This window comes from Adiantum capillus-veneris, chromosome 19 (genome assembly GCF_014529385.1).
Source record: "Adiantum capillus-veneris isolate H3 chromosome 19, ASM1452938v2, whole genome shotgun sequence".
Classification (NCBI taxonomy): Eukaryota; Viridiplantae; Streptophyta; class Polypodiopsida; order Polypodiales; family Pteridaceae; genus Adiantum; species Adiantum capillus-veneris.
The window spans coordinates 7,492,520-7,564,608 of NC_140949.1; the positions used below are offsets into that span (position 1 = coordinate 7,492,520).

Consider the following 72,089-nt stretch of genomic DNA (forward strand, 5'->3'; position numbering starts at 1 on the left):
TATATTATTTATAGCATATATATAATTATATAACCAACCAAACGTCAAGAGACATAATATGTGCAAACACCTACCTAACTTAGTGCGGCATGAATTGCATGATGTCCATATGCACAAACCCAAAGGCATTATGACCATACACACATATGGACAAATCCAAAGACAATGACTAATAGTCTCATCCACATGTAAGGTGTAGTGTGAACAAGTCTAATCATAGCCAACATTGCCAATCCGTGACTAATAGTCTCATCCACATGTAAGGTGTAGTGTGATTTCTTTAGTCTAAACTAAAGCAAACAACCATCACACGAGTGTTAGTAGGATTACCTACTTAAGTCCTTATGTCCTTGACAATGGCACCAATGTTACGGGAGTGAATCACACCACCTATAAAGTGCATTCAACACTACCTAGATCAACATAATGTCAATTGATGACACAGATGACATGATAGTAGGGGCACGGAGGCAATCTCTATGGCTTGTCGGGCCAACTAAACCAAAATTAGGAATCTCACTACTCTCAACTACACCACCCAACCCACATATACACAAATGGAAGCAAACTCACCAAAGCATACCAGAATCATACGAAACCTAAGGAACAACATCCCCTCACTAGGATACCCCTGCCCCAAATCCTCTCCACTCAACATACTCACTCCAAACCCATCTGCGGAAAATGCGTATGAAGACAGAGTAGAATTTTGAAAGTGTCCAAAAATGAGATCTATGAGTACATATGTGTAGATTATGTTGCTACGATTCTAACAACTACTTGCACGCAAAAAATAGACATTGTTTGATACACTTACGACCACAAATAGCTCGTAGAAGTGTTAGCACGTGTGCTCCGCTTCGCGTGGAATGCTTGGTGTTGTTGTGTAGCTCTCTTCGAATCTATCACAACGGAACAATTGGATCTCCAATGCGATGAGTGAGCAGGGAGTGGCATGAGGATGAAGCTTAGGCTCTTTCTCTTTCTCTATCACACATAGTCGACCATAGCACAAAACTTGATTAAGATAAAGTTCTCTTTACAAAATGACCTAGGTACCTTATATACTAAGGCTACCATAGGTCAAACCTGAAACAGAGTTCAATGGGTCAAATGGATTTGTATTTGCAATATGGAAGAGCCATCACACCTGGCTTCCGCAACTAGAATAGCTACTCATTACAAATGACTTTTTAAAACCATAATCCGCATTATTTCAAAACTCTCTAAAAATAAGACTTTGGTACAAAAAAGTTATGGGGTATTGTTGACCCATGGGTCAACAACAAGGAATGACCAAGGCCCAAAATTATCCTCAATCAAGGTCTTTGTTTTAGAATATGAAGTTCTTACGAGAACTGTCAATTATCCATGGGTCAAAAATAAACTTCAAGAGTCATTTTGTCAATTCTCATGTGTTCATTATGCTCAATAACAAAAAAAATCCTTTAACTTGATGAGGCAATTTTTCTAGGATATCGTCTTGAATCAATGATCACTAATGCATTCTTTCATTTAGCCACTACAATGGGATCTTCTACCATTAGGAATTGGGTTCTCTCTCTATCTACTACATGTTGGTATACTTGCAATGCCCACCTCTCTCAGTTTTCCACCACAATATATGTTGCATAGTTTATAAGGCCCCCATATGAGGAGAAGCCATTAGTGCATATATTTTTGGTGGATTCTCTTAGTATTTCCACCACAATAAATGTTGTACAGTTTGTAAGGCCCCCATAGGAGGAGAATCCATTAACGCACATGTATTTGGTGGATTCCAGCTTTGCATTTGGGCCAACTTTGGGAATATTCATTATTCACCAAAATATTCTTTTCACGAGAATATCTTGGCCGGATGGCGGTCTGGCGGTCGGAAGACAATTTAAAAATGGTCGTTCAATGGCCGGTGGCCGGTGGTCCGTGGTCTTTGACCGGTAGCCAGTGGCTGGATTTCAACGGCCGATGGCCGACTTCTAGGCAAACTTGTCTACCCAAAAGTATCTATAGATGGGTGCCTGGGAGGTTCCTACTTGGACTTGGCTATCTAAGGGCGGCTATACATTGGCGTTTAGAGGCTCTCTTACGTCTATGTAAGGAGGCCTTCTCCATGAGTATTTTTAGCACTACACATAAGAGGTGTGCACATTAGATGCACACATGCACATCCTTGTTGAAGGATTGTTAGCCACTTGTATTTCCTACTTGCTCTAGTTGTCTAAATTGCCATCTAAGCTCTACCTTGAGAGCGCATGGGTGGATGATGCCATCACTTTGTAATAGTGTGCTAATCTAAAGTTTTGATTTTCCACTAATCTACTTTGCATCGTATCTCTCTCTACTCTCCTTGCTACTAGATCCTTATTGTATTTTGCATTTCTTACATGGTATCAAAGCACTAGGTGCTCATAGCTAAGAAAGTACGAGAAGTGTTGGAATTAGGGTTGCAGAGAAACGCACACAGCTTGGAGAAGATGAAGGAAGCTCAAGGCACACAATAGAGAGTGTGTTACTTAGTGTGCAATGGAAAGATAGATAGCCCTAGAGTGATGGGCGTATATACAATGCACGGGGGAAAAAACCTCCTAAAGAGGGAAAAAATGCCCCGACGGTCCTAGTGTGTTCACACACATCACTACCACATGTATATGGTAACAAATCCCCACTGGAGTGATGCGGTGAACGAGAGCTGACATGAGTAAAGAGAAGTGCCATACCCTGAGGACAGGATCAGTCCACAAAGGGGAGTAAGCCCAAAGCTTTGCAGACAGCTTCAAGCTTCTCACGAGACAATGCCTTTGTGAAAAGATCTGCAAGGTTGTCCTGTATTGGCACATAAGCCAAGCTAATCTCTCCTGCTGAGAGCCTCTCCCTAACATAGTGGTAATGCACCTCAATGTGCTTTGTGCGAGCATGAAAAACTGGGTTCCTCGCAACTGCCAATGCGCTCTGACTGTCAGTGTAGATAGTGTTGGCAGTGTCCTGCTGTCCAACACCCAAACCAACCATACACACTCAACCGTAGCTGTGAAGACTGCCCTGTACTCAGCCTCACAACTCGAAGTGGCCACAGTAGATTGCTTCTTGCTCAACCATGATATACATGAACTTCCAAGCATGAAACAAAAACCTAATATGGACACTCACGTGTCAAAACAACCAACCCAATCTGAGTCCGAAAAAGCATGTAAGTCTAACGGAAATGATCCCCCCTTGGGATAAAACAAGCCAAGATGTAAAGTGCCACTAAGGTAGCGGAAAATCCTCTTGACAGCGTGCCAATGCTTAGACCCTGGGCTATGCATAAATTTGTTGACCTACGAGACTGCAAACTGAATATCCGGCCTCGTGTTGCATACATAAATGAGGCAGCCAACATCAGTTTGGTAAAGAGTGACATCAGCAAGATCGCCAGCATCATGCAGACTCAACTTCAAACCTATTTCCATGGGAGTGGAAATAGGTTTGCAATCCTCAAGTCCAAACTTACATAGCAATGTCTCTATGTAACTTTTCTGACACAAGGAAATACCACCATCACATTGCTTAAAATGTATACCCAAGTAATGATGCAACAGCCCCAAATCTTTCATCTTGAAAGTAGCATTCAAATCAGCCTTAAATTCAGCAATATGTCTCTCATTTGGTCCAGTGATCAGCAAATCATTAACATAAAGAACCACAATGAGAAGTACATCACCCTCACGCTTTACATACAATGTGCTTTCGGTTGGACTGTTATGAAAGCCTCGTTTAACCAAATGAGTGTCAGCTTTCTCATACCAAGCACGAGGAGATTTCTTCAACCCATACAAAGCCTTCTTACATCTGCACACTTTGTCCTCTTGTCCTTTTATGACAAAACTGCGAGGCTGTGTTACATAAACTTCCTCAAATATGTCACCATTCAAGAAAGCAGTAACAATGTCTGATTGATGTACATCCCAACCAAAATAATGTTGCCAATGCACATAGAAAACGTACAGTAGTCATACGACAAGTGGGAGCAAAAATCTCTTCATAATCTATGCCTTTTTGTTGTGCATAACCTGTTGCAACAAGTCGAGCCTTATGGAGATCGATCTCACCATTTGGCTTGCGTTTCAACTTGTAAACCCACTTCATACCAATGGCCTTTTTTCCAGGAGGCAAATCACATAAAGTCCATGTGTCATTTTCTATAAGTGCATCATATTCTGATTGCATGGCAGCCATCCAATTTTCTGAATTCTGTGCTTCATCAAAAGACAGAGGCTCCTCAACATCATGTAAGCTAGACACAGCCAAAGCATAACAATCTGATGCATAAGATGCATGGCGAGAGCCTGAACGAGTACGACTAGACAAAGGTGCATCCAGTTTATTGTCACACAAACTGTGCATTAGCGATTTTGGCATACCTCTAGCCTGCTCATTTTCAGCCCTTTCCTCATCAAGTACATCATGTACATCTGCATCAGTAATAGGCTGATCTAAAACATTTTCGGAAACCCCCATAGGTTGTACATTTTCCTCATTGGAACTTACATTCGTATTTCCACCACTGAAAAGAGGCAACAAAGTGTCATAAATGTCCTGTGAGCTTACATTACTGTCTCTAGTACATGACAGCAAGGGCTGAACAGAATCTTCCACAAACACTACATCCCGAGAAACCAGAATACGTTTTTTTTGCGGATGATACAACCTGTAACCTTTGCTTTCAGCACTATAACCAACAAAAATACATTTGACAGCCTTATCATCCAATTTTCTGCGCTGCTTTTGTGGCACCAAGCATATGCCAAACAGCCAAAAACACACATGTGCTCAATAGAAGAAGAAGAAGGCTTTCTATCATGCCATGCTTCATATGGAGTAATAGACTGCAAAGCTTTCATAGGACACCTGTTAAGTACATAAGTGGCACACATGATGGCCTCAAGCCAAAAAGAATGCGGCAAAGCTTGACTTTTGACCATACGTCGTGCCATTTCCGTCAGTGACCTGTTTTTCCTCTCAGCAACACCATTTTGCTGAGGTGTATAAGGCACTGTACATTAGTGTTTTATCCCACGACTAGCCAGAAATGCATTAAATTCATGAGACATATACTCCCCCCCTCGATCGGAACGGAGGGTGCCCATAGTACATTTCAAGACATTTTCAGCCATAGCCAGAAATTGTTTGAAGCACATAAAAACTTCGAACTTTGCTTTAAGAGGAAATACCCATGCATGCCTAGAGTAATCATCAATGAAAATCACGAAGTACAGGTAATTGCCCAAGGACGGAGTTTGCATGGGCCCACAACCATCACTATGCACAAGCTGCAACCTGCATGTGGCCCGAACTGAACCATCCTTTGGAAATTTAGAACGCTACATCTTACCCAAAATACAGCCTTCACAAACATGTTTGACAGGTGCTTCAAGAGGCGGCAAAGAAGCAACCATATCAGATTTCTGTAAACGCAGCAAACTGGCAAAATTCAGATGACCAAAACGTGCATGCCAATGTTTTGCATCTGAAATAGCCCTTGAATCTGCAACAGCATTTGCAAAATTTTGTCCACACTTGTCATACAAAGTGAGCTTATACAACCCACGGCACAAAAGCCCAGATGCAACAATTTCATCACCAAAATTGAGATCATGAACTGTACATCTGTCATCCACAAATTTGACTACAAGTCCAAGTCTAGCAAGTGCGGATACAGACAAGAGATTCTTCTTGATCCCAGGTACATAAAGTGCATCATCAAGTCTGAAGGAGCTGCCATTAGCAGCAGTGAGCACAATCTTTCCAACTCCCTGAACTGGATAAGAGGCGTTGTTGGCACAAGTGACTGAATTCCCATGAGGGACAGACTCGAGAGAGGTAAACAATTCACGATGTGAGGTAATGTGCTTTGTAGCACCACTGTCAAAATACCACACATGTGAATCTGCAGCAACTGACAAGCATGCATCATGGCCATACCCAAAAATGCACACAGCTTGGAGAAGACGAAGGAAGCTCAAGGCACACAATAGAGAGTGTGTTACTTAGTGTGCAATGGAAAGATAGATAGCCCTAAAGTGGTGGGCGTATATACAATGCACGGGGGGAAAAACCTCCTAAAGAGGGAAAAAATGCCCCGGCGGTCCTAGTGTGTTCACACACATCACTACCACATGTATATGGTAGCAAGAAGCACTTGTATTACTTTGCAAAATCAAGCATGTCGGTGTCTTCAAGTGTTGCTACCGGTGCTACTCCACTTTGCATTCATCCACCACTCTTCACCAAAGGAAAATTTGACGGCACCAACTACAGATTGTGGAAATTTAAATTTTTTTGCAATCCTAGGTATGTATGAATTGTTGGGATACGGTGCTAGGGCAAAATGGTGTAGTCACGGAGCCCATGGCAACAAATGATCCGACAAATCCAAGCATTGTAAATCCCCTAGATGCTACCCTTCTATGTGCATGGAAAAGAAGGAATGCAGATGCACTATGCGCCATTTTCATGTGCGTAAGTGATTCTCTCCTCACTTTGGTTCAACATACCACTAAAGCACATGAAGTTTGGAACATATTGTCTCGCCAATATGAGGGCGCACACACACCAGAATTCAAAATCTGGAAAATCAGCTTACTGTTAAACTTGCTGACAGAGAGAAGGTGGAGGCCTTTATCAAGTGGATTAAGGATCTCCAAGATCAATTAATTGCTGTTGGAGTGGCTATTTCTTCGGAATATTTAGCTCAATGTTGCTGCATTCACATACTTTCGACGAGATATGATGGATTTTGTTACGGCACTCAACACTTAGGTTTGTCCAATCCCTCTTATGCTGACTGCAATGTTGCTTGAAGAGGAGCTGCGAATCAAGACCAGGGATGGTGAAGGTGATGTTGCCTTCACAGCCAGTGCAAAAGGCAAGGGGACTACGTCAAATGCCTCTAAGAAGAAGCCCAAGAAGAGGAAATTTTCAGGTAGTTGTTTTTACTGTGACAAGAAGGGTCACGCTATTAAAGACTGCAAAAAGAAGAAAGCAAGTGCGAAGAACGACACCATGAAAGCTTCATGGAAGAAAAGAGAATCCACCAACAATGTTGAGGTAGACCGTGAACTATGGGCTATCATAGAAGAGGTATGCTCATCAGCACAAACTCTGCTTGTTGTTGATGGTTCTTGGATTCTAGATAGTGGTGCATCCCAACATATGGCTAGTAACAAAGACTGGTATAGTTCCTAAAAGACTCTACAAGAACCCATCAGTGTAATTGTTGGGAATAATGCCAAATGTCCAGTCGAAGGGTCTGGGACAATTTCATTTTTAGCAACTACAAGTGAAACTAAGCAACTCTCTAATGTGTTGTATGTGCCTCAAATCAAGAGGAATTTTCTCTCGATTGGTGCAATTACCAATCTTGGTCTTGAAGTCCATTTCAAGAAAAGTGGAGCAGAAATCTTGGATTCTAAAGGTAGCTCAGTGGGGAAGGGTGTAAGCGCAACAACCTTTACAAACTTTCTACGCTTACGGTCACTACAGAAAAAGGTACATCTCAATTATGGCATGAGAGATTTGGTCACTTAAGCATTGTTGTGCTAGAAGAGATGCAAAAATCTGGGATGGAGGCACACATGCCTTAAATCTTAGATATGAACAAAGTTTGTGAAACTTGCATGATGGGCAATCAACAAAGGAATGCATTTGCACAAGAGAGTAGTAATCGAGCTCAGTCTCCTCTAGAGTTGGTACGTGCGGATGTCTATGGTAAAATGTCTATGTATGCTTTGGGTGGATTTTTTTACTTTTTGTTGTTAGTCAATCACTTTAGTAGAAAGATGTGAGTGTATTTCATTTGTGAGAAGTCTGAAGCTTTTGGAAAGTTTAAAATGTGCCAAAAGCTTGTAAAAAATGAAACACGAAAGAAGGTGAAGAAGCTTCACACATATCAAGGAAGAGAATTCATCTCAAATGATTTCAACAACTACTACAACGAGCATGGCATAAAATGTCACCTTACTACAACCTACACACCACAGCAGAATGGAGTTGTGGAGCGTTGCAATCGGACGGTGGTAGAAATGGCAAGGTGCATGCTCAAAGCCAAGGATATGCCAAATTCCTTTTGGGCTAAAGCAATAAGTACATCAGTGTACATTCTCAATCAAAGCTGCACAAAGGCTTTGAAAGGGAAAACACCTCGAGCAGCCTATTCTGGTAAGAAAAATTTGGTCTTGGATTTCAAAACATTTGGGTTGTTATGCACATATTTCTGATTCACAAAGAACAAAGTTAGAAGCCAAAAGCAAGAAGTGTATATTTCTCGGATACAATGAAGTGTCTAAGGCATATAGACTCTATGATCTAGAGGAAAAGAAAATGCTCACCAATCAGGATGTGGTATTTGAAGAAGGACCACATTCGGTGGAGAAACCAGGTTTGTCCTCTTTCTCATCAAATGAAGAAATAACTCATTATGTGCCAGACCAAAGTCAAGTAAAAATTCAGGAGGAGTTGTTTGATGATGAAAACTCAAATAAATATAACCAACCTATTGCAGCATCACAAGAAAAGCCACTACCAAAGTGGGCTCACAGCTCTTTGATGCTCAAAACCCTCAAGTTCACAATCCTCGTGAAGAGGAGGGGGGTTTGCAATGGTCAAAGAGAATAGAGGAGAAAAGAAGAGCCTCCAAACACATTGTCAACATGGATCTTATGACAAAAATCATGGGCTCTGTGAAGGAGCTAGTCTCCATCCACGAGACCATGGTTGATGCAAAATGGAAGGAAGCGATGCAATCAGAGTACGACAACATCACAAAGAATGAAACTTGGGAAGTAGTGGATCGGCCTCCAAAGAAGAAATTCATCGGCACCAAGTGGGTGTACAAGTGAAGCATAAGACTGATGGCTCATTTCAAAAGTACAAAGCAAGGTTAGTATCACAAGGTTTCTCAAAAGTCAAAGGGTTTGATGTTAATGACACCTTCGCTCCCACAACTCGAATGACCACCATTCGTCTTGTACTTGCTCTTACTGCTATCTATTTGCGGGTTGTTTACCAAATGGATGTTGTATCTGCATTTTTGAATGGACTTCTCAAGGAGGAGGTGTATATAGAGCAACCACTAAGTTGCCTCATCCAAAACAGAAGGTTTGTAGATTGAAGAAGGATTTACATGGCCTAAAACAATCACCGAGAGTATGGTATGTTAGAATTGATAAGTTTTTCAAAAAAACTTGGCTTTAAAAGAAGTGCTTCTCCTTCGCTCCCACAACTCGAATGACCACCATTCGTCCTGTACTTGCTCTTACTGCTATCTATTTGCGGGTTGTTTACCAAAGGGATGTTGTATTTGCATTTTTGAATGGACTTCTCAAGGAGGAGGTGTATATAGAGCAACCACTAGGGTTTGAGTTGCCTCATCCAAAACAGAAGGTTTGTAGATTGAAGAAGGATTTACATGGCCTAAAACAATCACCGAGAGTATGGTATGTTAGAATTGATAAGTTTTTCAAAAAAACTTGGCTTTAAAAGAAGTGCTTCTGAATCAAATTTATATTGCTTTGAGAGAATGGAAATCAAGTCATCATTATCTTGTATGTAGATGACTTGATAATCACAGGTGATCACGAAGAGCTCATCCAACAAACGTGCTCCAAATTTGAAAGTGCAGACTTGGGTCTATTGCATTATGGTTTGGGGATTGAGGTTTGGCAATCCACAAAAGGCATCTTCATCTCTCAATAAAAGTATGCAACAGAGATCCTAAAAGATTTTGGCATGATGGATTGCAAACTTGGGAGCACTCTAATGGAGGTAGATGAAAAACTCTCCATGGAAGATTCTTCTCCCTTAGTCAACATCAAGAAGTATAGGAAACTTGTGGGAAGCTTAATTTTCTTGTTTAACACTAGGCAAGATACTTCTTTTGTAGTAGGTGTTTTAAGCAAGTTTTCCAACCAACCAAGGGAATCTCATTGGAAGGCAGGTATGCATGTTCTAAAGTACATCAAAGGTACTTTAGGACATGGAATTTTCTATGGTGCTAGCACAAATACTCTAAGTGGGTATTTTGACTCCGATTGGGCAGGAGATTGTGATTCTAGAAAGTCAGTTTTTGGATTTTGTTTCTCACTTGGTTTCGGAGTGTTTCCTTGGATCAGCAAGAAGCAGCCAACCATCACTCTTTCTTCAACGGAAGCAGAGTATAAAGCTGCTTGTTTTGCAGCTTGTGAAGCAGTTTGGCTCATGCAAGTTCTCATGGACTTAGGCATTTCTCTTGATTCAGCAACAACACTTCAATGGCGATCGCCAAGAACCCTATCTTCCATGCACACACAAAGCATATTGAGATATCTTCACCAAAGCTCTTGGGAAAGACCAGCTACTTTGACATCTTCATCAACTTGGAGTTGGCACATGGCCAACATAAAGCATCTTCGGGTTCATTGACGGGGGGAGGGGGTTGGTATACTTGCAATGCCCACCTCTCTCAGTCTTTCCACCACAATATCTGATGCACAGTTTCTAAGGCCCCCATATGTGGAGAATTTATTAGTGCACATATATTTTGTGGATCCCAGCTTTGTACGCTAATGAGATCTTTATATTGTGATTGTGGATGGTACGGAGAAAATTCAGGGCCAACTTTGAGAATATTCTTGATTTATCAAAATATTTCTTTTTGTTGAAATATCTTGGCCAAACAGTGGCCGGAAGACAATCAAAAAACGGCCCCGATGGTCCGTGGTCTTTGGTCGGTGGCCGCTAGCTGGTGGTCCTTGGCCACTGGCGGATTTCAACAGCCAATGGCCGAGTTCTAGGCGGACTTGTCTACCCAAAAGCGGCTACAGATGGGCGCATGGGAGAGTCCTACTTGGATGTGGCTATCTAAGGGCAGCTACACATGGGCGTTTAGAGGCTCCCTTACATCTATACAAGGAGGCATTTTCCATGAGTATTTTCAACACTACACATTAGAGATACGCACACTAGACGCACACATACACCTCCTTGTTGAAGGATTATTAGCATCTTGTATTTCTTACTTGCTCTAGTTGTCTAAATCGCCATCTAAGCTCTACCTTGAGAGCGCATGGGTGGATGACGCCATCACTTTGTAATAGTGTGCTAATCTAAAGTCTTTGATTTTCCACTAGTCTACTTTTCATCATATCTCTCTCTACTCTCCTTGCTACTAGATCCTTATTGTATTCCACATTTCTTATGCTACAATGGGTATTTCTACCGTTAGGGATTGGGTTCTACCATTTATCTACTACAATGGGATCTTCTACCATTAGGAATTGGCTTCCCTATCTATCCATGTAACACTCGCCTTGCCAATGGACTCTAACTTCCTTAGCCAAGAATATGTTGCAATCACCAATTTTCACATTGTACTTGTTGAAGATCCACATCCAATTTAGCTCTATGCTCACATTCTATAAAAAGATTGACTAGAATCACAATGTTGTTGGTTCTCTCAAAATCCATACTTAGCCTGATTTAGAGTATGTGTCAAAAAGACCTCCTTAGGAAATACGATATAGTCCTTTAGTTTGATTCTCTCTCTCTCTCTCTCTCTCTCTCTCTCTCTCTCTCTCTCTCTCTCTCTCTCTCTCTCTCTCTCTCTCTCTCTAATGGACACCCTCTACTCTCTTGGTCCTTTTGACTCATAGATTTGGTCCTAAGAAATGTTTGCGATTGCTAGTACAATAAAAGTTGAACTCTCAAATTGGATGCTAACCCCTTATTTGGTTGCTTTCTATTAGTTTAGTCCTCTAGTTTTGTCATTCTCTAATTCTTCTTGTAGATTCAAGAATTGAGTGAGACTTGTATTCATGGAATTAGACTCCATCTTGGCTAGTTTCTCCCCCATTAGTTTAAAAATCCTCTCTATGCTAGCTCCCTATGCATTGGACTAAGCAGTAATGTCATTAGACATGTCTCCCAAGCTATATAAGCCCCTCTCACTATACATTGATTATATCATTAATTCTAATAATTAATTTTATCACATAAAAAGCAAAGTCTTCTTGATACAACATTAGGCGCAGTGAATGTCCAAGGCCTAAAATTCTCCAAATCTTGGAACACTCATTGAGATGATTGTTCATGGTGACCTATTATACTGAGCCCATTGCATTTAGAGGCCACTCAAATCCATCGAGTTAGATGGTGGGAATGATTTGACTAGAATTCATGATTAGCAAAGGAAATATGGTTATATCCAAGTGTTTCACATAGTTCACATATTGTGATACAAGGATATCTCATACATGCTAACAAAAACATGCAAAATTTTACAGCATTGTTTACAACATATACAAGGCTATTGCTAGCCTTTATACTACCTATCAATTCACTATTGATTTCCATTGGAATTTTAATTTGTGAGTGTATAGTTTTGCCGTCACTGTGGAGAAATGTTGTGATGCTTGAAGATGCACATGCAACACTAATTCGTCAATGCCCTCAAATTCTAGAAAGTAGTGCACTGTAAAGAAAGGTTTTACCATAACCACCAAGTCCATCAAGAAAGAATGTATCTCTTGCATTGTGTTCAATTGATTGGATCACTTTGTGGTAGACCTTGTGTTGATCCAATTTAGTTGTATTTCCATTTGATAGGCAACATTAAATTTTCATTCACATCATAATCTCTTTAGAAATTAGAGAATTTTTCAAGAAATTGCACATCTGACTCAATTTATTTGAGGGATGCCAAAAAAGTCACACAAAGACTTTGCATATCCTCTCAAAAGCCTATCCACATTTGCCAGTGCTTTTTTCTCTACCATGTCAACACAAATTCTTACATCGTGGTCTTGAGAGTGCAAGACAACAAATAGTCTTCTAAGTTTATACTAAAATCTTTCCCATATCCATTCAGGAGAGGTTGGCATGCAATATACCAATACAATAGCAAATAGCTCATGAAGTTGTCCCCCACTTTGTAAAAAAGAAGCCTCTTTCTAAGCATAGCATCCTTTCCTCATCACTCTGACATTCCCCTTGAAGTAGGATTCTCCTTGCATGAACAAATGAAAATGTAGATTCAAATATCCTCAATGATGATTCTGTTGTGGTACATCTGCTTATAAAGAAACTCAGCACACTTAATACACTTTGAGGATATTCTCATTAATGTCATATGCATGACACAATCAATTATGAAGCTCATGTTTCGTATCATAGAAATACAGTTGTGCAAAGGAAGGCACATGATCACTTTCCTCAAAATGTTGTGGTACATTTGGCCATGGATTCTAAAAGAGTAACTTCTCTCCATCTTTAAAATCTTTTAGTTCTGTGTGTGCACCCAAAGATGCAAAAGTGAGAGTGCTATTGTGAGCATGTATATGTTTTAAAATTTTTTTAATGAAAGAATCACCTTTCATCAATGTTTGTAGTTCTTCTGGATTACCAAGCAAGGGTTTCAATTGTACTCCTCCATTCACAAAACAATATTTTTTCCACAAATTTTATAACTACTCTATCTTTTGTTTCTGGCAAAGAGCTTTGCATTTTAAGCATTGATAGGCAAGTTCTCTTGTATTGTGCACAACATTCCATAATAAAGAGTCAACATATGAGCAATCATAGAAATTCTATGATCAGGATATCTATAGAAAATAGACATATATCCCTTTTCAAGTTTAGTGTAATCTCCTTCTTCAGTGATTACACACACATTGTTTTTGACATCTTCCAGAGTTCTATTCACTCTTACACTTAATTGTGTGGGGTATATAATATCTACATTGATGTGACTATTCTCATCCTAACAAGGTAGAAATTCATCTCTTTCAATAGGCATTGAAGTCAATTCATCCCTTGGTAATATATTTCCTATTTATTGCAATGGACCGCTAACGATATATTGTCTAGTTCCATGTGTTGCTTCACATTTTCTTGCTTGTCTTGCATGCCCAGGTGATAAAATTTGTGCTGCAAAAACCATCTATCTACCAAAAATGAACCTAATTTGAAAAGCAAGATTGGAGTATTAACGTGCACAACATTGAAAGCACAATCATTATTATTATATGAAAGTACTTGCAAAGATAAACGTTTAGTCAATACATCAAAATATAATGTCTATGGACGTTGCTTGTTAGCCAAGGAAAATGTGGACTTCTTTAGATGACATTTAAGTAATGTATTAAATCTATTTGTTATCGTTCTAATATCATAAACACTAGAGTTGTGTACTTTGGCTATGTCACTACTAGTCCATGTCGCTTTTCTCTACAAATGCTATTGAAGAGATTTTTACTTATAGCTTTATGGATCATAGGAGTATCAAGTACTACCCCAACATGAGTTGAATTGCTACTAAGTTGGATTGAAGAAAGCATAGTAGGAAGCTTCCTTGGCAAACCCTTTGTTCCACGAGCAATTTTAGGATTATTTATGGTTGGTGTTTTACGAAAATTATCACTATCTCTAATGTAGATGCTCCATCTTGAATAGCAGATAATGATTCTTTAGTGCGGCTCTCCATTATACGTTGCATTAATATGAATAACTGTTTAAATTATTTGTCTATCTAATATATTTATGGTCAATTAATCTTTTGAAAAATCTAGGACCATAGCCTTATTATCACATGAAAGATATGAAATAACTTAAACATTACAATCTATAGAAATCACAATAAAAAATATGTAATATTGGCAAAAGATCAACCATAAAATAAAGCCTTTAGAATGTTGGCATCTTCTTAGAGAGTGGTCTTTAGAATGTTGGCATCTTCTTAGAGAGTGGTCTTAGACATTTGAAGTAATCTAAGCCTTTAGAATGTTGGCACCTTCTTAGAGAGTGGTGGTCTTAGACATTTGAAGTAATCTAAGCCCATGTGATGCAATTTGTCATTGAATTGAGCAGAATTTTGTGGCTATATCAATCCTTGATATAGTATCCACCTTTGATAATCAATTCAATATATTGAATTTCATTTGTTGCTTTTGTACCCTTCCATTCCATTTCATGCACTATATAAAATTCAATGCAAACAATACAAATATGAAATATCATCCATGAAAAAATATAAACATCAACAATACTGATGTAGATTGTGTCATCACAACTGTTACTAAGCTATGGAGCTAGCCATGACTAGTAGATATGATTGACAGATTGTGGATTGAGCAAAAATCACTTCTCATATACCAACCTTAAAGCAACTCCCGAGTCAATAAGGCCAACACGCACTTGGTTAAACTTAGTAAAGTCTAACATGATTAGCATAGGATGCAAATCATAATGAATCATGCCTTGGCTATGAACATATGTCATGGTATGCACCAAAGTTGTTAGCAATGTGGAACATTGCTGCAAATTGCATGTTGACATCACATACTTATTTGAGAAAGCTTCAAATCTAAACTTCTTACAAATATTCCCTTTGCCTTCAACTTTTGAACTATTCTAATGAAGGCTCCCTTCTCATATGGTAGAGAGTTTAATGTAGAATCAATGCTTCCAGAATTGAAGAAAGGAAAGATATATATCCATGGAGATTAGCTAGTATATCCAATACTTCGGCAACTTTTGCATGGCACATATCAATACCAAGATTCTTTTAAAATGAAGGTAATCTATGCTATGAAATACCTTTATATTGGATGGTAGTATACAAAATGCTAGATGGAAAGAAAAATATATATTTGATATACTCTTCGTCACAATCACCATACCAATAGACTCAATGAGTACACTTCAATTTAAGTGATGTGGACGACCTCTTTGTTAATCAAGGAACTAACCATGGTGCAAAATCATTTGCGAAGTGTCTGAAGAATTTTTTTTTGCTAGACTACATAACAATCTAAAAATAATAAAGATAGAATCACTTCATATAGACAAGATATTTTGTATAATAAATATTTGTTTTTCTCTTTGTCTATCTATCTATTTGTGCAAATAATGAACAAAGAAACTTTGATGACACATACAATAAAATTTTATGGACTAATGTCAGATAATATTCCTTTATTTTTCTAATAATACATACATTCAAGAGGCGTGAATAAGTACCAAAATAAGTCCACAAAAGAAGAATATGAGAAACTTTTGATGATACTCATAGTCATACTTTGTGGTCAAATGTCAAATAAAAGTTACCCAGTTCTTCAAATAACACACACAAGCAACATATGTGACCAAGTATCAAAGAAAACATATTTTTTATTTCATAAAAAAGTGGCAAGCCTAACATAGTGAAAATAACATGCACACAATCATATAATATGGTCAAGTGACAATTACACTATGTATCTTCTAATATTGACAAATACAAACAAAGTTTGATATGCTTGTTGAAATTAAAATATTCTTTTATAATAATAAACATATTAAAGCAACCATTTTTTACAAAATCAAACCCTTTATAGAACGCATAAAGTAAATTATTACGAGCAACTATTGATAGGATTACAACTTAAATTCAACCTAAATGAATGAGAGAGAGAGAGAGAGAGAGACAGAGAGAGAGAGAGAGAGGGAGAGAGAGGAAAGCCCCCAGATTGTTGATTGGTTCACATCAAAGTTACTTTCTTATGTTTAGAGTCTATATTTGCATTTAAAGTATTTACTTTTGAGCTCAATAATTCATCTTTTTATTTTCTTTTCCATTTTACTATTTTTTGAAACTTTTTTACTATGCTTATGCTATTTTTTAAATTTTTTACAGTCTAAAGATTTGAATCTAGTTTTATTTGGTTTTAATAAAATAATCTATACATTAATTAATATTTGGCTTTTCTATCTAGATAAAGATTATAAATATCCATGTAAATAAAATAAAGAACAAAAGATTAGTTATTCTACTTAGCTCTTGCCCCTTTTTTAAATAGATAAATAGTAATTTTTTTCAAAAAAAGTAAAAGCTATCTATTTTGTTGGTTTTTTATTTGGTTTATATTTAGAAAAAAATAAAATTCCATTAAAAATTTGTAAACTATAATAAACTATTTTGCTTCTTTAATCATTCTGATTTTTTGTGTGTGTTTTGGTGAATTATTTAATATTAGATTTATTGAAAATTTAAAAGCTATCTAGTTTGCTAGTTAAAAATATACTATTATTGATTCTTTACCTATTCTTTTGCATGTTTTAAGGTTGGATATTTTTGAAAATTGAACAACCATAATGATTACTAAATAATTTTAGAATTTATCCAATAGACATTTATTTCTCTAACATTCAAGTAGCTTTCTATGCATAAACTTTATTTTCAACTTTTTTTTGCTTTCTCTCTTAGATAAAACGTTTTAAACTGATGAGGCCACAGGGTTGCACTGGGAGGTGACCTACACAACGAGGAGCTATCACGTCATTGATCTCATGAGTTGCAGGAGCTTATAGGTGAGAATGGTCAAGTGGTTGATGGTGAGGAGTTGGAAGAGCTTGCAGGTGTGAGGAGAAGCAAGGTGGTTGATGGTGACGTGAGGAGCGCTCTTATAATTGGGAATGGAGGGGGAGCTTGCAACTTATTTAAGGTTGGGTGGTTGATGGCAAGGAGGTGTAGGAGCTTGCAGGTTAGGTGAAGCATCCTCAAGATAGGGTGGGGAGGAGTTTGCACAGAAGAGGGGGGAGGGTGAGTTTGTAGAGTATAAGAGGCAGGGAGATTTGTGCTAGAAGGAACCCTTATACAAGGCTTAGATAGGGATAAGGGGAGGATAAGCAAGTTGTGACTGATGCAACAGAGAGAGAGAGAGAGAGAGAGAGAGAGAGAGAGAGAGAGAGAGATCGAGCCCTGCTTGTTCATTGAACCCCCCGCCTTGCATAACAGCCTAGCATTCAAGCCCTCTGGATGCTACGATGCTAGCCCACTCACCTCACAAATTACCTATTGTTGGCAGGCCTCACAGTGCGAACTTGCAATTGGCAATGAAGGTGGTAGGTAGGAGCTCTCGGCAGGGAGTACCTCATGACTTCAACAAGTTATATAAATTGTTGTACAATAGATAAGCAAGAAATTTCTACTTAGGTGGCTTAAGAGCAGTCATCTAATCAAGAGGTGTAAAAGCTTTGCAATCCTATAGAGTTTTCCCCATCTACTTGGATGGGCAAAATGGACCTACGACTACAAGTATAGGGCTTAGTATGACTGAGAGCCTAGTAGTTAGGAGCGTATGGGAAATAGAGGGTAGATGCTCCCTATTCGAGGAGTTGAGCAGCACATGGGAAGGGGTCCTTTAAATGGGGACGTGGGTAGCATATATAAGGAGTTGGATGGGTGGATCTTTGATGTGCTTTTCCTCCAATCTAAGGGAGATGACTCGTTGAGGTCCTAGTAAAGGACTTTTTAATGGCTAATACTCTATAAGGCAATGTGTTGAGTTTGTCTTGCAAAGATTGCAAGTCACTTGGATAGCAACACCATGAACCCAACCTCGAGGTTGCTGAAATATTTTCTCCTACGTCTAGTTTAAACCACAAGATGCTTTTAATGAGTATTTAAGTGCATGTATGGAAATTTATTTAATGAGTGTTGCAAGAGTCGGTCAATAGCAAAAATTTATGGACCATAGAGTGACCCTCAACATCAAGAAAGAATAATTGACTTTTACTCTAGCTATTTGGACATCAAGCTTGTTTTGGAAGCCCACAATGATAGTCATTGATTGCATAACTGTGGCTTCACATTTGGACTTTACATTAACTATTTATGCATTTTTGGTGGTATGGGACACCAACGTTGTATGAACTAAGTGGTTCTCACAACAACGAGCCCCTCTGTAGAGGGTAGGCTCTTATGTTAACCTACGATCCCTTTTGGACAAAGTAAAAGTATCTCTATAGATTTTAGTTGTTAGTTTGATTGTTGTCATAAGGTTTAATATATGCTGTGAGCATATGATTAGGTTTTAGTCAGGACATAAGGGTAGACTTGAAGCGGGTTTATACTTAGGAAAACATTCGTGCTTGTACAAAGAGATTTTCCATGTTTCTTTTTTAGGATAAAAAATATTCTTCAAGGGGATGTGATCCCATGACAATGGTCCTAAGGCTACGAGCCTATGGGATAGGGGCTATAGAGTGCCTATTCTATAAGATACACACATGACAAGGGGTGCTATATGTGGAGGCATGGATAGCCTATTTAAACAGTTGGTTGGGTAGGGCTTTAATTTGTTTCTCCTTCAATCTCAGAATAAGGGATCGTGTAGATTTTGTGGAATGACCTTTCAACACATTGTTTTCATGTTTTGCAGTAGACAGACCTTCTTTTGGCTTTTGCAATGTGCATCTAGTTTTAAGGGATTGCACCCACACTCCCACAAATAGCTCACTAGAGGGAATTTAGAAAGATTGGCAACGCAAGCTTGGAGTGAAAAGTAAAGGAAAGTGCAACAAATGCAAGGATAGCCTCTGTGTGAAGGTGACGAGGAGTGAGCCATGGGACGAGTAGTTGGGTGGACGCGAGGGCACCACCTGACACCACGAGCAGGGGCAACGAAGTTGTCCATCGCACCAGGGCGAGGGGGACACGCACACAAGTAGACGGGGGGACCTGGACATATATATGTTTTATTAATAGGCTGTCACTAGTCCTACAATATGAGTACAATATGGGTATCCAATTGTGTGGCTTAGCCTAGATCTGTTAGAATTGTGAGGATGAATCGCTCAGGGTTTGAATCCAAGCCTACAAATTTTGATTGGTAACTTTGAAGCCAAGGGCTTGAGGACGGAGCGAGTGGAATCTGGACAAATTCCAACCAATAAACTCAAAAACAAGCCAGAAATGGATGCCATACTATATGTATTAAGTTAAGTATAAATTACACTAGTGCGCCCAATCTCAGAAAAATAAAAATCCTTTCAAAACATCTCAAATGTATAAGTGAAGGGTGAGTTAGAAAATGAAAAGCCCTATTAAAATGGAAAGTCAAAAGATTTTTCATGTCCATATAAAGGGTTGAATTGATATCTTGGGTTTTTTCCTTTTTTGGCCTTTTCTCCTCTTTAGAGTTTCCTTGCACTATGCATGTAGGTAGTGAATTCAATTTTTTTAAAGCCATTAGATATCACCTACTTATTCCTCCCAACCTTGCCCCTGCCTTCCCCTTCTACCCTCGCTCTGCATCCCCCCCGCCCACTCCTCAAGAGCTGGCAATCACGCATGCGCACACGCGTGCACATACACACACACACACACACACACACACACAGAGTTGTTCGCGCAACAGAGGGCCAATTTCTCCTGTGCAGAGGCCCTCAAGGTAAAGGCGTGACACACACACACATAGAGCTAAGAGAGTAGTCTCTCCTACGCAGAGAGCCTCCTGAGGGTTTGCACACAGAGAGAGAGAGAGAGAGAGAGAGAGAGAGAGAGAGAGAGAGAGAGAGTTGTAGCTTTGAGAAGAGAGAGAGAAGGTCCAACCACTTGCGAGGCAAAGGGCTTCTCGAGAAGCCTAGAGGATAGTGCCCCCTATTTCCAATTGCGAGAGTTTATAGAAAGAGAGAGAATTTGCTAAGGAATCTTGCAATTTCTCCTTTTTTTGTTGTGGTTCACGCATAATCATTAACATGTGATTTAGACATAATCTTGCTTCTTTTTTTTTTTTGGTGGTTCAGACATAATGATTAATATGTTCATATTACTTTTCTCCTCTTTAGATTTTCCTAGCATTATGCATGCAGGTAGTGAATTTAGTTTTTTTTTAAGCCATTACGTATTACCATTACTTCTTATGAAATACACTATAGAATAAAGTATGTAATTAAGTATTAAGTAAAGTATAAACTACAAAGTTAAGAATCTCTACTTTTCGGTTTTGAAAAGAAAAAGGGCACGCCACCTAACTTTGTGAAGGCAGTGCATGCCATCGTCTTGTTTGCGAGTCAATTGCGACCCATGCAGATTATTGTGGATGCTGTTGGCTGCACTGCCGTATATCACAGACTGGGGTGGGGAGGTTCAAGGTGGGCGTTTTCTCAGTTATAAAGGAGAGCTACCCTTTCTTGCTGATGGAGACCTCAGACGTGGAGGTCGTTGTTTCGACATTGAGGTGGTTGTTTCGTGCACGAGAGAGAGAGAGAGAGAGAGAGAGAGAGAGAGAGCGCTCAGAGTCCTGTGTGTGGAGTGTGTGTGTGACGAAGTTTTCTTGCACGATATCCGTAGTAGTGAGGCCAGTGACAATGAATTTTCGGAAAAGTAGGCTTGCCAGATACTTAAAGCGCAAGCAAGCTTGCGTTCAAAGCTATGGCTGGGCAAGGTGCAGGGCACGCCTTGAAACAGTCATTTCAGCAGCCCCTCATTGGGTTTCCTCAAATTCGTGAAGATGATAAGCACGGCCTTCAGGCATCTGGTCTTCACGGATGTCGAGTGTTGGTGCATCATGTTTTGCTGGCACCTATGCTTCTTGCTTTGCTGTGCAGTGCAGCCATTCTAATGGCCACCGTACTAAATCAAGGATTGTGGCACTCACCATTTGTTGTCAAATCATATGAACAAGGGAGCTTGCAGAGTAGCTACACTCCCAAGAGCAAAGAAGCCTCTGAGGCGGAATTGTGGCCTCGAGAGGACTCTCCTTGGAATGCATCGGCGTTTGCATCACTGCGCACCAACTTCCACTTCCAGCCCCCAAACAATTGGATGAATGGTATGCCATCATACCTTCTCAAAGGAGGCATAGTTAGTAAAGCCATGTATACAAGAAAGTTGACATAGCTGGATTCTTTCTGCAGAATCTCATGAGTCATCTCACAATTTTTTTAATGCAATGAGTCATCTCTCTCTCTCTCTCTCTCTCTCTCTCTCTCTCATTCATTAGGACATGGGAACAGGGTGTGTTACCGTGTGATAGTTTTAGTTTACTGCCGACTGTTATTTAACGTTACTGTTCTTGCAGTGTATTTTTCCCTGCTAAATTAAAAAAAGCTGCAAGCACTTAAAAAAAGAAACGGGAAATTTTCAGCTTCATTCTTTTTTGCATTGGTTCAAAAAAATGTTTGGCTAGCACATTGCTTCAATACCGAAACTAAACTTTTAAAATTTTGTTCATGTGCTGCTTCTCGACTTTACCGCGCCGTTGTTGCTGGGAATCACCGACAATTGTACAGATCCCGATGGTAAGTGTTCTCATTAATTTGAACGGACTTTTATTACCCTCACAGCTTCGTGACAAGATTATTAGGCTAAGAAATCCCAATGGTAAGAATGCCTGCCATTGGGGTTTTTTGATTCATCATAAAGAAAAATGGTTATACATATGTGTACATCATGTGAGTGTCCATGCTGATATGATAGGTGAACCTCAGGTCGAGAAATTAGCTTTTCTCTGAAAATAAAGAGAGCTTTCTGGTTGAGATTATTATAAGGACTATTGTGCTGATGCAGCTCCTCTGTACTACAATGGGTGGTACCACCTCTTCTATCAGTACAATCCAAGCGAGGCTTATTGGGGGCTCATCTCATGGGGCCACGCGGTCTCCAAGGACCTCATACACTGGCTGTATGTGCAACCCCTAGCAATGGTTCCGGACCACTGGTATGATGAGAATGGTGTTTGGACAGGGTCAGCGACAATGCTCCCGAGGGAAAACAATAGTGTAATTCCGGCCATCATGTACACCGGCTCCACAAATGAGTCTGTTCAAGTGCAAAACGTGGTGTTTCCAAAAAACTCTTCAGATGATCTTTTAGTTGAGTGGACCAAAATTGCTGAAAATCCAGTGGTTACCCCTCCAACCTTCGTCAATGTCACCGACTTCCGAGATCCCACCACAGCCTGGCGTGGCAAGAATGGCCTATGGACAATAGCCATTGGTTCCCATTTTCGTCCCACTCACACTGGTATGGCACTGTTGTATCAGAGCATGGATTTTGTCAGCTGGGAGCTGCTACCAGACAAGTTTCTGCATAGCGTGGACGGCAGTGGCATGTGGGAGTGTGTGGATTTCTATCCGATTGTGGCATCTGGGGAGTGGACAGGGCTGGACACATCCAGCGTGATGAGTAAGGAGGGAGGAGAAGTAAAGCATGTGCTCAAGGCGAGCATGGATGACAGCAAGCTGGATTTCTATAGTATTGGAAAATATGATGCAGAGTCTTTTACATTTACGCCAGATGATACTGATCTAGACCTGACTCGAGGATATCGTTATGACTATGGGCGCTTCTATGCATCCAAGACTTTTTATGACCCACTCCTGCAGCGCCGCATTCTATTTGGGTGGATCAATGAGTCAGACACTCGCCAAGATGACGTCAACAAGGGCTGGTCTGGTGTCCAGGTTTGACTTGTTTCTATAAGATAAGGAGGGACTTTTCATATAATAGAGAGAGAGGGAGAGAGGAGAGAGACTGCAGCGTGAACCCTACTGCCTGCTGGTAAACCCTACCTGCTCGCAACCCTAGCCTGCCCACCCACGCCCAGACTTACACACAGCCCTCGCACCCAGCTTTCGCACTCAGCTGCCTGCATACCCCACGCCCAGCCCTCCCAGCTGCCTCCCTTGCCCTCTTCCTCTCGTGCGACCCCCACAGCTTCCATCAGTCCTCAGCTTCCTGAAGTGCTTTTAGAACTGATGTTTTTGGGGCTATGCTTTTGGGTGTCCCTTGTAATGTTTATAAGGACAGAGGGGACCACTCTAAAGTCTTTGAGGGAGTTGGACCCTCCGGGAGCTGTACCTTTGCGAAGCAATAATAAAGAAATACTGAAAGGGGCGCCAATCTTTGGAGCCAATGTGTTGAGGTAAGCCTTTTAGCTTACACTCCATGTATGAACAATCCCTAAAGCCAAGCATGCACCCCTATGTGCATGGATACAACCTACTTAGAGATCCCTAACACATACTTCTCATTCCATGCACACATGCTACACTTTAAAGCCACAAGCTACATTGTAGCTCACATGCTACTTACCCCTTCACATTTGTGGTGCGTATCCCCCCCCCCCCCTCTCTCTCTCTCTCTCTCTCTCTCTCTCATTCTAATCAATCTAGCAAGTCCATTTTATTAAGTACACTCTCTCCAATTTATTTGCTACTAATTTGTAATGAAGCTCTCACCATGATGAATGCCTCGTTGGTCTATCCACCATAGGCATTACAAGTAGTATTAGAGCTTTGGCATGATTAGCATTTCCTAATCTACTTCTTAATCGGCCTATGATTGTGGGATATGTTCATGGTGTTAGTTCATTGAGCCACTAACCTCATCAAACATTTGATTAGGCATGTGATTAGGTGCATTTACTCTCTAATAAGCTCTTTCATTGAGCACCATTAATTAGGATTATTTGCATTTGCATTTCAGTGTCAGGTTTTTGTATGTTTCGCTTCTTTAATTACTTTCTCTCAATATCTCTTTTGCTTGCATCACTTGCGTGTGGAGAGAGCGATCGTCTGACAAGCTCTTAAGCGCTACATTCCGAGGTCGAGAAGCAACTCAACGCCATTGCCCACTTTGTGCTATGTTTGGGTGTGTGTGAGTTTGTGTTTGTGTGTACATCCCATAAATAGGTGTGTGAGTGTGTGCGGCTTAGAAGCCAGAAAAATCTTTAATACCCTTAAAAAGCTGCTAATAGTGGGAGCCCACCCTATTCCAGAAAAAGAGATTTTGGTTTATTAAGCCAAGCCTGGGGCCTGGAGTCTATCTCGTGTTGCTGACATCCTCACCACCCTGCCCTATACCAGCTCTCTATCATAAGCACTTGCCGTTGGTGCTTAGCACTCACAGGCATGCGCGCTGCTTGAGAATGCCACGGGAAGCGTGTGCGAGTGCAAGTGCAAGAGCAGAGAGAGAGAGAGAGAGAGAGAGAGAGAGAGAGAGAGAGAGAGAGAGAGAGAGAGAGACCTGCTTTGGGTGGAGCACATAGCAACGTTATCCTGTTGTGCAACTCCTTATTCTATTGTATTAAAGAAAGTGTATACATGGGTTAAGTTAGTAGATGGGTTAGTAGTAAGTGGGATGTCCGACCAGTTGGCGTGAATCCCAACAAACTCCCACTTGAAGGCAAATGTAGTCCAAGTGACCTGGTATGTACAACCGTGAAGCAATATAGTGGCTTCAACCTATATCCATCAACTCACTGCAGTGCGTAAACCGCTTCAAAGCTAAGCCTTTCGTCAAGGGATCGGCTGGGTTGTCGTCAATGTGTACCTTGACCAAATCAATGAGCTTTTTGGCCAAGAAATCTCTCATGAGATGATACCTGACTTCACTGTGTTTCGATTTGGAGTGAAACACGGGATTTCTTGCCAATGCAAGAGCACTCTGACTATCACAATATATCATTGGAGTCTCATCAATGCCAAGATTTCTGACCAAGCGAGATAACCATACAACCTCTTTACTTGCATCCGACAATGCAACGTACTCTGCTTCCGTAGTGGAAGACGACGTACAATCTTGAAGACATGACCTCTAAGATACTGATGTTCCAGCAAATATGAAGACATAGCCAGATGTCAATCTCCTATTGTCGACACAACCCGCATAGTCTGCATCCGCATAGCCCACGATGGATGCATCACTATTTCAGAAGCGTAAACACCTACGAACCGTACCTTTGAGGAACCTAAGAATGTGCTTCACTGCTTCCCAATGCTTGCTGCCAAGATTTGCCATATATCGGCTCACCACTCCCACTGCAAAAGCAATGTCTAGCCTTGTGGCTACCATAGCATACATGAGACTACCCACTGCCGAAGAATATGGTACCTTAGCCATTTCAACTCGCTCATCATCAGATTTGGGTGCATCTTTCTTGCTGAGTTTCAAGAATGCCTGCATTGGGGTACTCAATGCTTTCCTCCCCTGCATATTGAAACGCTGCAAAAGTTTCTCAATGTATGTTTCCTGAGATAACTCAAGAATACGACGTTTGCGATCTCTTTTGATTCGCATGCCAAGAAAGTGTGTAGCATCCCCCAAATCTTTCATTGCAAAATTGTTGCTAAGTGTTTTCTTCAAGTTGGCAATCTCCGCAATGGATTTCCCAGCTATAAGCATGTCATCAACATACAGAACTAGAATGATCATCGAGCCATCATCTAGCTTTCTTGTGTACAAGCAGTGATACTTTTCGCTCCTTTTATACCCTTGAGACCTCATACATGCATCAAATTTATGATACCACTGCCTTGAACCCTGCTTTAAGCCATAAAGTGCCTTTTTGAGCTTACATACTAGCTCCTCACGAGATGCGTTCCCCTGAATAAACCCTTCAGGCTGCTGCATGTAAACATTCTCATCGAGATTCCCGTGAAGAAATGTTGTCTTCACATCCATTTCGACAAGTTCCATGTCCTCAATCGCTACAAGACCAAGTACGGTTCTAAGCGTTGTCATCTTGACCACAGGTAAGAAGATTTCATCAAAATCGACTCCCTTTTGCTGTTTGAACCCTTTGGCTACAAGTCGAGCCTTGAACTTTGGATTTGGATCACCTGAAATAAATTTCTTCTTGTAAACCCATTTGCAAGGTAAAGCTTTCGCATCATTTGGCAGTTCTACCAAGTCCCAAGTGTCATTAGCCAGAATCGAGTTATACTTAGATTCCATGGCCTGCTCCCACTTCACCACATCATCCGTCATCATGGCTTCTTGGTAGCAGCTTGGCTCACCGCAATCAGTCAACATGATGTAATCAAGACCTGGCTCGAAACGCGCAGATGGACGAGAGACTCTAGTAGACCGTCTCACTCCTTGACCATTGCTATCCGCTCCCTCTGGAGCATTGCTAGTGGAAGGTACATCACTAGCCCGCTGAGTTGATTTCACTGTCTTTGAGGCAACATCCTCAAAAGTGACTCTCCGAATTTCTATTTCCTTGATAGGTTGTTTATGCATCTTCGACTCATTGAACATCACATCTGAACTACGAATGACTCGACGAGATTCCAGGTGCCAGAGACAATATCCCATCTCTCTATCTGCACCATATCCAATGAAAATACATTTGTGTGACTTTGGCTCTAACTTCTGTCGAAGTTGTTTAGGCACGTGAGCATAAGCTTCACAACCAAAAACACGTAGATGGTCATAGTGGGGCTTACGTTTAGACCATAACTCTTCTAGAATCTCATAATCCAATGGCGTACTAGGCGAACGATTTATAATGTGCACTGCGGTCAAGACAGCTTTTACGCAAAAGCCTTGTGTGAGATTTGTCCTAGAAAGCATGGTTGTGACTCTTTCCTAAATTGTACGATTCATGCGCTCAGCAACTCCATTCTGAGCTGGTGTGTATGGTGCAGTAATCTGCCTTTTAATCCCCCTTTTAGCACAAAAATTGTCAAACTCCTTGGAGACATACTCTCCACCGTTGTCAGTCCGCAACCTCTTGAGTTTCTTGCCATACTGATTCTCAACAAGTGCCAAAAAAATTTGGACACAGGAAGAACTTGATCCTTATGTTTCAAAGGATATGCCCACACCTTTCGAGTAGAGTCATCTATGAATGTCACAAAATAGTTTTCCCCCCCTAGAGATTTGGTTGGCATAGGACCACAAACATCACTATGTACTAAATCTAGAGGTTCAGCACGCTTTTGACCCGATGGTAAGTGCACGGATCTAGTATGTTTGCCATAGATATAGTGCTCACAAACAAGAAAGTCAACATAAGATAAGACAGGTAAGTAGCCAAAATGAGTCAGAGTTCTCATTCCTTTTTGGCTAATACGACCTAGCCGGCAATGCCACAACTCAGTAGACGACAGCTTGGCTATAGATATGTAATTATAACCAACATCTGACACATGCATGGAATACAAGGTACCATGCTTCTGACCTCTGAGTACAACAAGATTACCTTTGCATACTATCCACGAGCCATTGCCAAATGTGGTGTTGTAGCCCAAATCATCAAGCTGACCAACAGAAAACAAGCTCTTAGTCAACTTGGGCACATGTCTGACATTACATAAAGTAAAGTGCGTGCCATTCCTTAGATGCAATTTGACGTTTCCGACACCCTCAATGTCTAGTTCATAAGCATCACCCAAGTCTCACTTTGCCACAAGAGTGAGAATAAGTAGAGAACCACTCTCTATGTGGTGTCACATGGAAACTCGCACCAGAACCTACTATCCAATTCTGTGCAGGTTCTATCCAATTCTGTGCATACTGTGCATCTTCTGTAACAAGAGCCTCGACAGGTAGATCTGCTGTGAAGACCAATACGTCAGAGGTAAGTGGCATAACAACCGTTGGAAGAGTCTCTACAATAGGAGCATTTGAAGACTCCAGCACATTGATCTCCTCTAACTTTTCTTTACCCTTGTTTGAATCATCAGACTTAGAAGTTTCACCGGATTGTTTATCCTTCTTGCTTTGCTGCCATTTCCTGCAATCCTTCTTCACATGTCTTTTTTTATGGCAGTGGTAGCACTCGACATTACGCATAGAACCCCGAGACTTACAGTGTGAGCCTCCACGTTCCTTGCTTTTGGCACGACTTTGAGTGCGACCCCTCTATCTATCACTAGCAACATACGCATCACCATCCTTCTTGCCTTCAAGAGATTTTCTGCGAATCTCCTCGGTAAACAGACTCCCAAGGAAGTCATTGTACACTAGACCGGTACCAGGTGCTGAGTTGCTAATCGAACGTATCCCAAGACGAGGGTAAACTGCATAGCAAGAAGATACATTTGATTTCCTCATCGAAGACCAAACCCTGAGTGGTCAACTGAGTAAAAATAATATTGAACTCATTAATGTGAGTAGAAATAGTGTCCTCTTTCTTCATACAAAGGTCAAACAACTTCTTCATCAAGAAAACCTTATTAGTGGCACTATTGTTCTCATAACTGGAACACAACTTATCCCATACATCTCTAGCAGTCCTTTCTCCAACTATAGTAAAGTACACAGATTCGGCCAAATGCAAACAGAGGGTAGATTTGGCCTTAGCATCAAGTTTCTCCCACTCAACATCTGTATACTCGCCCTCTCGTCGCTCCATGATAGGATCCAGCCGGCCTTTTTGTATAAGAACATCTTGAATCTGCTCTTTCCAGATAGCAAAATTCGTCCCATCAGTACAGAACATATCCCAAGACGTGGGTAAACTGCATAGCAAGAAGATACATTTGATTTCCTCATCGAAGACCAACCCCTGAGTGGTCAATTGAGTGAAAATGATATTGAACTCATTAATGTGAGTAGAAATCGTGCCCTCTTCCTTCATACGAAGGTCAAACATCTTCTTCATCAAGAAAACCTTATTAATGGCACTTTTGTTCTCGTAACTGGAACACAACTTATCCCATACATCTCTAGCAGTCCTTTCTCCAACTATAGTAAAGTACACAGATTCGGCCAAATGCAAACGGAGGGTAGATTTGGCCTTAGCATCAAGTTTCTCCCAACTCAACATCTGGCCGCTCCATGATAGGATCCAGCTAGCCTTTTTATATAAGAACATCTTGAATCTGCTCTTTCCAGATGGCAAAATTCGTCCCATCAAATTTCCGGATATTGTAAATATCATTTTTACCACTAGATGACATGGCTGCAAGCTAAAGATAATTTGGCGATAAACACTGGTAATTCTGGGAAAAATTCGGCAGAGCTTTCCCTAGAAAAACTGACAAAATCTCAATCCAAAACTGTCACAAGAGATCAATAACGCATCAAAAGTAATGCTCTCAAAGCATAAGACAGGCGCATCAACCACTAACTGTGCATAAAAAGTCAAAAAGCTGACCCAAGACTGCCAACACGGCGTCAAATGCTCCTAGCCCTCTCTATACATGTCCTATGGCGAAGCCACGAAAAAGGGGTACTCTAGCAACCTGTATCCCCAATCTCAACATTCGAGAATCCCCCAGCTTAAAAAAACCTCACGCTATCGACCCTCACAAAAGGTTATTAGACAAGAAACAAGCCCAGTCTCAAAAAGGGCCTCCGAACCGAGTCTCAGAAACGATCAGGACTGCCAAAAACAAGCCAAATCGGGTCCACAAAAGGTACATATGGCAATTTCCACAACTCAACGTACATCCACTGTCAACAATACTGCAAGGTGCAGTATACGCGCTCAAACAGGCGCCAAACAAAATGTGCAAGCAGTAAACAAACCCTACAGGGAGTAAAACCGCTCTAAAGGAGCTCAAGCACTATTGAAAGTGCATAAACAATGCATATGCGCATCAAGTACTCCCACTGAAATCTGTGTTGATACATAAACACTGCAACCTGTAAGAAACCTGGATGTCCTGTATGTATGCAAGAACCTGTGAGGAGATGGATGCCTGAAAAACCCGAGACTATGTCGTGCCGAAAAGTGCTCCTACTCAGCCCATAAACACCATCTCAATAACACATAATAGCCATAAAACGGCTATATACCTTCCCAAAATAGTCTTTGAACAACCTGCACCTGTGTCCTACACCTGTACCTATAGCTGTAGCAAAAGTGGAGTTGAAAAATACAACTCCTGAAGCGTAGCTTGGATGAAGCTTTCGATTGCACGAACAGCTTCGCAAGGGGGGTAAAACGCTAGGACACCTGGTGGAAACGCTCTGGGAACGTTGAATTTGCCGATGCCGAAATCGGAAACCTGTTTGCACTTTTGAAAGTGCGCGCGTACGCGGACGTGAAAACGGCAAGCACAAACCTTGCTTTGATACCAGTTGAAGGTGCCGCAGGAAGCGTGTGCGAGTGCAAGTGAGAGAGAGAGAGAGAGAGAGACCTGCTTTGCGTGGAGCGCACAGCAACGTTATCCTATTGCAGCTCCTTATTCTATTGTATTAAAGAATAAGTGTATACATGGGTTAAGTTGGTAGATGGGTTAGTAGTAAGTGGGATGTCCGGCCAGTTGGCCTGAATCCCAACACTTCCATGTCAACTCCTCCCTGGCCGCTACCTCTTCCCCAGCTCCCGCTCATCGTTATCTACCAAACGCTGCCTAGCTCACCTGCGGCTACCCTGGAGCCCTTTGCCCCTTGAAAACCCCACTGCCAACACTGCATGCCCATCAGCTGATCATTGACTCCACTGCCTTGTCATGCAATCATTGTGCTGCAAGGCCCTTCGTCCTCGCCTTTTCTCCCTACATCATCAAGCCTTTCGAGTCTACAATTGATGCTCATCCTTGGACCCACAGGCTGCCTCACAGCATTTAAAGCTCGTCAACGGTTTGTAGATTTTACACAAAAGCCTACAGAGCCGCTCAAGGTGTCCAAGGTGCCCGCCAATCTGCTCGCGTTGCTTGACCGACCCCGCCTTGTAATTGGCTACTCGTCTGCAATCAACGTCTCCTTAGAGTTCTTCACCTCTACTCTCCTTGACTGCAGCTGCCCTTGTCAAATGGTCTCTGTCGGCTGTCAACATCCAGACTCCATTAAAAAAAGGGGTTTAATTTTTTTGTAAAAGGCTATTCTCACAGCATCCAACCCCAAGGCTGGTTTCCTACCCCTTGGCCTCATAAAAGTAGGGCCTTCCCCATTATGCTATATTGGTGCTACTGTGTCACTCTCACAACAATGCAGCAGTAAGGGCATTCCCAAGAACATAAAGGCACCAAACTTTCAAGAGCATTGAAATCTTCAAGTTTTTTAATTTTTAAGCTTCTATTTGTCTCTGTGCTTGTAACCAAAACTCACTTGTATGCCCCATTTGAGATAGTAGGCTCCCTTATTTTGCACTTTATATTGTCAAAGGGTTTCAGACACTGCCACATTGTTTGGTAAGACCGCCCTATAAGCACACATTGTCCACCAAAAACATCGACAAGTTCAACGGCGTCAGGTTTCACACCGGGCAAACGAAGGTAAAGGGGGGGCTTATGAAAAAGAATCTTTGGAGCGATGTAAAACTACCATCCGATTCGGGGGAGGCCTCGACACGAACCTTGAATGCTCAACAACAAGCCAAAGAGGAGCAAGCACTTGGAATCATTATCACTGCACTCGAAGACGACTTCATTCACCACATAGATGATGCTACATCCGCACTTCATGCTTGGCAAACGCTAGAGCATCTTTTTGGTCCTCGAGGTAAGCACTCCAAGATGAGCCTCAAAATTCAACTTTACGGCCTCACAATGCAAGTGCAAGATGATGTCACTAGCCTTGTTAACATTCTCAAGAGTATCTCTATCTCAACTCAACTTGTCTATGCTGAGTGACGAGTTCCAGATGAGGATAAAATCGCTATCCTTCTCAAGGCTCTACCAAGTAGCTTTGATAACATTGTAACTGTGTGGAAGGAAAAAGATCCCATTCCCGCACTTGAAGATGTAATCAATTCACTACTAGAGGAAGAAAAAAGAATTGGCACTTACAGAAGGTCTGAAAAAAACGCATTTGATTGTAAATGGTAAAGGTTGCTCACTGTCACAAAATGATGACGTGGCACTGCTACCCGCATGTTGAGGTGGACAAACAATACGGATTCCTGCGATATGCAGTGACGTGATGATGTGGCTTTCGTACCGCCTCTCCGCAAAAAACGCTGATTGCTGACGTGGCTGTTGTACGGATTTTTGCCAATTGCGCGGGCTGCTTGTTTGGACAGTTTTGGGACCATATGCTTTTGGGACAAATTGCTTTTGAGGTTACTGCTTTTGAGGTTACTGCTTTTGGGGCATCCCTTGTAAGAAAAATAGACCCTAGGGGGGGGGGCCTCACTCTACAGAGCATCTGGACACAGAGTCTGAGAGCAGAGATCATGCGGGTGTTGTACTTTGCTCAAGCATTAGTATAAAAATAAATACTGAAAGGGGCGCCAGATTTTAAGGCCAATACCTCTGGGCACGGAACTACGCCAGGCCGTGTCAACTCCAATTATTAAAGCGTGATAAAGTTGTAAAGTATTTTAAGTGATTCTCTCGTGTGTCGTGCCAGATTCTCGACTTGGGGTGCCCAAGTCTGTAACAGTGGTATCAAAGCTTCAGGCGTGTGATTTTCTCAAAGCATAGCGGTCCTACCAAAGAGCAGATAGAGCACTTGGGCACTTTGGAAATTGTTATTGAAGAATCTCTGTGTCCCGACCCTGGACTTATTAGCCACTCCCACCCTTACTTCATCGTGCATCGGGCATGCTCGCTCCCATCTTCATCGCTCTGTCTTACAAGGCATAAGCCATAAAGAATCCCAGATTACACATGGGTTCTCGTGGAGAATTTGACAGAGATAACACCTGTCGGTGGGCAGGCAAAGAAAAGAGAAATCCGGCGCGGGAGCTAAAGAAAAGAACGAAGAATACGACAAATTTTCCGCAGGATAGTTTGCAAGAAGACCTTTAAAAAATCTCTCCGATGGCTGAGAATTTGGATATGCGATAGAAGGCAAAATTGATCCTTTCAACAAGCTCTACGCATTGACACAAACGGATCTTATATCCAACAATTTTAGAAAATTAGGGTTTTTTTTGCAGAAAATTTCAGTATGTGTGCAATTAATGTTTTTGGAAGCTCTTGTTATCTGTATGTAGATAACTACTAGGAGCAAGGAACATACATATGAAAGCATTTGGAAGCATAGAGATGGACATCGACTCTTTTGCAACCAAGTGAACCATTTGCTTGAAATTGAGGATGACATGGCAAGGAATTTGCATCCAAAAGCAATCGGAGGCAACGGCAGCTCAGGAATGAATCCGTCGATTCAAGATAAAAATGATGAATTTTGTTTTTGAAATTTGAAGAATGATGATGCATGAGGAATGATGAATGATGAAATAAGATTCTAGTACATCAAATTCCCATATGAATGAGATGACGGGATATTGTGGTGAGCGCATCAAGAGTTCTGGCGGGATGAGATGGCTACCCAGGAATCTAGGTGCATCAAGACTTATGGACGGATGAGATGACTAGATGATTGAAACATTGTGTTCAATAAATAAAGAACTTTGAAATGGAAATTCCCCAAAATTTTTGGGACCAGATGCTTTTGGGACAAATTGCTTTTGAGTTTATTGCCTTTGGGGCTCTGCTTTTGGGGCATCCCTTGTAAGAATAAATAGACCCTAGGGGCCTCACTCTACAGAGCCTCTGGATGCAGAGTCTGAGAGCAGAGGTCCCGTTGGTGTTGTACTTTGCTCAAGCATTAATATAAAAATAAATACCGAAAGGGGTGCCAAAAATTGGGGCCAATACCTCTGGGCACGGAACTACGCCGGGCCGTGTCGACTCAATTATTAAAGTGTGATAAAGTTGTAAATATTTAAGCGATTCTCTCATGACGTCGGGCCGTGTCGACTCCAATTATCAAAGTGTGATAAAGTTGTAAAGTATTTTAAGTGATTCTCTCGTGTGTCGTACCAGATTCTCGCAACTTGGTGTGCCCAAGTTTGCAACACTCACATTGTGGCAAAAGCAACCACAAGATTGCTTCCGCATTAAGGTGTGCCCTCATTGCAACAAGAAGGGACATTCACCCAACCGATGTTTCTTCAAAGATAATGCAAAGAATTCTAAAGATTCGCACATGTCATGGAAGAAGCAAAAGAAGAAGGGGATGCCAACACTCTTTGCTATGAGGATGTATTGTAATGGGTTTAGACTCTGCCCCAAACCCAAAGTTTGGTGGGAAGACCTACCCTCTTGCTTTAGATTCATCTTATGAGCCATATGTAGTTACCCTAAGTAACCCATATTGGACTCCTTGATAAGAATCCATGCATTTCGTGTAAGCTTCAGCTTACGAGGGCGTTTGTTGAGGTAATCCTCCATGCACACATGCTACACTTTAAAGCCACAAGCTACATATAGCCCACATGCTACTTGCCCCTTCACATTTGTGATCTCAAAGCGAAGCGTTGGGTCCGTGAGTGTAGACCAGGCTGCAACACCCCAAGTGTACTGACTGGCTATAGAAAGCGCAGGCATCAGCCGAAGAATCCGCAACCAAACTTGTTATGCCATGGGGAAGTCCCATAGACAGTGATGTTGAGTCTCAAGTGGGTGGTCACAAGCTGCACATGCTACCGAGAAGCCATTGTGAACCACCCAACTGCCAATTGCAGTAGCTCGATGCACAACCAGCACTAAAACATGGTGACTCTCCTCAGCTGTCTGCTATCCCACAAGCACTCTCATGCCAAGCAGTCGGATGTGAGACCCTCCTCCTGCCAATGACACGTTGCAGCGGGGCAAGCCTCTCTCCTCGTTGTTAGTATGTGACGACCCAGCCGAGCTGTGTAGTGGAAAAAGGGGGTCCCCGGATGATCAACTGACGTGAAGTGATCCCGCCAGAACCACTCCCCCAGGTCCCACCGCACTCATACCAAAGGGCGGCTCTCCCAAGCCCAGAGCCCTTAGTGTCCTGTCTTAAGATCAGATGGGTCGGGGTCTTTGACACTCGTCCTCCCACTGATGCAAACTCTGATCCATTGAAAACAACACTTGGCCACCTCTGGTGCCTTGACAGTGACGGCCCTCCCTCTGCACCTCGAAGAAACTGCAGGATCATGTGGCTTTACAAGCTCTGATTGAAATGAGAACCTCCAGTCGCGCCCATCCAGCAAGGAAGTGCCAACTCCAAAGGGGTGTTCCATTGTGCAGGTATAGCCTCTACAATGTCTTGACACATGTGTTTGATCCAACCACCGCCTATCCAAGGTAGCAAAAACACCTTTGGGAGTATGTGCGCGTCCCAAACAAGAATCCTAAGCGTGGGTGACCCTACGACGGCCTTGGCCACGACTGATGTTGAAGTGCGTGTAGACTCCAGAAGTGTCCCAATCATGGAGCCGATCCTGGAAAGTGGTGGAAGATACTCCCACTTCAGTCTTGGGAAGCAAACTAAGATCGGAAGATTTGCCTCCTCTAACACATCTGTAGTCGGGTCAAAACCATAATGCCACTATCTGAAGTAAGCTCAAGCTGGCCTAATACCGAGCGGGCTCATCGAGATCACTTTGGTTGCCATCTCTGGAGACTCGAACTCTATCTCGTAGTATCCTCTCTTGAGAATCTGCACAGCAGTGATCTTGCCCATGTCGGTGAGGAGTCGGGCCTAAAGCAGTCCCAAACCTCGCCTTTGCTGGGCCGTGTGCCAAGAATCTTGCAGATGACCGAGGTGGCTTGAAGTTGTTCCACCTCGGCCATCAAGCTCGTTTGCTCTTCTGGCGAGAGAGCAAGTCGAAGGGTCAGCTCCGCAGTGTCGGACGACGGGGCTGTTGTAGAGTCCCTCTGAGGTGAAGCAGGAGCCGCCATTCTGTGTCTGCTGCTAGAGAGCGAGGAAGGCGAAGACGATGATGACGGGTTAGCAAAAGGGTTCCAACTATGAAATACAGGAGGTGGTGCTAGAGGTGGAGACAAAGGTTGTGCAATAGAAGTTCTTGCAACCATCTGACGAAAAACACCACCAAGTGGGATTATTGAATTTCCCATTGATGGCCGGCTGCCGGAGGAGATAACACCCAAGGCAACCTTACGAGGCATCATGAACTATTGTAAGTTCTGTAGAGCCAGCAAATTGTGCCAAGGATGCCTTGAAAGCAAATTTTGCAACTCATTCATTGATTACAAAGTACAAATACTCTCATTTGAATCCATATCTTCCAGTTGTATGTTGGTGTAGGATTGGCTTGCTTGTCAGAAAAGCAAATGGCAACTTCACTATGGTACCATTGTAACCGGAAGGGCACCACGTGCCAATGGAAAATAACAACTAGAATTGACTATAGCACTCACACACTTGATTTGAAAAGAGAATTTCACACTTGAGACAAGACATTGAGTGGTTCAGTTCCAATTCTAGATGCATTGGCCCCTAACTAGGCACCTCTCACAGTTTATTTTTATTATTGAGTAACTCGCAAAATTGTAGAGTGAGAATAACTCACCTAAGGCACTCTTTCAAAGGCCCTTGGCCCTCTTTTGAAAAATCAAAAGCTCTTGGCTTTTAATAGCCCCAGAAGTTAACAAAAGTCAACAGCTTTCATAAGTGGTGTAAAAAGTCACATACCTGTACATATAGTTGTCACATCAGTTCCGTGTTTTCCATCACAAACTCTGGCGCGAATCTAGCCGCAAATTACAGGCATGTACGGTGTCAGGTGGAGCGGAATTACAATGGGGAAGATCTAGTTTTACACTTTCACAAATCCTTTCTTTCTTTCCTTGCGTTAGTGATTCCTTTTAGCTTGAATGATGGTTCCTTTTACTTTTCCTTGAAGAGAGGGAAAAGTTAAAAAAACCATTATTCTTTCCTTGCGTTAGATATTCCTTTTAGCTTGAATGATGGTTCCTTTTACTTTTCCCTGAAGAAGAGAAGGAATGAGAGGGAGAGGTAGAGATGTGTAGAGGGGGAGGGAGAGAGAGAGGAGAGTGACACCCGATGGGGTCTTAACCAACCCTCTCAAGTCCCCCCCCCCCCCCACACACACCGTTGCAGATGTGGTATTTACTTTAGATTGCGTAAATGGTGTGTACACACATGGAGTACCTCAAGTGCAGACTCTACTGACTCGAATGATGACCGTCACCGCGGTAATTCCTCAAGACGAGGCACCTCCGGGCTGATTTGATGCACCTTGGGATCCTTCTCGATGTGGGATTGCGGATGGCCACTAAGGGGAAGATGGCCACTAAGGGGAAGATCTGGGGCTGAATTGCTCTCCTGATGTGAGAGGAATGAAGGGCTGCAAACACAGATCTCGACCATGAAGATGATGGACAGCAATGGAGCATTCGATGCCAGCGAGGGAATGGCCGAGGAGAGGCTCGATGGGCTACCAAAGTACTGGACCGCAACGGGAAAGCTGTGAACACAGATCCGAGCCACTTTTCGGTGAAAGAAAAGGCTGAAATCTGAAAATGCTGAGCCTGATCTGCTGGATTTGTTGGCGCTGGGCTGAAGTGGCGATCTCCCCAACAAAAACGCTAGGGTTGATGACTTGCTGCTGAAAACGTTGGCTGAACTGTGCAAAAACACTGGGCTGATTGCTCCTTGGCTAGGGCTACTTGCAACTGATGATAAAACTCTGGCAAATGGGTTCCTTTTATGGGCAAGGGTAAGGGATTATAAATTTGCTAAGGGCTAGTAGGGCAAATTGTCTACCAACCCAACAAATTAAATCATTAAATGATTTAATTTTTAAGCTTGACCAGGGGGTAAGTTTCTAGGTGAAACTGTCACACATCTGCCCACCAGGGGAATGGCTTGTTGGATTCCTCTAACCTAAACTATATGCATGTCATGCCAGATGCCCACCGTAGTGTAACAACACCTGTCGAAACGCATGTACAAACCATTTATGCAAGAGGGTTTCAAAACTGGAAAATCTAATCTAATGGACTCATCCGGACATGTCGGTCCTACGAATAGGCTCACAAAATTGCCAGTACTAATCCTCCTAGGATTCTAGACACTCCTATCTAGGAAGAAGGAAAAAATTGGCTGTGGAAGTTGATGAAGCATGTCCACGTGGCACATAGAGCCTTGTGCACGTGACATCCCCTCGTGCATAAGGTGAGGTACGGGTACAGAGGTGCATGGCCTCCTTGTGTGAGGCTAGCAAATCTAGATAGTTGATGAAAAATTCCTCGTTCACCCAAGCAGCTTCATGTGTGCCCCTCGATCCTTGAATTTGAGGAAATATTGCTTTGCGTCCTTCTTATTGCCAAATTGGAATTGAAGCATTTGAAGACGCTTCGGCTTGACGACTTTGATTGGAACAATGATCTCCAACGATACTTCTTTTGAATTGCTCCTTGGAAATCCACCCTTGTGGCTGCAACTCATCAAGTCCACTTTAGAAACTCGTTGTGCCCCTGGTAGACACTCCAAAGGAACGACCATGTGAGGTCTCGGCTTCCAGAATTTGACCATCCTTGTCGTGAGTGCCCTAAAATCCATACAAAACTGAATTGAGTTTGGTTTCTTACGAACAAAGAGAACTGGTAACCCAAAAGACCTTACCGTGTAAGGGCTGAGGACGAAGCCTCCTAAACAAGAATTCACTTGGTTTTGGCTTCTTTTTATCCGGTTTATGAGACCTACGTGTTTCGCGTCATGCAATTGGTCGAAGATCATGTCCATCGGTCGATAGGGATGGTGTGTAGGGGAATGATGATCTTGGGAAAGCACAGAATTGACCTTGAGAAAACCTTTACTATACCTATCAAGAATACCCAAGTTCCTTGATGTGGGGTTGACAGATGACCGCTGCTTGGGCTCCTCAACGTAGCTCTCTATTTTCCTAGATGTGAGGGATGAGAGGGAGAGGAGGAATACCGCTCTCGCCTCGAATGAGGACGGACTGCGAGTCGCTATACATTATCTTTGATAAGAAACGTGAGCTTCTCCCAATCGATAATGGGCTTGAACTTGCGAAACCACTTAATATCCAAAATGATATCACATCCTGCAAGTTGGAGACTACAAAACGACGAGTGAATTGGGTTTGTTGAATGATTAATTTGACATCATCACATTCTTGAAAGATTGAAGCGTCCATGCCTTCAGAGAACCCATGGGAGGGTGGGGATAAGAGAAGTCTAAAGACAAGCACGTTTCACAAGAGATACAGTGATGACATCTTGAGAACTTCCAGAAGAAACAACACAATGATCCTTTGACCATTAACATGTTCATAACATTTTATGCGTTCATCCTCTTCGAAAGTACCCTCTTGTTTAGCTTCTTGCTCTACCACACTCATAGCATTCACTTGAGGGGTAGAGTCAGAATTTGACGTAGTAGAGGTTTCCTTTTCAGATTCTTTCTTAGGAAATTCCTTTTTTATGTGACCTACGACATGACAATGGAAACACCTACATTCCTTTGCATACAATGTCTGTTCTTCTTCACTTAATTGATCACCTAAAACTCCTTGAACAATCCTTTAATCAGGTGTTAGGTGAGGCTTATCAAATTTTCCTTTACCCTTATCCTTAGAGTTCTCCTTAGATTGAAATGTAGATCGAGAATTAGATTGAGAAGAAGAATTGGAAGAGTTCTTTTTGTTGTTACCGTTCCCATTTGTCCTTATCCTTAGAGGAATCATGAGAGGAAGATTTACCATTACTGTTGGCCGTCTTAAGCTTACTCTTGTTGTGCTTCATCTCCTGGAGTTGGGCCAAGTGTATAATGTCTTCGGATCATCGGCTTTCACATCAAACTTTATCGAGCGGTCCAATCTAAAGGGAAAAGCCTCGAATCTTTCCTCATCCGATTTTCTCAATTGTCCACCTAACTGTGACACACGGTTAGCATACGACATCACAGGTTTACCTTGTTGAGACAAAGCCCGAAAATCTTCCTTTAATCACTCTAGGTACTGTGGAGTTAAGAAGCGAGTCTTAAGGTCCTCCTCGAACTTCTCCCAATTAAGCTCGAGAGGGGAAACGAGGAGAGACTCAGAGTGGGCCACCTGATGGGCTCTCTCCTTCTTCTCCATCCACTCATCCTTCCACGTGATGGCATCACCTGTGAGATGCATGAAAGCCAAGAGAACTTTGTTATTATCTGACTTTTTAACAACCGCAAAATAGGATATAAATTGATGTAACCAAGAATAAATGACAATAGCATCCATCTTACCGTCATGCTTATTGAACGTAATCTTCTTGGGAATGGGATCATTGGCCGATCGTGTAGCCTTGGTCACCTCCGCGATGGTCTTGGCAAGCTTTTCATAATCCGGCTTCAAAGAAGAGGTATCGGATCACACCGCCAAAGTGATGATGAGATCACACATGGCTTCCCTTTCTTGCCTTTGAGCCTCATAGCATCCATGGGGTATGGTGGCAAAGAGGGAGGGGTAGGAGGAGGGCTCATGGGGGGAGGATCCGTAGATGGAACTTGCTCGCCTTCTTGATTGGTGGAGGTCTTAATACGGCTACGAGTCTTGACCATGCAAGGATTTTCTCTCTTGGTTCAAGGGAGATCATAGATTAATCTTCGGGAGACTACCCCCTCGTTGGTGCATCTTGCATGCAACACCCGGTATATAATTGGTTACTATTTCTTGACGCTCAAGGCGCACTTTCCTACACGCAATGGCACGCTTGTTGTTCCAAAAGTGGGAGGAGTATACACCAAACGGCTGCCAACACAACCAAAAACACAAGAAAGAAAACAAACTTTTTGGGGATTAGCGGATAGTGCAAAATCTTCAAAGCTCCGATACCAATGTCAGGTGCAGCGGGGTGAAGATCTAGTTTTACACTTCACAAATCCTTTCCTTTCTTTCCTTGCATTAGTGATTCCTTTTAGCTTGAATGATGGCTACTTTTACTTTTCCTTGAAGAGAGAGAGAGAGAGAGAGAGAGTGGAGAGTGACACCCGATGGGGTCCCAACCAACCCTCTCAAGGGCCCCCCAAACCATTGCCGATGTGGTATTTGCTTTAGATTGTGTAAATGGAATGTGTACACATGCAATACCTCAAGTGACTCGAATGATTATTGTCGCCGTGGTAGCTCCTCAAGACGAGGCACCTTCGGGCTGATTTGATGCACTGTTGGATCCTTCTCGATGTGGGATTGCGGATGGCCACCAAGGGGAAGACCAGCAATGGAGCATTCGATGCCGGCGAGGGAATGGCTGAGGAGAGGCTCGATGGCTACCAAAGTACCGGACCGCAATGGGAAAGCTGTGAACACAGATCTAAGCCACTTTTCGACGACAGAAAAAGGCTGATGTCTGAAAACGCTGAGGCTGATCTGCTGGATTTTCTGGAGCTGGGCTGAAATGGCGATCTTTCAGCAAAAACGCTAGGGCTGATGACCTGCTGCTGAAAACGCTGGCTGAATTGCGCAAAAACACTGGGCTGACTGCTCCTTGGCCAGCGCTACTTGAAACTGATGATAAGACAAAGGCAAATGGGCCTTTATAGACAAGGGTAAGGGCTTATAAATCTGCTAAGGGCTAGGTAGGACAAATTGTCCACCAACTAAACAAATTAAATTATTAAATGATTTAATTTATAAGTTTGACCAAGGGTCAGTTTCTGGGTGAAACTGTCGCACATTTGTCCACCCGAGAATCCGATCGTCGCAAGGAATGGCTCGTTGAATTCCTCTAACGTAAAACTATATCCATGCCATGCCAGATGTCCACGGTAGTGTAACAACATCTGTCAAAATGCTTGTACAAACCATTAATGCAAGAGGGTTCCAAAGTTGGAAAACCTAATCTAATGGACTCGTCCGGACATGTAGGTCGTGCGAATAGGCTCACAAAATTGTTGGTACTAATCCTTCTAGACACTCCTATCTAGGAAGTGTCAAAGTCGACGATGCGGAAGCGTAGAGACTAAGGTTAGTGAGCACGAGAGAGAGAGAGAGAGAGAGAGAGAGAGAGAGAGAGAGAGAGAGAGTCTCCTGAACCAATCAACCTTGGCAATTAATAACTAAATATGTACACAATGGAGGCAAGGGGTTGCTTATATAGCAATCCTAATGATTTGCCCTACCCAAGATTTTGACAAATAAGTAAAATAAATACCTAAAAGCCAAACTAAATAATGAGATCACATTGGGTAATTCACTTGAGATGCCTAAACTTTAACACCCTCTCTGTAGCTCATAGTGGACATCAATAGTGAGACCCAAGTCGATGAAGAAGCTACCATGGACACCCCAATAGAAGGCCTTGAACTACTGGATACACCTCGGTGTTGCTCTCCTCAACTTTGTACCTGAAAGTAATGCCATCTTGAGCATTGGTTGCCTTTGAAGAAACTTTGAACTGTAGACCATACTACGTCCAATAATCCCCATTCGTGAACTATGAACACATCATGTCCAAAATATAAAACTCCAAGATAATGAACTCTAGAACACATCCTGTCCATGATCCGACCAACAACAATGAATTGACGCGCCCATCCCTAGTGTTTTAAACGTCTGATTGGTTCCCTGCTAGATGCATGTGCATTGAACTCCGACCTACGGGTCCAAACACCAATAACTTGAACTCCAACACAAGGTCCAAATTAATTATAGGGAGCATTGCTTGCCCCTCCCAACCACTCACAAGTATCTCTCTGGCTGAAGCTAGTGGTGGCACCTTCCATTTGACTAGAAATCTGACGTCGAGGCCACTGTGGCCACCGCCACGTGTGCCATGTCGATCTCCTCTGCCAAATCTTTATTATTGTAATCTTTGTCCAGCTTGCCTTTATTCTTGTCTTTGTGTGAGTTCCTGCTTTTGCCTTTGGCTTCAAATTCTCGAGCCAAACAAAGCGTTGAGTCACATTCATGACAACTGTGATCGTACCTCGTGGGTACCAAGGCAGCTAACTGAGTATTGGTACTGCCATCCTTGTCCAACTGACCTTTGCCGTTGTACTCTAGCAAACTCCTCCATTTGCTTTTGACTTCACAAACTAGAGCCAAACAATTTGTTGGGTTCCTTGAGAACTACGCCGGTGCATAGGCCGCTAAATGGATGGTTAACGATCCGTTATCCATAGCTTTTGGTTGTCTTTGGTCGATGTCGTCGCGGGCGGACAAGCAAGGGGAGGCCATTTTGAAGTTGCAAGATCTGGTAATCGGGTACCTTCTCGCACTCCAAAAAATGGCCCTACAAACCAAGCCGTAAAAGATCCAAGCTGATGCAAAGGGAACTCCACACTCAATGGGCTCCGCACAATCTGCTATCCCTCTCTGAAATTCGAAACTCTGTCACCGACAGCCGCTTCAAAGCTCCACAATAAACTGTGCATAACAAGGGCTAAGAGTTTCGTCCAAGCCGATGTCAATCCGCTCCACGGCTTATGCCAAACTGCTCCATAATCCGCCTTTTCAACTTTAATTTCCCGCCTCTTCATCTCCCAAGCCGCACCGATTTCGAGTGGGAGCCCTCAACAAATCAATGGTCCACACAATCCCGCTCCCAAAACTGCTCCAAACTCTCCTCAAGTTCTTAATTAGCACGAAGCCGCTCCAAGACTAGGCTGCTACACTCCTTCTCTGCTGCCCAAGGCTATCTACCAACTCCAGCCAGCAGCGTTTTAAAACGCTGCTTAGTAAAAACTGGCGGGCAAGGTTAGGAGGCGGCTATGAGCGTTTTAAAATGCTCAGCATGAGGAGGGAGCAAGTGCTTGCCACTGGTAGCGTTTCAGAACGCTCGCTGGCAGGGGAGTTTGCGCCAACGGGAGGAGGTTCTGCAGCGTTTCAAAACGCTCGTGGAGTGGCTGTCCGACACCGCTGCACTGCAGCGTTTAAAAAATGCAGGAGGGGAAGGGCCTCGTGGGCTCCTGGGGCACTGCCGACAGGAAAGGGAAGGCAGAAATTTGCTGCAGCATTTTAGAATGCTTTTGTAGAGGGAGGCCAGGAGAGATGCCGACGACAAGTGCTCTCCTCTTCTCTTGTGGGCTGCTCCTCCACGCCAAGGCCTTCAAGCACGATCTCTGATACCATGTCAAAGTCGACAATGCGGAGACCAAGGGGGGAGAGAGAGAGAGAGAGAGAGAGAGAGAGAGAGAGAGAGAGAGTCTCTTGAACCAATCAACCTTGGCAATGAATAACTGAATATGTATACAATGGAGGCAAGGGATTGCTTATATATCAATCCTACTAAATTGCCCTACCCAAGACTTTGACAAACAAGTAAATAAATACCTAAAAGCCAAACTAAATAATGGGATCACATTGGGCAGTTCACTTGAGATGCCTAAACTTTAACAGGAGAAAGGGGAAAACTGGCTCTAGAAGTCCATGAAGCATGTCCACGTGGCACACAGAGCCATGTGCACGTGACATACGGTCAGATTTTGGCTCTTAGGTTTGGTGCTTGCTCGGGTTGACGACTCCTCGTCTCTTCGGGTTCAGTGACTAGTCTAGGTCATGCCACATCATCCATTTGTGGCAGCTTTCTTGACTGAGGATGTCCACGTGTGGCATTTATGGTTATGGAAGGGTTGTTTTGTGCCAAAGCTATCTTGGGATCCGAGGGAGTGATGCTAGCCTTTAGCTACAGATCAAGCTTAAATAATGTCATTTTTTGAGTTTTTTGCCTACATTGGTCGGCATAGTCCCTTGAGACAGTAGAGTCAGGTTTGTAAACCTACACAGTTACGCTTTTGGTTGCATGCTGGGATGTCTCATGCTTTCATGTACTAGTAGTCCTATCTTTGGAATTAGCAGATCAGCTGGCATATATTGTACTTTTTGTGGCTGATTGCCCATGTTGGTTTTCTTGGAGGGACATCGGTTGGCAGTGCTAGCCATGATCAGACTTGTACAAGATGTACTTCACACATGGATGAGAGTGTCCTCACTATCTTTGCATTTGTCCTCATGATCATTGTCACAAAGTGATGATGTAGCATGTCAAGACGGACAAACCCCATTGAAACTGACAAACTAAAATGTTATAAGTTGTTCCAACTTATGGGGTCCCGTCCAATGGGACCCAAGGGACACTAGAACAATAAAATAAAGCAAAGACCAAGAATTGCATGGACTGCTGACGTGACACAAAGTACGGATCTCTACAATTTACGACATGCCTCTGACGTGGCACAGCGTTTGGATTTCCGTACGTTTATGTGGTTGATTGTCCATGTTGGTTTTCTTGGAGGGACATCGGCTGGCAGTGCTAGCCATTATTAGACTTGTACAAGATGTACTTCACACATGGATGAGAGTGTCCTCACTATCTTTCCATTTGTCCTCATGATCATTGTCACAAAGTGATGATGTGGCATGTCAGGACAGACAAACCCCATTGAAACTGACAAACTAAAATGTTATAAGTTGTTCCAACTTATGGGGGCCCGTTCGATGGGGCCCAGGGGACACTAGAACAATAAAATAAAGCAAAGACCAAGAATTGCATGGACTGTTGATGTGGCACAAAGTACGGATTTACACAATTTTTGGCGCAAGGCCATGAGCGGAGATGCTTTTGGGACCAAAGCTTTTAGGACCTGAAACTTTTCATGTACTGCTTTTGGGCTTGAGGCCTTTAAATGCATTGTCAGGGCCTCTCTTCCTCAGATTGGCTTGGGAGCACTGAGCAGAGAGAGGATCCTTGGATATTGTACTTCGGTATTTCTTTTTTATATTAATTCTTGGCAAAGTACAACGTCCGAGAGTCCTCTTTTTGCTCAGTGCTCCCAAGCCAATCTGAGGAAGAGAGGCCCTAGCAATTTATTTAAAGGCCATAGACCCAAAAGCAGTACACGAAAAGTTTCAGGTCCTAAAAGCTCTGGTCCCAAAAGCATCTCCGCTCATGGCCTTGCGCCAAAACTGTCAGCGTTTTTTGCGGCGAAAATTGCAGAAATCCGTACTCTGTGCCAGCATCCTACCGTAAATTGCGGAGATCCGTACTCTGTGCCATGTCAGCAGTCCACGCAATTCGTGGTCTTTGCTTTATTTTTTGTTCTAGTGTCCCCTGGGCCCCATCAGACGGGACCCCATAAGTTGGAACAAAACAGCTTATAACATTTAAGTTTGTCAGCTTCAATGGGGTTTGTCCATCCTGACATGCCATGTCATCACTTTGTGACAATCATACGGTTGGCGAGAGGTATGCGCTCTGCTATGTAGAGTGGGTCTCCACACAAGCTTTGTGTCGTGGGGTGGAGTCTGCTGGTTGCTACAGTTTTTGAATTCTCACCTTACTTATGAGGGTGAAGATGATAACCTTGTCTTCTTGTTGATGGGTCATGGCTTAGACAAGGCATCTTGGACATGGTGCCAGATACTCCATGCCGTGAGCCTAGTTTTTGGGGTAGAGTATTTCACACTCTTGCTGCTTGGGGGGACCATGATCCAGGGCATACTTGTATAGCTATTGTGTCTCTTGGGCTGGCCACCCAATGCATAGCATGTAAGTTGCATCTTTGTCCAGCCAGCCACTATTGGGCCAACTGCTCGCTCATCTTATGTTCAGTTGCCCACTCTGGGCCATTGGGCGCCTTACACTTGCTGCCTTTGGTCATGAAGAACTTTGGCCCTGCATTTTTTGCAGGAAAATTTTAGTGATCTTCCCCAGCACTGGCCTTTTGACGCCATTCAGTTGCAGGAAGTGCCCCGAGCTTTTGTGTTTTTTCTGCAGCTGTGTTTTGGAGGACGTAGTTTTGTTTTTACTGGCTGTAGCTTTTTTGTGCACCTGGCTGCGCTTTGCAGAGGGGGGAAGCGCTGTGTACATGCCCTGTTCTTGCTGGATCAACCATCCTCTTTCATCAGTGTGGCATCCGGTGCCGCGACCTGTAAGATGTTTGTTGTGGCACTAGTTTGTAGGTACTCTGCAGTGTGGTGCTCTTTTTTTCTCTGTTTTCAGTCTCGAGGGCTGAAAACAAAGAAAAGCTCTGTAGGGCTGTGCACAGAAAGCTTTGCTCTTGTTGGACCCCATGCACCGCTCCGGTACGGACTGGGAGCATAATAGCACACTGAAATTCACCTTACAGCTGCGTTTTCAGCCCCTCACGGTTGTGTTTTTGGGTGGACAGCAGCCTATTGGCTTGCGTTATGTGCATTGGAGGATGCTACCTCTTAACAGGACACGGTTAGGTAGTGGTCCGTGCGGTCTATCGGTGACTGTTGTATTACATGATAGCTGATTTCAGCTGGCATACGATCCTTGGGGGATATATTCATTCGTTCTTGCTTGGTGGTTCGGCACTCCAATCATGACTTAGCAATTTTTTTTGGACACACTTGTGCACTTTAGAGGAGGACACACAATATATGGTCGCGACGTCGGCATAAGTGATCATGAGACAGCACCACCACGTTGGGTAGATGGAGAGTTACCACTTGACCTTGGGAAGACAGATATTTCCATCTTTGACCCCTATACATTTAGGGCATGTGGGGGGCTTGGTTTGTGGTTCATGGTGGTCATGGGGGGGTACTCAGCCCCCTCACATCTCTCTCAACCCTTCATAACAAAACACAACTGAATTATTTTGGCACAAGCATCTGGAGTGCCACTCAGAGATGCGCTGCTCCAAAGCCAGCATCCTTTGTGGTATTCCTTTACTAATGCATAGGTACATTAGAGAGGCTCTAGATGATACAACTGGGCGGTTATAAAATATATATCAAGCCAAAATACCATAAATTGAGGTTCAATTAATCAATCAAGATTTTCTTTGTTTCTGAAATTCAGAAATGCTCTAACCTGAACTGGCAAGTAATTTCTATCTTTGATGGGCAAGAAATTTCTCAGAACTTTTTAGTTTTCGTTCTATTATATATTTTGCCTCTTGTTGGTGCTTTGTGATACTAGCAATAACCCACTTTCATGAGATCAGCAGCTCCTAATTGTGTAGGAAATTTCCCATGTACAAATAATGGGCACAATGATTAAGAAAAGAAAGCTTGAAGTGTGTATTGTCGCAGGCTTGAGTTAGCTAGTGGGTATGCTTTCTTACAATCTTCTTAGCAAATTAAATGCCCTTACTTTGTTAACTTTGGAATGATGCCACATGGGCATTTGATCATACTATAGTCTGCTTAACCCCCTTCAAATAGTTTTGTAAAAGATTTCGATATGGTAGTCAAGTTTAGACCACACATCCTTTTACATTACGATATTGCTCTCAGAAAATTCTACACTCTTAGCATGAGTCTCCCTCGAGTTACTAAACCGAAGCGTTTTTTCTTACTCCACTTGCAATATCGTGCTTTTAAATGCACTTCACATCATAAGAAAAGGATCAAAACAAGCAAGGGAGAGGCCTTAAACAATCATTTCCCTCTTTAACAATCTCGAACATTTTGTGTGTGTGTGTGTGTGTGTGTGTGTGAGAGAGAGAGAAAGAGAGAGAGAGAGAGAGAGAGAGATGATTTTGGTAGTGAATTGGTGCTTATAAATAAAAGACTTTTATCGCATCAATTTCAACATTCTTTACTTTTGTGAGCATTAAATTTCTTCGATGCTGCATCGAGTCTACTCTCTAATCTTATGGAACAATAATGTTGGATTTGAAATTTAGAGCATGCCACGACAAGTTTGGTTTGACAATATCACCAAAGATAGCTTGATTCAATGGCCCATTGAAGAAATCAGAAGTTTGTACAAAAGAAATATTTCATTTACTGATGTCACCCTGGAAAGTGGTACAAGAATCAAAATTGAAGGAGCTAAAGGAGCACAGGTAATCAAGAGATGTGTATGTATCTACAAGTTGCATGCACACTTAACAATTAACTTCGTAAGTTTTGGATACCTTGCAATGACATCAATAAAAGATCTCAATATCATACTAGTTGATTTTCTTTATTGAAATGCAAACAAGAGAGCTTTCTCAATATTTGAAGACATAGGATAGTCTTTCAATTTATCATAGCATATTTTCAAATAGAGCTCTAAATCTAAGAAAAGATTGGATTCTCCTTAGGGTTTAATAGTATCTTCTTTTTTTTTAAGTGGGATATCGTTTTGAGCTTTGCAAAACCATCTGTTGAATGTATATTACAAGAAAATTATACCTTTGGACCATTTGGAGTCTATGTTTTATCATCTGAAGACCTCCAAGAGTACACAGGAGTCTATTTCTACCTTATCATGGAAAGCATCTACAACAAAAGCACTTCCTATTTGTCTCAGAAGACATTCATCATCAACGACTTAACTAGGTATTGATGTCATCTTTTTTTTTTTTTGCTCAACTATGTTTTAGGCATATTTTAAATCTATTTTTCTGAAGATAATTTTATGAGCTCAAGCAAATAATATTTCAGGAAGAAGAAAAATCTTGCCATCAAGTTTTTGGAAAGACATAATTTCTCTAGACTAGATACCACATATGGTTGTACCCAACATAAAGAAGTGCACTACACTCATCAACACTTACCTCCTTTCTATTGAAATATTACATCAATGATAGAGCTTAAATGTTTGATAATACGTACTATAAAATTGCTAATTGTAATTGTCAAAGCATCCTCAAATATAGGAATCCCAATTTAGTTCGCAACCTACAGTTAATGCACAAATTCCAAAAACTATCTTTTCTTTATATTATTCTAAGTATAACTATTTTACAGGTCATCATTAGCATCACATGTGGACAATGGTACACATGGAGCCCTTGTGACTATCAAGGAAGAGGAAGATGAACTAACCCTTCGAATAATTGTAAGTGTAAAATGACTTTAGACGCCAAGTTTCTCAAGCAACGTTAAGTCCTACACAAGTGAAAAGGCTATTGCTTTGTTCCTTAAATGGAGGATAATTAAGAGAATAAAAGTTTCGTATGGTATGCTCACTTGGAAATGCTTAAATGCTTGAATTCTTTGTTGGTGTTAGGTGGATCACTCCATTATTGAGACATTTGCACAAGGAGGAAGGACAGTAATTACCTCTAGAGTCTACCCAACAATTGCTTTGGATGCATCTGCTAATTTATACTTATTTAATGATGCACACCAAGAAGTAATAGTGAGGCAATTTGAAGCATATGAAATTTCCAACACTAATATGCATTATATTAATCCACTTACACGATAGAAACTCTTCTTTTTGGGTTGACAAATTCTTTTTAAAAGCTTAATGAACGAATCCTTTGTAGTTTATTGAATTGGCAATTGATAAGAGCTTCATTATTTGAAGCTACTATTATTTGTTGAAGAACCTCCTTGTAATAAATAGCTTGATACCACATGCTAATTTTCAAAGGTAAGACCGCCCTTTAATCCTTCATCTCGACAAAATTCTTGGTAGTAATTTTTGACTTGGGCATTTTAAGTTATATCACATTAATAAGAAAAAATAGTGCACACGATCCAATTTAGGATCAGAGTGTTGGAGGAGGGACATCAATCTTGGAATGGACAACAAACAATTGCTCTGCCAAATAGAAGAAGTTGCAAATATTTGATGTTTCAACTTACAATCATCATCACATATGAGAAGCTTTCCGACAAACTCTATTTACCCAAATTTTTGTGTCTTACATTGTAGATAATGAACGTTAACACTGTTGACATGCAAATACCAAAGTGATAGAAGGGATGTTGTATGTATGTCAACGGCCCTAAGCTAAACAAACTAAACAGCTTCCTTCTATTTATTGTAGCAATAGATTTGGCATAGAAATAAGGTGATTAATTGTCTAACATCCTTTTCTACTATGAATGTGAACCCTAATCAATTTAATCAATTTAAGAGTCGCTAGGTTAATGAAGTAGACATGAATAGAAATACAACTACACAAAATTAGAGACTGTAGGCACAATTGACTTGAGTGTACTACATGAGTGTTTCTTTATATAGAGATCTAAGAAGGTATCAAGAATGAAATCATAGATGAATTTAACTCCAAGAAGAATCATGTGTTATTTTTCTAGATTCATCATCTATTCCTACACAAGTTACAAGAGCTCAACTAGGCAAAGATTAGATGGAAATAATGTGTAATTAGATGGTGATCTCAACCTTGGCTCATAGTGGAGATGTAGGTAGACATTTCTCTACTGACATTACCTATAACAAAATCCTACAAGCCGGCCTCTGGTGGCAAACAGTAATGGAAAATGTTAGAGCATTTTGAAAAACTTGTGACATTTGTCGGTGGATGGGAAGACCAACAACAACTAACATGACACCTTTGACTCCAATTCAGCCACTATGAGTATTTCTGAAGTCGAGATTAGACTTTATGGGGCCATTCAAGAAGATTACTCCTAGGAAGAATCGGTATATCATAATGGAAACCTGCTATGTGAATAAGTGCGCGGAAGCTAAGGCCCTACCAGATAATATTTCTACATCAAGAGCAATATTCTTGTATAAAAATATCATCTACAGATATGTGTGTCCTATTGAGATTGTCTCAGGTCAGGGTACACACTTCATGAATGAAACGATTCAAATACTGACTAAGATATGTTAAGTTAAGCGTCAAAAATCCATATTATATTATCTGAGGTGCAATGGTCAAGCCGAGAGCAGTAACAAGACAATAAAGACCATTTTGACTAAAACAGTCCAAAAAGAGCCACATCAGTGGGATGCAAAGCTTCAAACAATGTTATGGGCTTATAGAACTACCTACAAAGTCACTAATGGCATGACACCCTCACAATGGTATATGGGGCAGAGACAATAGTTTCAATGGAGTTTCCAATCCCAAGCCTCAGATTGGCAGTGAACATGGAATGAATTTCAACAAGAATGTAAAATAGAGGTTGGATTAATTATTACAGTTGGATGAGATCAAACAATGGGCTTGGCTGGAACAAGAGGATGTCCAGTAAAGAAGGAAACATTGGATGATAGTAAAATTAAGGTTAGGGAGTTCAAGAAAGGTGATTTGGTACTACTATACCAGTCAAGGTTAGGACCAAAGAAACCAAATTTGAAGGTTGCATGGTCTAGACCCTTACCAGGATTGTTGTTGCGCCCAGTGTTTATAATGGGGACAACACCAAGTTGTATTACCCCAAATCAGATAAGATTCTTGCAACACCAATATCAGGCACCAATTCAAAATTAGAGAATCAACCACTTGACTTGTTTCATATCATACCAGTTGAGGAAGGAGGCCAAGGTTTGTTGAAAACAGTGGACTGCTTCAGATTAATTCTAGTTTAGACTCAGATACATACACAACCACTAAAATCTAGCATTCTTAATAGTCACAGGAAACATGTAATCAAGGGTAGAATCTCACATGTAATGAGTATGTGGCTAGACCAATGCATGGTTTCCACATGGCAATCAACGATACTAAAACCAAGAGATCATGAGCGTAGATCATTCATAGCATGTATAAGAATAACTATGCAAAGAGTGTAGGATCCTGCACTTTACCCTCAAGCACTTGCGTGACTTGCTCCCCCACCTGCAGAGCTTTCTACACAACCCCCAGAGCACGCCATATCCTCACCTTCTCCTTCCATTTCCATAGCCTTTGTGTCTAAACCTGACACTCCGCGGGTTTTGTGTGTCTCCTTCTCCACAACCATAGTTGAGTCATCTTTCTCACAAAACTATTCAGAGGACTCAGACATGGGGAAGACCAAGAAAGCTATTAGAAAAGATGCAGGAAAGCATGAATCACACTACTCAACACGTGGAGGAATAGGTGGATCTGATTGAGCAGGTTTTTTTAGTACCACATAACAATATACGTAAATATGTCTTCCATCAGAATGAACGAGCACTTTTGAAGCTGTGGGAATTAGAAGTTGTGTTGGAGGCAACCAAAATGGACTTTGATGCAGGAATCATCCAACACCTTTGATCCAAACAGTGGTTTAGAAAAAATCAATGGAAGTGAAGGCCGCCTCAGAGTAGCTCTTGGCCATGTGCTAAGGCTGCCAAATAATGTTAAGGCCAAACCATGTTCATCTAAGGAAGTTAGAAAGCATCTAAAAGAGGATGTTGAGACTACCCAAAAAAGGAAGAAGGGAGCTTAGAGAGTTCAAGTGGCTGCTTTCTAGTATGGACCAGTGTACAAATTCATTGCAGAGGCCATTAGCCTAAAGAACAATCCTACCTATGTTGTTAAGAAGTTACTTGGGATGTTACTAGTCTGACTTAAAGATTCCTCTACAAAATTAATTTGGCCACGTTTTTGCATAGCAACCTGATCTAGCAGACATCTAAGGTGAAGACCCAATACCAGCATGTCTTCAAAGCACAGTATGCATGGCAGTTTTTGTATTGGGTAACCTATATTCTAGTGCACCCCAATGTACACAAAGTCTGGGATAAAGCTACAAGAAAAGTAGTTGGAACCAGTAAAGACACTGAGCAACAACACATTGAAGGTCAAGAAATAGAACACGACACTACTAAAGAAAGCACTAACTTGGCTATAGTTACAACAGGAGCAAAGAGGACAGCATCATAAGCAAACACTGGCACATTTGGGACTAGCACCAGTGATAGCACCAAGCCACTTGAAAAGAAACAAAAGACAATGGATTTTCTAAACCATCTAAAGCTCAAACAGATGACTCTAGCCAAGCCGGCTAAAGGAAGATAGGGCAAAGGTACTTCAACTGATTAGCCCATTGAAGTGTCTCAGACCCCACCAGCCTCAAGTAAGAAAAAGAAGACTTTTGAAAGTGAACAAGCTCCACCAGCCAACATTGGGAAGAAGGATACAATCCAAAATCGGTTAGCCTTAGTCACTACAACTCCAATACAACCACCTTGCATGGATAGACTACAACGGCTCTAGAAAAAACCCCTCCATGGGGGAGAATGGTCATTCAACAGGCAGATAAGGCACTAGTGCCTTATCCCACTCCTCTCATTGTGTATGAAACCTCTCAAACTGATGTAGATACCATTACAGATGGATGTGTAGCCACAATGATGTCTGGATGGAATATTATTGTCGATGCCATGGGGTAAATGATAGAAGCTTAGCAAACGGCTCCCAATCTAGCAGTGACAACCTTACAGTCAGACCTTCAAGAAACCAAAACCGAATTGGAAAAGTCAAAGAAGGAAATGTAGCAATTCAGGACCGAGATGCTAGAACTTTCCATCATGCATAACAAAGATGCAAGGATAATGGATTCACAACATAAAGAAATTGAAGCACTCAGGAATGACACAAACAATTGAAGGATGAGAACCGCATAGTAGTAGAGGCAAAAGAGGAGCTCCAAGGAAGGCTAGATGAAAAGAAAATAGCCTTGAAGTCACTACTTGCCAACCATAACACTCTGAAGCAAGCTATCACTGCAAAGTATATCTATCAATCCTTGGTAGATGTAGCTAATTTTGATGGAAATCTCACCCTTAACATGAAGGAGTTGTATGAAATCTAATTTGGAAGATAGATCTAAGCAATACACAACAGCTCTGGTGAACCAAGTACTAGTTGAATACATCAAGAACCAAGATGTTGTTGAGGATGATGATGACCAGGAGCAAGGAGATGGAATTGTTGCAGATCATGATGATGATCAACACCCTCTAGGTTCAACAACTAGTGGAAAACAGACAAACACTAGAACTGGGCCTAGTAATCAAACTCTGCATCAGGATCCGACCCAGTCTAGTCAAATTCAGCAGCAGCAGTAGCAGACTCAATCTAAAGAATAGATGCATTCTAGCTGCACACAGCTGAAGACAGGGAGTCTCTTTACCGTCTGATCTAGAGAGAGAATCAAGGGGGTCTTAGTGCACCAAGAGTGCTTTATAGGCCTCCAAGAAAGAAGGCTCCCAACAAACGGAAGACAGTCCATTGGATTGACACTGTTTAGCGAATGGCTGAAATTTTGAAACCATTCCAAAATTCAAAGAAAGGGAGGAAGGAAATGTGAATGGTGGGAATAGCCTCCAAACAAAGATACAGATGGAAGATTGAGCTAGCTGGGCTAGTAATTACCAAGGCAAGTTACTACGGTAACTGATACACGGCCAGTTCTTCTTTGAGAGATTTCAACTCTTGCATTGTTGATGCCAGAGTTGATGAAGTAGAGACGGGGGCTAGTGTGTTGCATTGCCAAAAGTTTTGTCCGGGTGCTTTTGACTACACCATAAGACACCTCCATTTTTACATTCTTTTGGTCCACCAGACTACGCACTGTTTTGGAAATGCAAGCCCGTCGAGACTGAGAGAGATGCAGGAGCGAGACAAGAGACATGCAGATGAGGTGGAGCATGCCATGAAGGCAACATCTCTTTTGGAACCGCATCCGAACCTTGTGGATTTAGATCCACTGGCTCGTGACTTAGAGTAGATATTTCAAACATCACCTCACGTTGTGTGGACATTGATCTTTTTTGTAAACCATTATAAACGGTTGACCTCTTCTAAAATTCTTTTAAACAAAGAGATATGCTTATTCTCAAGTACTCTGATCTTGTAAATAAGCGGTTATTTTCTATTCCTATAACCCTATCCGTGAATTATGAGAGAGATATGTGGACTTGTCTATTCTTGTGATTAAGTGGATTTTTCCTACTCCTGTAACTCTTTTTATGAACTTGCAATCGTTCTGGTTGTCCTTTCTTGGTAGTTGAGCTTACCACTTGCAAGTTCCCAACTCTCACATCGTGATTCATCTACCACTCTATATCGATGTATGTTGATGTGACCACACAAGTTTGGGTGATGTACTGCGACATTTACCCAAATGCCATGAAAAGAAGCGCATTGCTTGTCATTTAACTAAGCACAATAGCAATAGCCTTGCTTTACACACTACCCACCATTACATCGTTATTCTTTCATATGTTCGACCTACTATTAACCTGACCTAGTATTAACCTTAATGATGAAGGTACAAAATCACGGAATAGTAATCGATTGTTCTAGCTGGATAGCACTAAAGCATGGTTACATGACCTTGCCGTAAGTCATTGTGGAGAATTGATATTAGAGAAATTACTCAATAAAACAACAGCATATAGATCATGTACAATCTTACTAATGCTCACATCAATAGCATCATGCCAATTGAGGTGTGTTTTTCTCTCTTGAATTGTTAAGTACATCTTCCCTCCCCCACCACGTGCATTGCATCCTTTAATGATTGAAACATGCACACATGCTTTGTCTTTGGCTAACCTCTATGATGGACCAAATGCTACGTCAGAGAAGTTCTATCTAGCACCATTTACTTTGATGCTTATTTTGTGGAATCAAGAGTCATATAATGCTCTTGTGTGTGAAACATATACAATTATCTTTATATGTAATGTAGCTTGTGTGCAAGCATATTCTTAGAAGTTCACATAAGACCTCCAACCACCCAACTGGCACTCTATAGCAGTGTCTGTTAATGTGGTGGCACAGTTTTGGGTGACGGGCTATGACATTAACCAACATTTGGCAGAAGGAGTTTTTTGCATAAGATTAGGGATTCCAGCACAAAGTTCATGGATTTTTCAATAAATTTGCCAACCGGTCTATTTTCCATGAAAAGCTCTCTCAAAAGCTCCCTCCATTCCTACTCATTGACTCTTTTTGTACAATTTCTTGGCTCGGCCTACATGGTGTGCATAGGAATTATGTGTGCCATAGAATGCTAACAGTATCCATTTTGATGTGTTCTTAGACTCATAAATGATTGCACACTACTGGCAGTGGATGCAGAATCATTTGAAAACCTAACACTCTTTTTGACTTCTGGTGATAACTGGAGATTTTGAATAAATTCATGCATGAATTTGTTGTTTAGAGGTTCCAACTTAAGCTTTTCATGTGCATGTGCATCTTCATGCAAATTTGAACTTGTCATGCTTTTACCAGTGTTCTAATGGTAATGCGGGAGCTTTTGATTGCATCAAAAATGACAAATTAGAAGCACTTACATCAAATTTTGTGTTTCCAATTTGCTTCGTGTTTCAATTTGCAGTTGCTATGTCCCTGTGTGTCCGCGTTTTTGGAACACTCCTCTAGAAAATGTCCACCTTTTCTTCCACAATCAGAACAATACACCATTACGAGTGGCACTACAATTGGCTCGTCCATGTCAAGCTCCTGCTGAGAAGTCTCTACTTATGTGTTTGCTAAGTTGTTGACATCCTCTTTCAGAACACTCAGCATCATGCTATAGACTGCTCCATCTTGATCTTTATATTGCCTCTGACTTGGTTTTTTTATAAGACTGGCTTCTATTGATTGGTATGTGGGATTTTCCATCTGTGGCTCTCGACTGTAGACTCAATCACTGTAGTCCATGTATAAGTATCATGATTACATATGCACTAACTGTATGGTTTGTTGGCTTGTGCAGATATCCTGATAGCCACTTGGGTCAGTTTTTTGAACTTCTATATGCACCTCATCTTTGAGCTTACAATACATGGCTCCACTAAAATCTATGAACATCTAGAAGTTCTCTGAATCTGGCTTCACTTTTATCAGTAGGATCTTGGCTTCTGTGCTGCTTTTGCTGCTCATCACATTCCTATGGCCTTCTGAACCAGCATACAAGACTTTGTCTCCACTGTAGCCATATAGATGTAAGATCTACTCCATTGCACTTGTGATTTTGGTGTTGCTATTGATTGGATTTGGTACACTTGAACTATGTGCTTGGATTGAATCCATGCTCCTCTTAATCTGTAAAAAATGTTTCCTAGCAGATTTTGATATTGCACAAAAGGATTTTTTGGTTTAGGGTTGACAAGACTGTTTTTGCAAAGAAATTTTCACAATTCCATGCTTTTTCGACTCACAAGAGTCTAGAATTCTAGCTCAATTTCTTCAAAATTGACTGCAATCCTTTGAAATGATGAACACTTGACACTTACCTTAATGTACAATCAGTTTTTTGGGGATTGCTTGGTGCGTTGAAATCGGAGGTTTACGAACCGGAAGTGATAATATCAGGGATTATCAGTTCCAATTTGCTATGCAATTGCTTGCACTTGCCGATTGGTGGTCAGTACTCACTTCTAGTTTGGATGGTCTTTCTTGACTGAGTGCAACGGGCCCAATTTGCTATGCAATTGCTTACACTTGCCGATTGGTGGTCAGTACTCACTTCTAGTTTGGATGGTCTTTCTTGACTGAGTGCAACACTTTTTCTAGAATTCGCTAGAACATCTTCGCTAAAATGATTATAACCCAATTTTTTAAGGTTTTTTTTCTAAATCTAGGTAGAAATTTTGAGCTTTAGAGAGTTTGAAGACTTGAATTTTACTGGTTTTCTCTTAAGGCAATGTCAAAATCCCGATCTCGATTAGCAATTTGGCCTCGCTAACACTACCCCAAACGGTCGGATTTTAATGAAAATTAATGTTGAATTGGGTTGTCGTGTGATCTAGTTCAGGCTGGTCGAGTTTTGGCTTGATTTCGCTCGCTCAATTTCAGGCAAGCTTGCTTTTCGCTTATCTTGACGAGATTTTGACTTTGTTCTAAATTCTTGATTTGCTCACTTTGGTGTGAATATCTTTGTGGAATTTTATATTTTTGCAACTCCTTTCTTAATTTTTTTACTTTTTAGTTTTTTTTATGTTTTTGTGAATTTTATGATTTTTTTAAATAATTTATTATGTTTTTTCAAGTTTTCTTGTGAGTTTTTATGATTTTTATAGATTTTTAAGGTTTTTTTGTGCCTTTTTAATGAATATTTAAGATTTTTATGATTTTCAATGTTTTTTAAAGATTTTTTGTGAATTTCTATTTATTTTTGTTGACTTTTTCTATTTTTTGGCTTTTGTGTAACTTTGCTTTTTTTGTCTTTTTTAGGAATTTTTAATTTTTATATGATTTTTTTTTTTGGAGTGTTTTTTTGGAACTTCTTAATGATTGTTTTCTTCATTGATTGTTTTGTGAAGTTTTATTGTTTTTTGGCATTACTTGATTAGTGAGCTAATCATGGCAACATGAATGGTGACTCTACGAGGTGAGCGTCTCGGCCTATGGAAAAGCTAAGCCACAACGATTGGCAATCTCCACATCCACTTCTCTTCACAACAAAACAACCCAATCACACACACTAACAATTGCAACCACACACACGTCATTAATCCCATCATGCAACACACTAATCACAAGCGCGCACACATAGATCCATTGAGCATCCCTACTCCAATCAAACCTACATGCACACACAAGTAATAGAGGGCAATCACACAAGATGAGAGAGGGATCAACCAGTAATTAGTCAAGATCTAGCTAATCAAGCATCCTAGACAATCATAAGAGAGAATGAGAGGCATAATGAAAGAGAATTAAGCATTGATTAGTGTTAGTCAAGTCACATGAGCAAGGAGAATCTCAAGGACTCCCTAGCCACACACCTTATGAGCTCTCACTAAGACTGGTCTCAACAAATGAGGCTGAGAACTCTAATTTGGATTGCACATTGCCTTATATACCTAGGGTTAAAATGTGCATTGTCCAAGTGCCCTAGGCCTTTAGGGCTCCACAACCTACTGTATCTGCAACCTAGGCACACTAACTGACCTTTTTTTTACAACTTGGAACTCTCATTGAACCCGTAGCACATTACAATTATCACAATGGCTTGAAATAAATCAAAAAATAACAATACATAGCCATTTTGGGAAAATGTGAAAATGTGTAACTCCAATCTTTACTGCTTCTTTGCATCCGCCTTTGATGTGCATTTGCAAGGCTTTGGCCTTTACCAGCACTTGTTAAACTGGCATTGGCACCTGCGAGCTATAACTAGCTCAAATTGTATCCACATCTGCATACATGGCAAAAATAGCACAAAACTGTGTTGATAACACTCTCTGGAGTCCACACACAGAATACACAATCATAAAAGCTTATGCCATGCTTGCACTATCAAAAGTGCTACGAGGAGTCTAAATTTGAAGACAAAAATTGTGGTATTGATGCACTCATCTACATTTTGATTGAAAAGATGTCCGTCGATCGGTGCTCCAATGCCAAAACTCCTAGTTGATGCCGAACCAATGGTCAATGCCAATCCAAAGCTCAATGGTGATCGAAAGTATAGGTGCGTGTAATGTCAATGCAAAATTTACGCCTCTGAGTGATGCGCTCAAGAATCCTATGCCAAAAACTATAGTTGATGCCAAAACTGAGATGTCGGTAGGTCAATGCCAAAGAGAGATGATGGGATGCCATTGAGAGATGCCAAAACTCGTAGTTGATTCCGAACCAATGCACAATGCCAATCCAAAGCTCAATGCTAATCGAAAGTATAGGTGTGTGTTGATGTAGGGTATTAAGGGGTTGAGCCCATAAACTTGGGACAAATAATGACCCCTTCTTCATCAAAACCAAAATGACATCATACAATTAATTTCGAGACCTAAACTGAAATCCGCTTGAGGGTAGCGATAACGGATGTTGAGCTCAAGTCGTTTAGGGACAAGAGACATGATATTTGAAATTACAACCGTTCACTATCAATTTGGGAAACTTGGATGCAGCTCTCTTTGTTTTTCTTTATAGCCAGGAGGACTGAGAGGGGACTAAGTGTCCTTTTCACTTATAGCGTCTTGCACAAGCACTGTATCCTTGGTGATGTTATCAACTGGCATGCCAATGCTAGCATTCCTATCAAGGAAACCCTCCTCTTAGCTGAGAATGGCCTCCGAATTCTTGAGTCGTATCCTGATGGTTTGTCTTTGGCCTGTGTGCAACCAATATGCCACATTTGCCCGTGCAAAGCCCAAAAGAACAAGTTCGAGGTAGATCAAATCTCACGGATATTTGCCTATTCTTTTGCAATTTTCTCTAGGGTAGCTTGGATACAGACAAAATTGTTAACTAGCTCGCCAAAGAAGAGGAAGAACACAGGGAATCTTAATATCGTGCCATTTTTTATTTCAAAAATGTCGATCAGGGGCAAGCGCAAATTCCCCCTCAAAATAGACAAAAATAGTGTAAAAATAACCTAATTTCTAAAAATTTCCTATTGGAAAATTCAAGAAAAGGAATTTTGTATGTTAGGGAAAACGTATTTTCTCCAACATTGGTGATAGTGCTCAGGTAATAGTGGTTGCGGCTGATCTTTGCAGGTAGTGTAGATAATTGGTTGTTGCATGGCGGGGTATAAATATAAACTTTGGCTATGATTTGCCTCGTCCACTGCATGCCTACTCTATTACTCCTGGCTGGCCAAAACCCTCCACACACACACACACACACATAGTCATAAAATCTAATATAAACCTAGCCCAAATTATTTTCTCATATTGAACCGATCATTTAATGTGGGAGAATAAATGGGAACAAGAGTTCGAATATAGACATGTGCTTATGGATCTATCTCAGCACGAGACAAAAGTCAATGGGTCGAAATGGGAGATGGTCTGTCAAAGAGCAATGCTAGCTAATGGAGCTTGAAAGGCCTTAGGGTTAGCTTCATAAAGACCTCCAAAGGTTAGTGTAGAAAGTCCTTAGATCTAGGACTTAGGTTAAGCTAGGTTCATGTTTTAGGTGTTAATAATTAAGGTCCTTGACATGCTTGATAGCTAAGGTCCTTTTCCAAGCTGTCCATGTGCTTGAGGTGTCCAAGTCCAAGTCAAAGTTGAGCCCTACAAAGACAGGGGCGGGCCTACAAACTAGAGATATGAGTGAGAGAGAGAGAGAGAGAGAGAGAGAGAGAGAGAGAGAGAGAGAGAGAGAGAGAGAGAGAGAGAGATACCATGCTCATACTAGGCCTATGCATGCTGACTAAGGTGCTTGAGAAGCTTCCTCATGCTTGGAAGGTAAGGGCTTGAGGAGCTAAAGTAAAAAAGGGGCCCTACAAAGGAGGGGGCAATCCCCAAAGCTAGGGACATGCTTGACTTGACCTTCCACTCACCCAAAGGAACTTTAATTTTTCACAAGAAGGTACTACTAATGATGCCCCAATGTTTGTGAATTATCTCTTGTTACTAGGTTGCAACAAGCTATGGGCAACCCTGTCTTGCTAGCCAAAGTTACACGACAACTTTGTGCTGATGGGATTTTCCTACATCTCCAGGAAGAGAGAGAGCTTAGGAAGCCTCTTGTTGATAATTCCAAAAGAAGACTCTCTTCGATAAGAGAAGAGGAGGAATCCAATGAACGAGAAAGAAGTAAATCTTTGAATTCCTCTAAAGATGTGGCTCCACAAAGACAATGGTCTTGACGATCCCCAAATCCTCCCAAGGAAAAAAGATCATCCTATAGTCCTTTTCCTCATCATTCTGAAAGGGAAGAGAGGAAACAAAGGAAGAAAAAGGTGAGAAAGAGGTCACCCTTCTCTCCTTTTTCATCACCTAGAGAATACAAGCGGAGAGGACATCGCAAATCTTATCCTGCTTGGAAAAGGTCCCACGAGCTTGAGAAGTTCAAAGAGGGAGGAAAGAGTATCTCTTTTCTCACATATGATGGCACCTTCGGTGCTACTGACAAAGTATTGGCCTTCATCCAGCAATTTGATGCGGCCTTTGGAGATGAGGGATTTACTGAATCCTCCAAGCTACATCATGTAGCTATGCACTTTCAAAAATCCGCTTAATAATGGTGGGCTAGCCTTTGTGGCAACAGCTAAGCTCCAAAGACGTGAAAAACTCTATGAGTTTCCATCATGAAGCAATTCCTTGCAAGCAACACCAAAGATAAAGTGCTTATCGAATGGCGGACTTTGAAGTTACCATCCAGAGCCTATCCACAAATATGTATATAAGTTTTGGGGTTTACATCTCAAATCTACAGTCTTTCACAAGACAGACTTTGCCAAGCAAAAGCAACAATTTTGTGCCGGATTACCTGAAGAAATGGTCGAGTATGTCAAATCCCAACGGCCTGGTTCTATCATCAAAATCATCCACCACACTATGGTTGCATCTGGTATCAATTTCCAACAAGGGGCTAAAAGGAATGCCAAACCCATGGAAAACAAAGATCGAAATGATGCAAAGGGGAAGAACAATGCTCACATTTCTTTCCAAGGCAATTCCAACAACAACAACAAGACCAAAGAGAAAGAAGTTTATAAAGGTAAAAACAAACTCTCTCCTGAAGAGCTAGAGGCTTTTTGCAAAGATCACAAATGCTTTAAGTGTGTGGAGCAAGAACATGGCTATTGTTCTTGCCCCAAAAGAAATACCTGCAATGATACTCCTAGAGCTTCCACGGTCAAAACACCAAAAGAGGATGCTCATTGCAAAGGATCATACCTTTGATATTCTTGGGGCAAGGTGAGGGAGCATGATGCCCTCATCCTATTTGATCCTAGATCTACTTACAACTTCATATCAATGGAGTTGGCCACAAAGCTAGGCATACAAGCTTTTGAGATGGAAGATACTGTAACTGCCAATGGGGCTTTCAAGGGACAGCAAGGCTTCGTTACTCCCTTGATTGGGAAGTTGAGGCTTCATGTCCAAAGCTACATCGACAAAGAAGACTTTTTATCTCTCCTCTCCAACATGAGGATGTTATCCTAGGGGCACCATGGTTCAACCGCATGGCTGCCAACATGAAGTTCCCTAAAAGGAGAATCTACTTCACCTACAAGGAAAAGAGCATGTAAATAGATGCTAATGAGTCCGGTCGTACTATAGCACTTGTAAATTCACCTGCTTTTGATAAGTCGATGAAAAGCCCGGTTTCCTCGTACATGATTTTTGTCAAAGAGTCTCTAAATGATGCTAATGTTCTAACAAAACAAAGTGATAGGAATCGAGAAGAATTAGACTTGTCTAATTTTCTAACAAATTCCAAGATGTATTTATCGATGACATCCCTACGGAGTTACCTCCAAAACAAGAAGATAATGACCATAGGATAGCGCTTCTACCTGGGAGCTCACTGCCTAATAAACCTCTTCATAGAGTTTCTCAAGCTCAACAAGAGGAGATTATGAGGCAAGTGCATGAGTTGGTAGATAAGGAGATAGTGAGGCCTAGCTCCTCTCCCTTTTGTTCAGCAGTCCTTTAAGTGCAAAAGAAAGATGGCACATACCGCATGTGTGTGGACTATCGAGCACTAAATTGTATCACTATCAAAATTAGATTTCGTGTACCGCAGGTAGAAGATATGTTTGATAAGCTACAAGGTTTGACCTACTTCTGTAGGATTGACCTTAAAAGTGGCTTTCATCAAATAAGGATAGTGAATGAAGATATCATAAAAACTACATTTTGCACAATGTTTAGTCTTTATGAATATCTTGTCGTGCCTTTTGGTTTGACAAATGCTCCAGCCACGTTCAATCGCCTAATGGAGAAAATCTTTAGACCCTACCGCAAGTTTACTGGTGTGTTCTTTGACAACATTATCATCTACTCCAAATCTTTGGAGGAGCATAAGCAACATCTCTAAATAGTTTTTCAAACTATGAGGGAGAATAAACTTTTCATCAACCAAACGAAGAGTGAATTTTTCCTCCAAGAGATTTAATACTTAGGTCATATTATCTCTCAAGATGGTATCTGTATGGATCCAATCAAGCTTGAGGTAATAAATGGATGGCCTAACCCAAGAAACCTACATGAGCTACAAATCTTTATTGGTACATGTGCATACTATAGACGCTTCATAGCTAAGTTCTCCCAAATAGCAGGACCACTACATGACTTGACCAAGAAAAATGTTAAGTAAATATGGACTGCTAAAGAGCAAAGTGCTTTTGAAACTCTTAAAGAAAAGCTTACTCTCAACCCATGCTTACACTACCGGATCTCTCAAAACCATTTGAGGTCCAATGTGATGCTTGTGGAGATTGCCTTGGAGCACTTTTTCTTCAAGAAGGGCATGCCATAGCGTATGAGAGTCGAAGACTCAATTCTAATGAGCGAGTATTGGGCATCTACAAGAAGGAGCTACTAGCTATCCTACATGCCCTCAACACTTGGAAGCACTATCTTTTGGGGACTCCATTCATCCTACGCATGGATCACCAAAGTCTTAAGTACTTCATGACGAAAACCAAGCTCTCCAACAAACAAATGAGGTGAGAAATTTTTCTTTCGTAGTTCAATTTTCATATTGCTCACGTTGTTGGCAAGCACAATCAAGTAGCTGATGCACTATCACGACGGCCAAGAACCAATGCGGTGTCCATAGAAACTCACACTGATCTATCTTCTATGATAGATGAGTATGCTCCTGACCCCAATTTTAAAAATCAGCCCTTACCTTAGGGAAGAAATAAGAACCATTCACCTTGCAGGATGGTTATCTTCCCCATGGCAATAGGCTATGTGTTACTCACTCTCTTCGTGAGAAAGTGATGTATGAATCCCATGCTCCTCTCTATGCGGGGCATCGAGGGATTCAACCTACCCTTTGCAAAGTAGAGACATATTTCTATTGGCCTACCATTAAGATGGACATACAAGACTATGTGTGCCAAAAGACAAAGTATGATAGGGGGAAACAGCCTAGATTGCTCCAATTTTCCAATTCCTAATTCACCACCGGAGAGCATATCCATGGATTTTATCTTTGGATTGCCCAAGTCCATCCATGGGAATACATGAATATGGAAAATAGTAGACAGGTCTAGTAAACAAGCACATTTTATACCTGTCAAAATGTAATGAAATTGGCCTATTAACTTGAGAGTAGTGGAAATTAGAGAGAGTACTTTTGTAAAATTACTTTGTGAGCATAGCAGGTGAACATAATTGATTGTAGCAACATAAACATAGGATTTAGTTAACTTGGGATGAACAATACTTTTGCAAGAGAGAGAATTTAGAGAACATGACAACATTTGAGGACCGGATTTATGTGGAGCCGGTCCCCCCTCCAATAGACATTTGTATTATGATTTCTCCCATCAAGAGAGACTTGTTACAATACAATCTTTGTGTTCCTTATCCTAGGTGATGCAATGAATATGGAAAGCTTCATGCATCATGAACATAACGTAAACTTTAAGGAAAGCATTAACTATCCCAAGCTTCAGTCCCAAGACCTCAAACACCTTCGAAGGTGGAGAGAGCTAGCAACTAAGGAATGAGAGTACGGAAGAGGAAGAAGAAACATTTCATAAAAGAAAGAACTAGTTCCTCACTTATCATCACTCTTTTTGTTAGCATACATAATAGCATAGCAATGAAGATGGAGAAGATGGCAATCTTAAGCATTGAAGCATGGCTCTGGGTTGGATTTGCATTCCATAGCCAAGAGTGTTGGTGTAGGCTCTCAACCTCTCTACTTGCTTGGAGAAGGAGAGGGAGCTCTTGCACTTTGCACTTCACACAATGAGAATGTGTGTGAGTGTGTGTGGGAGAGTATGCATGTTGGGTCCAAGCCCTTTTCGGTCAGCCGTGGGAAAAGCCTCTCATATGCATGCAATAGAGATCCAGTTAAAGTCAGGTTTGCATGGCAAATTGCCTTTTATATGTAAGGTTTTAGAAAGAACAGATTAATCACAAGTAGCGTGTTTTTCCTTCTTCAAACTGTGTCGACTTCTTCTCTCTCTCTCTCTCTCTCTCTCTCTCTCTCTCTCTCTCTCTCTCTCTCTCTCTCTCTCTCTCTCTCTCTCTCTCTCTCTCTCTCTCTCTCTCTCTCTCTCTCGTCTTTCTCTACACGCCCTGCACCACCATGGCAACCCTTCAACTTTATCCTCCCTAGCTACCTTTCCAAAAACTGGTATCAGAGCCCATATGGGCCAAAGCAAGGTGCTCTTGAGGCAAGGCGAGCCACGCAGGTAGGCATCTTGAGACGCTGCAGAGCCCAAGGGAGGTGGCAAGTTGTGGCGGTTTTGTGGTGGTTGTTTTTAGGCGCGCACAAGCTTGGCAGCTGCAGCGGCCGTTGGCAGGTTCTTGTTGTAGGTGGAGCGTTTTGACACACTGTTGTAAACTGGTAGTCCTCCACACGGTGATATTGCTTCATAGCGTTTTGAAAAGTCGCCTGTTGTAGGCATAGGAGGTCGCAAGGCCGAGGGCAGCAGTTCTCCTCACAGCAGAAGCTCTTGCTAGCGCTGTATAGCGCCATCTCCTTCCACGCTGTCACTGTCGCACTGTAGAGGTTGTTTTGGCTTCTCGTTTTTTTTTTTAGATAACGGCCACCCACAACTTTGGGCCTTTAGGTAATTAACCCTACAACTCAAGCAAGGGGTAGTTCCCACGGGATTGTCGTGCCATGTCATGTCGGGGATTGGATAACTGTCATCTTCAATCAAGCAACATCGTCACACCACACAGTACTGCAGACATCTTTCAAAGACTAAATAAAATTTTATGATGATCGACAACAGTGACACCTAGCAACGGTTACCAGCTTCTTCAAAAAGTCACAGATGAGCATCATACAAAAGTTTTGGTTATTGATGCCGAAGAAAAGCATGAGGGCAACTCCAAAAATTAAAGCTTCTCGAGAAAGAAAGACAGAGGTGATTATTCCATAGTTTTGCTTCAAGCTAGGTTTCCGATATGCAAGAACCAGACACATCGACAATTGCCAGGATGAAGAAGAATCTGCTTCGAGACTACAGTACAAGTTTTTCAAAACTATTTTTGTCACTTTTGGTATCATAGAGCTATCCTCTTTTGTCTCTTATCAAAACCATCATAAACTTTCCATTCAAATCCTCTTTTGTTTTACTTTATCTGTTGTCAGTCATGCCATGTCAAAAGTTGTACGGGTTATAGACACTGTCACCTATGAGTGGTAAGAGCTCCCAATTTATACTTTTTTGTTCTCAAGTCCCATTTTTTGTCCCGCTTCTCGTGAGGTTACTGGGTACACCTTAAACCCAAGGTTTGGCTGTGAACCAAAAACTCCATTTTTGGTAGCTAATTTTTTACCTACACCCTATCTGTTCAAGGGGGGGGTTTATCATAGCACCAGGTTATGGATACACCAAAAATCCTTGGTTGTGAGAAAACCTAAAACTCACGGTTGACGAGTATACCAAAAACTCGCGGTATCATGAGAGTGGTCTGTCCAGTTCGGGCTTGAGGGGGGGATTGTTGGGTCCAAGCTCTTTTCGGTCAGCCGTGGAAAAAGCCTCTCATAGGCATGCAATAGAGATCCAGTTAAAGTCAAGTTTGCATGGCAAATTGCCTTTTATATATAAGGTTTTAGAAAGAACAGATTAATCACAAGTAGCGTGTTTTTCCTTCTTCAAACTGTGTCGGCTTCTTCTCTCTCTCGTCTTTCTCTGCACGCCTTGCACCACCATGGCAACCCTTCGACTTCATCCTCCCTAGACGCCTTTCCAACAATACCCCCTAAGCAGGCCCCCTACTTGCTTTGGTCGACCTCCCCCTTGTAGCTCATGCTTGAAGCTCATTGGACCTCCTGGCCTAGCCAATCACAAGCAAGAGTCATACCAAGCAATAGGGTTAAATGTTAAAAAATTAATTAAATCCACTAAATTATCATTGGACCCCTTGGAAGGCCAACCAATAGGCTTTAGGCACACCATGAGGGTAACCTAGCTAGGGGCTTGACATGTGTCCTACTTGCCCCTTGGGCAAGGGGTGCCCTTTTGGAGAGAGAGTGTTCAAGAAACCACCCCCCCCCCTCTTGCATGGCTCGCCCCCTCCTTGTAGGGATTCATTTTGACTTTTGTGCCACCTCAAGCCCCTCAACCTTGGACCTAGTTCTCACCACAAGTTTGGCCCTTAAGCCCCTCAAGCTTAGGCTGGGTTCTCACCTCAAGTACAGCCCTAGCATCTTGAGCATGACAAGCACCTCAAGCATCTCAATCATCAAGCACCTCAAGCACCTCAATCATCTCAAGTATCTCGGTTATATCAGGCATGTCAAGCACCTTATGCTTGGGCCAGGTTCCCACCTCAAGCACAGTCCTAGCTTACCTAAGGTCAAAGGACTTTTAACACTAACTTTTGGAGGTCTTCAATGAAGCTAACCCTAAGGTCTTTATGCTCCATTGGTTAGCCTTGCTCTTTGATATACCATCTCTCATTTGGGCCCCATTACCATTGGCCCCGTTTTGAGATAGATCTATAAGCACGTGTCTATATCCTAACCCTTGTTCCCGTTTATTCTCCCACATTAAATAATTAGTTTAATATGAGAAAATCATTTGGGTTGGTTAGATATTGAATTTTATGACATTACCTGTCTCTTGAAATCATAGTCATCCTCAATTCTGAGGTAGAAGAGATAAAGCCTTAATCATTAGTCAATCTTACTTAGCGGGTAGAGGATCCCTTTTTACCCTACGACATCTTTCCAATATGGATGATCAATCCATTTGGTGCTTGGGAGGCATAGCTGTCGCAAGTATGTCTGCTCTTTAGTCCATTTCATTCTCCCAAAGTAGAGTGACAAATTTTCTACTTGGTGTTTGAGAGACGTTGTCATCACAAACATGATTCTAAGCATGCATACTATTTAAATTTGTGCACAATTAAAAAGAGAACTAGTCTTATAAGACAAAAACATGGGTCATTTAAAAGAATTTGTATGTTTGCTTACTCTTATATAGCATTGTAAGCATTGACAAGGTTCATACTATCCTTAAGCTGCATTCCTTACATCCATCTAGCATTTTCAAAAGGATAATTTCTGAACTTGATAAGATATCGTATAATCTTACCATGTCGTAGTACCTTGTCTTCATGCCGAAGAATAGCTTTGGATTTTAGCACCTCTTCTTGGTCTTCAACTTTGGGAGGGTCTTCAATAATTGGTTCACTTGGTGGCTCTCCTTTGTAGGACTTGAGTAGGCTCACATGAAAATCATTGTATATGAGCCAATGGTTGGGCAACTTGAGTTGGTAAGCCGTCTCATTAATAGGTTTCAAGATTTGGAAAGGACCATATTATCTTTTTGCTCGCTTAGCATAATACTTTTGATGGCCCGTAGGATTTTTGCCCGTGGTTTGCCTCAATCGAGCCTTAGGAAACTTAAGTAAGACCCAATCATTTTCTTTCAATGTTAAAGCCCTTCTATGCTTGTCAGTAGCAGCTTTTTGCCTTTGTTGAGAGATGGATATAGCCTCCTTAATCTTTTGAAAAGATTCTTGTAGGTCACAGCTATACTGATTGGCAATGAAGATCTTCCTATGTACTTTGAGTAGCAAGGGACTTTTAGGTCTTCCCTCAATGATCTCAAAAGGTGCTTTTCCCGTAGAAGTATGTACAGTATTATTGTAGGCATACTCTACAAGAGGTAAGTACTTTTCCCATTGTGAGCATTGATCTACTTGTGTAACATAAGTCTTTAGTAGATAGAGTATCGTAAGATTGGCTATCTCACTTTGGCCATTCGTTTGTGGGTGATAGGTCGAAGAGAAATTCAGTTTTGTTCCTAGATTTTCAAAGAGACCTTTCCAAAAATTACTGATCATTCTAGGATCTCTATCTGACACGATGGATGTTGGTAATCCATGGTGTTTGAAAATCTGAGATATGAAGAGAGTTGTCATTTGGTGTGCCTTAATAGTCTTTTTGACAAGAATAAAGTGTGCTTGCTTGCTAAACCTGTCGATTGTCCATATTCCCGTATTCCCATAGATAGACTTGGGTAATCCAAAGATGAAATCCATGGACTCTCCCATGGTGAATTTGGGATAGGCAATGGCTGGAGTAATCCAAGTTGCTTCCCTCTATCATACTTAGTCTTTTGGCATACTACACATTTTGAAACATACTCTTGTATGTCCACTTTCATGGTAGGCCAATAGAAATATGTCTCTACTCCTTAAAGAGTAGGTTGAATACCTCTATGCCCCACATAGGGAGGAGCATGGGATTCATACATAACTTTCTCACAAAGGGAATGGGTAACACATAGCCTAATTCATTGGAGAAGATAACCATCCTGCAAGGTGAATGGTTCCTCTTTCTTCCCCAAAGCAAGGGATGACATTATGTCTCTAAATTCAAGGTCAGTAGCATATTCGTCTATCATAGAGGATAGATCATTGTGAGCAGTTGTAGACACCGCATTAACTTTTGATCGTCGTGAAAGTGCATCAGCCACTTAATTGTGCTTACCAGCAACGTGAGCAATATGGAAATTAAATTACAAAAGAAAATTTGCCCACCTCATTTGTTTGTCGAAAAGCTTGGTTTGCGTCATGAAATACTTGAGACTTTGGTGGTCAATTCGTAGAATAAATGGAGTCCCCAATAAATAGTGTTTCCATGTGTCTAGGGCATGTAGAACAACTAAAATCTCTTTCTGATAAATGCCCAAGACTCACTCATCGGTATTGAGTCTTCGGCTCTCATATGCTATGGCATGCCCTTCTTGAGCAAAACTACTCCAAGGCAATAACCGCAAGCATCACATTGGACCTCAAATGGCTTTGAGAGATCCGGAAGCATGAAGAGTGGTTGGGAGGTAAGCTTTTCTTTGAACTTATCAAAAGCATTTTGCTCCTTAGCAATCCATACATACTTAACGTTCTTCTTAGTTAAGTCATGTAGTGGTCCTGCTATTTGAGAGAATTTTGCTATGAAGCGTCTATATTATGCACACATACCAATGAAGCTTCTTAGCTCATGTGGACTCCTTGGATTAGGCCATGCTTTTATTACCTCTAACTTCAATGGATCCATACGGATACCATCTTGAGAGATAATATGACCTAGGTATTGAATCTCTTGAAGGAAAAAATCGATTTTCTTTTGGTTGACAAAAAGCTTGTTCTCCCTCAATGCTTGAAAAATCACTTGGAGATGTTGCTTATATTCCTCCAAAGACGTGCAGTAGATGATGATATCATCAAAGAACACTCCAGTGAATTTGTGGTAAGGTCTAAAAATTTTCTCCATTAAACGATTGAACTAGCTGGTGCATTAGTCAAGCCAAAAGGCATGACTAGATATTCATAAAGACCAACCGTTGTGCGAAACGCAGTCTTTAGGATATCTTCATCCTCTATCCTTATTTGATGATAGCCACTTTTAAGGTCAATCCTATTGAAGTAGGTAGAGCCTT

At 41.6% G+C, this 72,089-nt stretch overlaps 1 protein-coding gene and 1 long non-coding RNA gene across 2 annotated transcripts; both read left to right on the plus strand.

The window, feature by feature from the left end:
- Positions 1-21,075: 21,075 nt before the first annotated feature.
- LOC147433516 (acid beta-fructofuranosidase-like) lies at positions 21,076-50,520 on the plus strand. Its single transcript, XM_086490194.1, has 7 exons — positions 21,076-21,605; positions 22,066-22,074; positions 22,343-23,238; positions 48,812-48,973; positions 49,246-49,454; positions 49,866-49,956; positions 50,128-50,520. The coding sequence occupies exons 1-7, from the start codon at positions 21,206-21,208 to the stop codon at positions 50,326-50,328; spliced, it is 1,968 nt and encodes a 655-aa protein (XP_086346320.1). The 5' UTR covers positions 21,076-21,205; the 3' UTR covers positions 50,329-50,520.
- A 6,172-nt stretch (positions 50,521-56,692) lies between these two features.
- Positions 56,693-57,875, plus strand: LOC147433517 (uncharacterized). Its single transcript, XR_015185225.1, has 2 exons — positions 56,693-57,415; positions 57,528-57,875. It is a non-coding gene; the product is annotated as an uncharacterized LOC147433517 (long non-coding RNA).
- The last annotated feature ends 14,214 nt before the right edge of the window (positions 57,876-72,089 follow it).

Excerpts from the sequence above, each read along its gene's own strand:
- LOC147433516 (XM_086490194.1), top strand. The coding sequence starts at position 21,206 with ATGGCTGGGCAAGGTGCAGGGCACGCCTTGAAACAGTCATTTCAGCAG. Across the intron at positions 48,974-49,245 it reads AAGGAGCTAAAGGAGCACAG|TGGGATATCGTTTTGAGCTT; the intron begins GTAATCAAGAGA and ends TTTTTTTTTAAG. Across the intron at positions 49,957-50,127 it reads AACTAACCCTTCGAATAATT|GTGGATCACTCCATTATTGA; the intron begins GTAAGTGTAAAA and ends TGTTGGTGTTAG.